General features: G+C 45.4%; 1 protein-coding gene across 1 annotated transcript; it reads right to left on the bottom strand.

Annotated features, from left to right (window-relative positions):
* Window positions 1–52,250: 52,250 nt before the first annotated feature.
* On the bottom strand, window positions 52,251–58,692 carry LOC123122937 (serine/threonine-protein kinase SAPK8). Its single transcript, XM_044543326.1, has 9 exons — window positions 58,255–58,692; window positions 55,616–55,690; window positions 55,424–55,525; window positions 55,269–55,322; window positions 55,070–55,162; window positions 54,740–54,832; window positions 53,768–53,872; window positions 53,589–53,687; window positions 52,251–52,839 (listed from the first exon to the last, which is right to left on the bottom strand). Exons 1-9 carry the CDS (start codon window positions 58,444–58,446, stop codon window positions 52,552–52,554), a joined length of 1,101 nt encoding a protein of 366 aa, XP_044399261.1. The 5' UTR covers window positions 58,447–58,692; the 3' UTR covers window positions 52,251–52,551.
* Between the last annotated feature and the right edge of the window lie 13,397 nt (window positions 58,693–72,089).

The following is a 72,089-nucleotide window of genomic DNA, read 5'->3' as shown; positions in this document are numbered from 1 at the left end:
CCGGAGGGAAGTATCCCCGGCACAATCATTTCGCCAGAGAGCTGAAGTGCTCCGCCTCTGGTTCCACCTCAAGACGGTGGTGACTAGCCCCGAAAGTCTTCTCTCTATTTTTTTTCCTAGGGTAAATGGCTTCATATAGCATAAGATGGACATCGGTGGACCACCATGGACCCCACAAGCTTAGTCGGCGCGCCCTGGGGGTGGGTGCACCCTCTGGGCTTGTGGGGCCATGGAGGGTCTTCTCTGGTATCTTTTTATGCTAGTATTTTTTATATTTCAAAACAAATCTTCGTAAATTTTTAGGTCATTTGGAGCTCCGGAGAATAGCTATATTTGTTGTAGCTTTTTTAGGCTCAGAATTTCAGCTGCCGGCAATCTCCCTTTTGTGATATAACTTGCAATTTAAGAGAGAAAATGCATTAGAATTGCGCCATAAAGTGAATTATAACTCTAAAATATTATAAATAACAGTAGGAAATCATGATGCAAAATGGACGTATCAACTCCCTAAGCTTAGACTCCGCTTGCCCTCAAGCGAATACTGAACTCAATAAACATGACCACAAGTTTAGAGAGAGAGGTGTCCATACAAGAAAATACGAACATGGCAGCATCATATTTATAAGCATCATCATAACAACAATTATTCATTCACAATACTTCAAATGATCAAGTAATATTCTATTCACAAGCCGAGGTATAGATAATAAACTCTTTTGGGAACTAACAAACCACGTTTTTAGTCATTCAAGCAATTACAATTCATCATAATTTCTGAGAGAGTCTATGTAATAGCTTTTGATTTGGCAAACTTCACATACTCAACTATCATATAAACTTCTAATTATTGCTGATACTCAAAGCATAATTTAGACCAAACATGTTCCCATATTTGGCCAACTTTTGCCGCCATAGCAGCATTTTTGAGAAAATTTAAAATTGGTGTTTCCTATGTTAACAAAGACTAATTCTCTTCTATTTGATTGACGTAAAAAAAAGTCATCCATATTGTCTTCACGATTGTTCCGTTCTTATTTCCGAAGGCCAACATCATATGCATTACCGTTAACAACTTGTAGTTTGACGGTTTCTAAGATCTTTGGTGCATAAAGGTTCACAAATGACTCTTGTATAACAAGTTTGCTACAGGTGACACCAGAGTAGTTTGCGTAGACGAAAAATCTGGGGAATAATTAAACTACCCTCGTGGAAACATATATCTAGTTGGACTTATATTAACAAAACAATCCTAAAGTCTAGGTGAACAACATTTGTTGCTGAAAATTGAATAGAAAATAATTAGTCCTTCATGTTTCACAACTATAAGTACATTAAAACTTGATCCAAATTGCTAGCAAAATTTAACACTTTCAAGTTTAACTCCAAGACAACTTATCCCCTTATCTTTGTCCGAAACTAGCAACCAACATCGTCATTAAATTTCGTGGCAATACTACCAGTATGAGCAAAGATATCAATCCAATCAGATTACTTAGGAGAAAATCCTTCCATTCAGAGAATTTGTTGGAGGAAAGGCCATTTTACATTATCATATCCCTTTTGGAAATCAGTTATAAGGATAATGACACTCAACTGTTTCCGGTTCATACAATTAAATCAACTACTGGTATGGTATAAGATTGAACTTGCAGTCTTATCTTGATACACGAAAAAAGATGTTCTACTCTTATATAAGGGCAACTCTAGCAGAGTCATCAAAATTCGGGTCGCCAAAAGTTCTATGGAGGCAATCGCAAAAAAACATGAAGGCTGAAACGAGCAACGACAAAGTCAAAATCACTAAAATTAGCTTGCATTAAAATCCCTCGAAGTAGGACCCCTGTCATTGGGTCATAGCTTCTTCCCCGAGACATTTCATTCATAATTCATAGCAAGCACACATTCCATTCATATTGGGGGGGGGGGGGGGGGGGGGTAGTCTCATTCCGACTTGCATTCATAGAAGAAGTAATAATTAAACTAATAATTATCCTAGAACTTAACTATTTGCGGCTACGACGCTGGCGGCGGGATGTGTCAACATTCGAGAGGTGGAAATGTGCCTTTGCGGCTTGGTCCCATGCCGGACATGCACGGGGATGGCATTGCGGGCCACGATGGCGCGAAAACGGGCCTCATTCCCCCGCCGTACATTTGCTCCCTCTCCGTGGCTATCCTAGGACTAATGACCAAGGCGTGGTTGAAGTTAGACCAAAAGGGTGCCAGGTCGTCCTGCTCCTCCTGCTTCATCACCGGGGAGATTGCCTGCGCTAAGTCATTGGGTGGAACTGGTGGAAGAGGAGGCGCCAGAGATGGAATGGATAAGGTAAGAGGGGAGGGCGACGACCTTTTAACACTATCGGTGTGTGGCGGAAACGAGTGCGGGCTAGGGGAATTCGGGAGACGGCGGACGGCCATAAAGGGCCCTTCTTCCTAGTGGAAGCGACATCCATACGAACGGCAGTACCACTTGCTGGGCTTGGTGCGGGGGGAAGAAACGAGTTTCCCTCCCACGCGGACGGTTGCGTTTGGTGGCTGATCCATATCAGCACCACCGAACCTCGGAATATGAGGCTCGCGGATTTGATTTGTATCAATTTCCAAAACTATGCAGGCCGAAACCGTATGACAACTCTGCTAGATCTTGAACGTTTTATCCAATTAATATGGCCATTTATGTCCAAGAGAAAACCTTGACTCATATCTCAAATAGGTGATGTGCGGTCGCGGTGCAAGTGTGTGTTACACTCGGTGTATTTTTAACTAAGATAGTGACTATATATAGTTACATAGTAGTGCTCTAAACGGTCTTATATTAGTTTACTGTAGGAATATTACTACTAATAGTGACAATAACTCTGAGGTCTGATCGGACGATCTTCAGCAATGATTTACGTCGAGCATACTTGATGGACATGTACTACTCCAACATGGGAGTGGAGCCCATATGCATATCACATTCCGCACGTAACGTCGTGTTCAGTAAACTCCGGGCGACGGTAGGGCCGTCCCAAGCAAACAGCGAGCGATCATGGCGGCCAACTCACAAGACATCAATCAAATCATCACGTACCAGAGAATTTTCTCTAAAGCCGAAAGTGGCAAAGGAAAGGAACACAAACAGCATAGGGATTCGATCGTACCATGGGAATCTCCGTTAATTCCCCCATCATGCGGTCACCACTAGAGTACAAGGGCATGTGTCGTTGCTCTAGCAGCTACGCTAGCCTTGGCCGAGACCATTCGGATTAATAATCTCCGTTCAAACCCAAGCGCATGCATGCATGGATAAATCCATGATGTATGTGCGTCACTTGACGATTTGATGCCTTTGGAAAGCCACCTCTAACTCTAAGAGTGGCTTATCACTCACTTGGTCGGCCGGGGCTGCCTTGACCGCCCGCCTGCCTCGAGAACGTCCAGATTTCTGTGAGTCACGCTTGAGGTGACAACCTTTGACTCGACCTTCCTTTTCGCCGCAGCTTGGTTTGAACAAGCGATCAGGATGTAACCGGCGGCAATGTGGGTCTTGCAGCAGACACAAGTTGCTGCGAGCTTGGGGTTTATCGTCGCCATCATGTTTCCTGACGAAGCAGCGGTGGGGGTGGAGCTGGGGATCGCAACCCAGTTGCTTTTGTATCATAGGCCCTGTTTGATTCGCGGGATTCTTAAAAATTACACAAGATTGGTGTGGCAATGCCCATTTGAATTATGTAGGATTTGTAGAGGGTGTTCGATGTCAGAGGAAAAATAAAGGAATTGTAAAAGGAAATTAAAATGGATGCTAGATTTCTTTATTTTCACTAAAGAAATTGGTATACATGATTTCTTAGAAAAAATCTATAGAATTCAATCGTATGAATCAAACGACCAATGCAAAAAAATAAATAAAAGGATTCGAATCCTCCAAAAATCCTATAAATTTTCTTTGAATCAAAGGAGCAATTAACAGTATAACACTATGCCCCGAGTTCTCGTTTTCATCCGCAGGTGCCTGATCGATGACCACCGTATGATTGCAAATGCAAGTGCTTTTGGCGATGTCATGATCAGAAAAGAGAGCCGTTCCTATGACCGTGAGCTTCATTGTGTTGTTTGATGTGAGGTGAAGCGACCATACTCCATTGTAACATCGTGTCAAGAAGCTTTTTGATCAATTCCTCTTACATAGCTAGCCTGCTATTACTATGATTACTTTATTTTCTTTTTGCGGGAGATCTAACGAGATTACTCACTTCATAGTACTCTACTACGCAAGAACCCTATAACTCAAGTGGCTCCAATCTGAACGCAAGCATGGACATCAAGTTTATGGCTAGGGTATAAGAATTAAGAGCAACTCTAGAAGATTTGTCATATCACGGTGATTGACATAATAACTGTCGATATGATGATTTCCATAAAAAAGATCAATCTAGCAGAGTCGCCATCCTGCCCCAGGTTGCCATAATTTGTGGAGGGTGCTCCATATTCAACATGTGAGCCTCCATATTTGAAGGTTGGGGGCGTTGGTTTAGACGGCGTGCCATCCGCCAACCGTTCGTGTGGGAGAAAAGTTTCACCTCCCGAGCCTCCCACGCGTCCAATCTCCTTTCCCTGCCAATGGCACAGACGGTTAGATGGCCATAGCATCGGGAAGCATACCAATTGATGGTAGCCGCCGCGTGCCAACTTCCCGCTGCCACTGCCAACACGTTTCCGGCCACATTTTCTCACCGTCCGTCACGTTTTCCAGCCGCTTGCCGCCTATTGCTATAAAATGGTTGTCGATATGTCTCCACGTTCCTCACCACTGGCTCCCATAACCGCGCCTACACTGCCCTCACCGACACCCACAACCTCCGCCCCTCTCCCCGTCGAGATGCTGCTTGGCCCGCTGCTGAACTAAGTGCCGCTCTCGCTGCAGAAGAGGCCACCGCCGTTGAGCATGCATAAAGGCCGATATGGACACGTGGTGTGGCTTTATTAAGAGGAGAAACGTGTGGAATTAGCGGCTGAGAGGCCCGCATCCAATGGTGCACATTCGACGTGAGCATGGTGTCATTCATCGAGACATACCACACCATATTGTTGCTTGCCCTCATGAAAAGTCGTACCTGACCTCGATGATCGCCGATAAGAATACAATGAAAACGAGGTCATCGGACCGTCTCACGGTCGCACGTAAAGAATGAGTGGAATCGTCACATATGCATGTGCCCTGTGCATAGCCTTCACTGTCGTTGGGTGGGGAGCAACTAGTGCTTCTCCCAAGATGTAATAAGTCATCATTTTAGTACGAAAATGTCGCTAATCGACTTTTCTACCCCTACATAACAACTTTAAAACGTGACGTTATTTCAAATTAGTGTGTAGATTTTTGAGTTAATGCAACAAAAAAACTGAAAAGAAAGAAAATATAGGCCGCATATGTCGAGTCTGTGTTGCGCACAACCATCTCAGCTTCCATATCCATATGGATCATACGCGATATACCAACTACCTATATGACGACTCTACTAGAGTTGCTCTAAGAAACCACCACTTCTGCCAATTAAATCTACTTCTATCTTGTTTGTAAAAAGAAAAAGAAAAAGAAAAAGAAAAAGAAAAACTCTACATGTATATTTAAACACTACTTTTCAAGTTCTCGTTTTCATCTGCAAGTCCCCGATCGATCACCGCCGCATGATTGCAACACAAGTGCTTTTGGCGGTGTCATGGTCAGAAAAGGAGAACCGTTTGTATGACCGCGGGCTTCATTGTGTTGTTTGATGTGAGGTGAAGCGACCAGACTCCATAATAACATCGTGTCGAAACGCTTTTTGATCAATCCGTCTTGCATAGCTAGCCTGCTATCACCATGATTACTTTTCCTTTTCGCGGGCGATCTAACTGAGATCACTCGCGCCATAGCACCAGCCAGTTTGTTACACCAAAGTGCTCAGTTTAGGTACACTCTTGTGTTACTCTAGCTACTTTGCAAGAAGCCTCGAGTCGAGTGGCTCATGTATGAAGTACTCCATGAACGAGAGAAAATGCAAGCACGGACACGGTGGTTTCCGCATGGACTGGTAGACACAGGCACTGCCACGCGTGCAGTGCTACTGATATTCTCCGCTTCCTCTACCCAGCTAGCTAGGGCAGCTGCTGCCGGGCCCGGGCATGCTGTTGTACACCGGGGAACGGAGATTGGCGTCCTCCGCCCTGCAAAAGTGCAAGCAGCATCCCAGACCGGTCGTCCGGCCGGGTCTCGGTCACGACGTGCATGCATATGCATGGCCGGTCGCGTCGGTCGACATACGGTGGCCCGGCGTGCCCCCCTGCCCACACCACACCAACCCATCCACCCCACGCCAGCAGTACGTACGCACGCCCCTCCACGGCTCATCTCATAACGCCCATGGCCCTCACGGCCATATCCTTCCACCACTGCCCACCAACAGTCCACACCTGCTTTCCCTATGCATTGATCGGATTAGCCTGCAATTGCAGCACGTTGGGAACTGCAGATCATCAGTACCTAGCCGTAATCAAGGCTTTGCGCGCGCTTGGTCGCCAAGACTGATGATTAGCCAGGCCAGCAGCACACCCGCGAGCCCGCTCGGTCCGGTCCGGTCAAACTATTCCGCGACGGCACGCCAGGGAAACGGGCGGGCGGCCGGGCAGAAGCTTGCCGGGCAGCGACAGTGCAGGCCACGCATGCATGCATGCATGCACGCGGACGCGGAGCCCCCGACAGGCGGCCGTATCGTACGTGCCACGGCGAAAACGACGGCGGATCAGACCGCCGCCACCACCACGCCACCCCCAGATTCTCTCGCCTCGCCGCGCCGGGCCAGGGCCGGTCGCCGGCTGGCTGGCTCGCTCGCTACTGCTGACAGACAGCGTGACGAGAGGGGGTCTCCCTTCTTCGGGGCCGACCCGGTTCAAAGGCAGTGCAGGGGAAACAAAGTGACGGACAGCTTCCCTTCTCACCCTAGGGTAAAGATAAGAGAGGCTACGTGCACCCACACCCACCCGGTAGCTACGGATAGCCAGTGGTACTGGTGTGTGTGGTGGCCGGGCTTGTGTTTGTGTGTGCAGAGGGTGGGATTGACTGGCCGGCTCCTAGAAACCCGGGCTGCGCCTGGCTCGCCGCGCTGCCGCTCTTCTCCCGGACATGACCACCGATCATGGAGGCGATGCGGTGACAGATTCTCTTCCGGCCGCGGCCCCTGTCATCTCTCTATATTCTCTCCGTGTGTTGTGATGATGGCACGCCCTAGAGTAGGCTGCCCTAGTTGGGGGTAGTGGTACTGTTCACTCACTCTACCGTGCGTTATTGGCGCGACTGTTCCTATATTCCTCCATGTTTTCTTATCCACGTACTCGAAGGACATTACAAGCGATTTTTTTCCCTTCCTTTTAGGACAAGGCAGCTTGGCGATCAGGCTCATGCTCATCGAGTTGGATAAATAATGAAAAGGAATGCTGTCGTAGTACGTTGTGTCCGTGAGCGTGGATGAGGACAAAGCGAAGTTTCCAAAGCCACGGTACGAATGGCGCATCATGAGTTAGGCCAACTCCACCGCGCGACCCCATCCTGTCCGGCCCCGTCCGTTGTGGTAAAAGGGACAAACGAGGCGGCACAACGCGCGACGGCCCGGACCCATCTTGTCCGTTTTGTGTCCGGGCCGACCCATTTCGAGCGCAAACTTGCGCCAGGTTTGGGTCGCGGCGGACACCAAACGGACGCGCGCCTCGTCCGCGTCGGGGCCGCGTGGCAGGCGGCCACCTACCTCCCACCCGCCCACATCAATGCGCACGAGCGGGCGGCCCCACCTGTCATCCGCACATCGAAAGGTCGCCGTCTTTCTTTAAGTGGGACGGCTTGGAGGAGGCGATGGCACTCTCTGCCGCCGGCGACATCGCCTTCCCCGAGCTGCACATGGTGGCCATCAAAGAGGAGGAAAGGAGGGAGGAAGCAATGGAGGAGGAGCCGGTGGCCGCGTTCCACCCGGGCCTGATGGGCCAGGGGTGGGACTGGTCGTGCACTGCAGAAAGAGATGGCCGATGCCCTGGGGTGCGTGAACTGGCGCCCCACGCCGCCGCGGTCACCGGAGCGGGAGGCGTCGCGATGGGAGGAGGTCGTGCAGGCACCTCCCGCCGTCCAGCCCGCCCCCGTCTACCACGCACCGCCGGCCCACCTCTGGACGCCGCCAGCCTACGTGGACCTCGTCAGCGACGACGACGACGCCGGCGGCCACTGAAGACGGCGACGGCGACGGCATCGACGGGCACGGGCAGGAGATTTTCCTTTTTATGTTTATTAATTATGTCAAGTTCGACGTGAAACTGGGCCGTTTTATGCCCATGACCCCCTAACTAAGTTTTAAGTTTATTAAACTGCGCTTATTTACTTTTTTAAATCATTTTATTTACGTTTTTGTGTTTTTTAAATCATGTCCAACGCGGACGTTATTTGGGGTGCGGCCGCACGATGGACGCACGCACGACCCAACGAAAAGAGGCGGACACGGGCGAACCCATTGGCGCCCCAAAGGGACAAAATCCGGCCAAACCGGTCGGCCGTTTAGAGTCGCGCGGTGGAGATGGCCTTACGGACGGAAAGAAGCGATGTATCAGAGTCTGGGCACGCTAGTCCATCGATCAACAGCAACAGCGGCGAGCGAGCGCATTGCCGAGTGGATGGCCATCGCGGCGGTCGGTCAGTAGTCGCTGTGTCCGTCCGTCTGTCTGTCTGTCTGTCGAGCGCTTTCGGAGGAGCTCGGGAAAGATGCACAGACGCTGAGACGGATGGACGGCCCGATTGGACGGGTGCGGGCAGCAAGCAGCAAGCAGCAGGGCATACGTAGAGTAGAATAGAGTGACGGGACGCGACGCCAGGAAACCAACTCTTGTACCCTCCTCCGACGCTTTTCCTCCTGCTCCTCCTCCTCCTCCGCGTCCATTCATCCTTCGCCTTCGTCTGGGTGTGGGTGTGGGTGTGGGCGCACGCAGACGCAGCGCAGGACTCGATGCGCGTCGGGAATATGGGGTGTGGGGGCGCCGTGTCTTTTCCCGCGCTCTCGATCGGTCCATCCATCGCCAAGTCGAGTTGGAAGCCGCAGCAGCAGCAGGCGCGCCCTGCGAAAGGCGGAAGCGAGACCGGACTGCAGCAGAAGATTAGAGCAGAGCGGAAGCGGGGTCCTACGTGCTTTGCCTAACGTGATGATGGGTCAATCCGGGGGATTCGTGCCCCTCTGCTCTGCAAAGCACCGTCGTGAACCTGTTCAAAAAGGTTAAAGGCCCAGGACCGCAAAGGCACGCGCTGGCCCTCCCCCTCGCCACAAAACATGCGCTTTTTCCTTGAAGAAGAAGAGGAGAAAACATGCTCCTTGTGCGCTGCGCCGGCCCGGGCTGCTCTTCGCTGCCAAATCCATCCAAAAGCGTCGTGGAAAACCCTCCCTTTTTACCACCGCCACGCCACGGCTTGGTGAGTCTCACGCCCAACTGTTGGGCGCGGAAATTTTGATCATATTTTCGCAGCATTCGAAAAGGCCGGCTCTGGTTGCTTTGCATGCATGAACGCCTACGGCTCGATGAATTTCAGAGTTTCTTGCAAAAGAGAAGAGGTGGAAGATGGGCTTCAGATCAGAATGGTCTTGTCGTTTGTCGGGCCATTCACTTCACCCGGGAGCAGCGGAGCGGAGCGGGGCTAAACAATTGGCGGTGGGATACGTCACGGCTTTATCAGATCGGCCCGGGGGCGCTTTATTCCTTTCCTTTCCTCGGAAGGAATCCATGCATGGCGATGCCGCGGGGAAGAGGAGCGAGCACGACAGTAAAAAACAAACTTGGTGTTCCCGATCCAATCCATCGCCATCGGCCATCGATCGGGGCGCGGGGCAGAAGAGAACGAGAAGAGAGGAGAGAGAGAGGAGAGATTCGAGGGGGAAACCGGCATGATGAGGCCCGATCGCGCCCCAAGAGAACATTCTCATGCATCAGATCTTTGCCCGATCTTTTTGTTTAATCGATCGCCTGCCGGCCGGAGCCCAAAGTTCATAGGGCCCTGTGCTGTGCGGCCAGGCCACCAGGGAAGGGAATCAAAGACCGCCCTGCCGGCCGCCCAGATCGGCCGGTGCTATGCATGCATGCCATTGCCATGCACAGTGTTCGTTGGTGCTACTGCGACGCGATCACGCGATCGAATAAGATACAGTGATGATCGGGGTAGTAGTAATATATGAATGTCTTGGGCGGCACGAGGGAAAACAAACATCATGCTGCTACTACTCGATCCAAGCCGTTATATTATAAGTACTACTAGTACTGCTGCACTCTGATCGTCTCGGCGTGTATCATTCACGAGGCGCGATTGATAGAGTAAAACAAGAGGACGGCGATCGAGATCGTACCCCGGAGGCCGGAGCGCGTGATGATTGTGTTCTGCAACACGCGTTTTCGGAATTCGGCGCTGCTTGGACTCGGACTGGCCACGTTCCCTTTCTTTATGCGGAGGCCTGCACCGCTGCAGATTTCATGGGGAGCTGCTGTAGTAAGAGTATCTACACCGAGCACCCCAAACCCGATTCAAACGCATGGTTGGACGGCGCCGTCACCGACCGGTCATAAAATTTCAATCAAGGCGAGCGTCTTAAACGGGTCTCAAACGTCTGGACTGACCGACGCCCATCGTATCCGGCCAAAAATGGAACGAATATGAGGGTGCCCGGACGCGTCCGCCGACCCCGCTGCAAGTCGTGGCGGTCCCACCTGCAGCGACAAAAGCTCCTTCCTCTCTCATCGGTGCACCCAAATTTTAGTCCCACATCGCAACGAGAAGCGGACGCTGACCGGCTGAAATAGGTGCGCCGGCGGATGGCGGCAAGCTTCTCTGTTGTTGTATAGGTCTATCAATTCTCGCTATGTGAACGAGATGACTTGACACTAGACTGCATTTCATCAACTAATGATTGTTCATCGAGTGTCAAGTTCGCCTCGTTCATGTACGTTGATACCCCTACTATAATGACAGTAGATTTTTTAGATTTTTATTTTGTTCATTGATTTTTTATCGACACATTGTGATTCATAAAAGCAGTACTGACATGAATGTTTCCCTTGTCAAGGAGTTAGACCCTGAGTATGAATCTTCTATGTGATAAGCATAGAAGATTCATAGTGACGGTCTATCTTCTTAAAAAAGATGCAATGATGTCAGAAGCTTATCGCTTCTCGACTGTTAGAGATATATTTGGCTTACTTGTATTTGGTAGTCTAGTATTTGTAACCTGTCTCCTACCTTATCTTCACGAGAGATTTCTTGCCCTCCAAGTCATGTACTCAATATATATACTCGCCCTCGCGGCTCAATAATACATCAATCATATTCCGCAACAATCCCTCTCTCTCCCTTCTAACATGGTATCAGAGCTTCCCTCGATCCTAAACCCTAGCCGTCGTCGCTTCCGCATCCGCGTGCTGCCCCTGGGGCGGTCGGTCTCCATGACGGCTGCCGGGGGCCGCGCCGCCCGTACCTAGGGCTCGTCCGCCGGTCATGTTGACCGGCTGCCGTAGAGAGTCTTTTTCCCGAGCCCATGTTCTGGGCTTTTTTTTCTCTCTCTCTCGCTGGTCGTTTTGATCGCCGGGTTGCTGAAGATGCTATGCAGTGATTCTTTGTAAATCAATGTGAATTTTCAATGATCTGTATGCAAAGATATTCAACTATATGCATTGTGGCTCGCTTCGCTTGTCCCCCGCGTCGCTCCTCTTGGGGCGACTCACGTGGTGCCGCAAGCCAGCCACCCTCCCATAATCTCTTCCCCTTGTTGTCACCTGAGGAAGCCTGCAAGAAAGTTCGCTGCGCTTTCAAGGAGGGTGGCGGCGAGGCATCTTCTCTCCAGCAATGGGGGTGGTGCGTGAAGCCAGCGTGTGGAGCGCCAATGGCGGCTGACATGGGGGGGCTCTTGCAGATCCGGCCAGCTGGTGACCTGGGATGCAACAGACGGCGTAGGATCTGGCAAGCAGTAGGTGCTCGCGTTGGTGGAGTGTGGTCAATGGGCGTCGGCACGGCTTCGATCATGGGGTCTGGACGTTGGTCTCCAGCCCGGGGATGCGGATCTGGCAGCCCGGGAGGGTACTGCCAACTGTTGGTGATGCCCGGATGGCGCTTGCTGTAGCACGGAGGCTCCAAACATGGTGGATGCGTGGGGTGCAGGGACCCGATCTAGCTTATGCAAGCCCGACGCCAGTGCGGCTCACTGTTGTGCAGCGAGCCTGCGTTTGTCGGCTGCGAGGAAGGTGCTCGCTGCGTTGGGGGTACGCTGAAACGCCCACGATGCGGCTATATCTCCCACGTGTCGAGGCACGACTTAGAGGCATAACCGCATTGTGGTTTTGCCGTAAGAAGGGTCATCTTCACACAATCCCATGTAATGAACAAGAATGGGATAAAGAGTTGGCTTACAATCGCCACTTCACACAATACATTAATATAATCCATACATCATCCAAAATACACACATAGACCGACTACGGTCAAGATCTAAATAAAAATAAGATAACCCCAAATGCTAGATCCCCGATCGTCCCAACTGGGCTCCACTACTGATCATCAGGAAAAGACACATAGTAACGACCACGTTCCTCATCGAACTCCCACTTGAGATCGACCCCATCATCTGCACTGGCATCGTCGGCACCTGCAACTGTTTTGGTAGAATCTGTGAGTCACGAGGACTCAGCAATCTCACACCCGCGAGATCAAGACTATTTAAGCTTATAGGAAAGGATGGTGTAGTGAGGTGGAGCTGCAGCGGCAATAAGCATATATGGTGGCTAACATACGCAAAAGAGAGCGAGAAAAGAAGCAACGTAACGGTCGTCATCTAGCAATGACCAAGAAGTGATCCTGAACTCCTACTTACGTCAAAACATAACTCAGACCATGTTCACTTCCCGGACTCCGCCGAGAAGAGACCATCACGGCTACACACGCAGTTGATGTATTTTAACTGGGTCAAGTGACAAGTTCTCTACAACCGGACATTAACAAATTCCCATCTGCCTCATAACCGCGAGCATGGCTTTCGAAAGATAATACCCTGCAGGGGTGTCCCAACTTAGCCCAAGGTGGCGCTGCAAAGGGCTCTAGTTTGGACCAGCACTCAGAGGAACACTGGCCCGGGGGTTTAAAATAAAGATGACCCTCGGGCTCTAGAAAACCCGGGGGACAAGGCTTAGGTGGCAAATGGTAAAACCAAGGTTGGGCCTTGCTGGAGGAGTTTTATTCAAGGCGAACTGTCAAGGGGGTCCCATAAATCACCCAACCGCGTAAGAAACGCAAACTCAAGGAACATAATACTGGTATGACAGAAACTAGGACGGCAAGAGTGGAACAAAACACTAGGCAGAAGGGTGAGCCTTCCACCCTTTACCAAATATATATAGATGCATTAATTAAATAAGAGATATTGTGATATCCCAACATATCCATGTTCCAACATGGAACAAACTTCAACTTCATGTGCAACTAGCAACGCTATAAGAAGGGCTGAGCAAAAGCGGTAACTTAGCCAAACAACGGTTTGCTAGGAAAGGATGGTTAGAAGCTGACATGGAAATATGGGAGGCATGATATAGCAAGTGATAGGTAACGCGGCATGGCAATAGAGCGAACAACTAGCAAAGCAAAGATAGAAGTGATTTCGAGGGGTGGTCATCTTGCCTGCAAGGTTCTCAGAGTTGTCGAAAGCTTGATCCTCGTAAGCGTACTCAACAGGTTCCTCGTTCACGAACTCGTCTCCCGGCTCTACCCAAAACAAGAACACAAGCAACGGAACCACAATCAATCACGAGAAAAGCACAAGCAACATGATGCGAAACATGAATGATATGCCAGACATGATATGCGATGCATATGCGTGCTCCGGAAGAAAAATGATGAACAAGGCAGTAACTTGGCAAACCAAGCATGCCACTGGAAAGATGAGATGATTTCGGTCGAAATCGATATAAAGATCACCGGAAACGGATGCACGGTTTGCAAATGCAAGCAAAACAAGAATGACACGAATCTGCGATTAACAGCACGATAGCACTTAAAATGCAACAAGTAACAAAGCTACAACACTCCAACATAGCAACAAAGCATATGGCAGTAATCTACAGGAGATGCTTGACAAAAGATGAACACTGAGCTACGGCTAGTTCACAATATAACAAGCTCAAACAAGCATGGCAAAAGTGCAAAAGATAACAGGTTCACAGACTTCTGGACATGCCAGAAAACAGCATCAGGTAGCAATGTTCAGAGCACGAAATCAACATACTACAGGAACTTAACATGGCAAAACAAGGCATGGCAGTATTCTACTAGATGCATATGACAAAAGTTCCGTACTGACCATAAGCCAAAAAGGACCAGAAGATATGATGGCAACCTTGTAAACATAGAAAGTTTCGTTATCAGGTTTCAGACTTAGCAGAAAACAGAGCATGGCAGAAACAATAAATGAAGGCCTCTTTGTGAGCTTGATGCACTCACTACAGAGCAATGCATGACAAAACAAGCATAACTACAGAAAGATGGCATGTTTATGAAGCTACCCATGGCAAGAACAAAAGCATAGCAAGTATGGATCAACTACAACAAGCTTGGCAAAATTGCATACCATGTTAAGAATCTGCCAGAAATATGTTATAGCAAAAGTAGAGCAAGATTGAGTCATGCTATGGCACTCCATAATTGCAAACAATGGCAGGAATGGATCAATTACAACAATATCTACAAAACATCCTTACTGAACATCTCCAAAATATGCATGGATCTCTCTGTAGCATCAAGTTTACATGGCAACAAAATAACAGCAGACAAGGACTTGGAGAAATTACTGAGTCCCTGAAATCAGAAACATTACGGGGCCTACTTTGCATGCTTGTGCTAGTCACCACAGAGATCACAAAAATACATGGCATACACCACTGGAAAGATGGCATGGCATATAACAAAACACATGTAGAGCTCATGCCCATAAGATGCACAGATTAAATGATACAAAAATGACAAATCTCCAAGTTCTGAAAAGAACCAGCAGATAACAGCAACTAGCCCTCTTGCAATAGAGATTTGGGCATCAAGATGACCTCTAACGAACATGGTGCAATTGAACAAAATGTAGAGCATCACGAGGCGAACAATTTGACATATTACACGCACGAAACGGAGCTATATGCAGAGAGTTATGCACTGATGAACATGGGCATATACTGTGAAATCATCGAGACTTGGTGAAATTTCGGGGTCTCGGGGAAAGTCAACGTACGGTACTGGATCGAGATCTGGCGAGCTCGTCGAGGTCGGGGCGGCCGGAGCCTTGCCGGAGTGGAGGAGGGCGCGGTCGGGGAAGGAGAGGAAGGAGCCGGAGGGAGGGGAGGCGAGGCCGGAGGGAGGCGCCGGCGACGGGCTACGGCGGCGCCGAGCCGCGGCGGCGGACGGGAGGCGCGGCGGCGGTGCGGCGACGAGGGGCGCCGGCGGCCGGGTGCGGCGGCGCCGAGGCGGCGGGGCCGGCCGGCGGGAGGCGCGCGCGGTGGACTGTGCGGGCTCGGGCCACGGGGGCCGGGGACGGGCTTCGCGGGCCGGCGGCGGGCTCCGGTGTATGGGTGACACTTGGCAAGCGCTGGTTGGCTGCGGCCGGTGCGTCCGGCCGGCGGCGGACGTGTCCGGCGCGGCGCGAGGAGCGGGTTAGGGTTTCGCCTGCGTTCGTTTTCGGGAGGGCTCACATATAAATAGGTAGAGGGAGCTAGGAGGCTCCAAATGAGGTGCGGTTTTCGCCCACACGATCGTGATCGAACGACCTACAGCATGGAAGAGAGTTTGGTGGGTTTTGGGCTGTTTAGAGAGGGGATTTTGCTGCAACACACAGATGGGCTTTGCGGTTACCCAGTTAACCGTTGGAGTACCAAACGACCTCCAAATGGAACGAAACTTGACCGGTGGTCTACCGGTGGTATCAAGGCCACTTGACAAGCCTCGGTCCATTCCGAGAACGTTTGACACCCGCTCACGAAAGAAAACAAGAGGGGTGCACCAGAGGAGATAGGAGCGCCGGATTGCAAAACGGACAACGGGAAAAATGCTCGGATGCATGAGACGAACACGTATGCAAATGCAATGCACATGATGACATGATATGAAATGCATGACATGGACAAAATGCAAAACGAAAAAAACAAAAACTAGACCACGGAGGGAATATCATAGCACATAGCCGGAAATGGCAAGAGTCGGAGTTACAAACATGGCAAGTTACATCCGGGGTGTTACATACGCGGTCCAGTGAAGGTATTTGTCGTCCTTGGCCGACTGCGTGGGAGTGGTTGCTCCGGGAGAAAGCCTGGTCGGTGCTTGACGGTTGGCGGCGATGGAGCCCATGGGCGTCGTTATCCTCCTTGGAGGCATCGTCGGGATCAAAATCCTCTACTCTCGGATCAAGATCTTCGGGTGAAAGCTAAGATCCTGCTCCAGGGTCATGCGATGGTGTATTGTTCAACGTCGTTTCCCCTCTTTAGGACTTCATCTTGAAGATATGTGTCCCATTGGTGCCTCCTACGGGCTGGATGTGCACGACATTATGATTGACTGGTGCCTGTCCGACAGTGTGGGCGGTTAGGTTCTGTGGCGACGATGACGGGGGTGAGCATTGTCGGAGGTGTGGCATTGGTTGTGGCAGTCGGCTCTTCTTCGGCGTGTCTGTTGGATTGCCTCGGCTGCTTGTTGCTGTGAAGTTGGAGTTGCGGTGGCAAGTCCCCGATGGCGCACGGTGATGGACGACAGGTGGTCCGTTCGGCGATCTTCCGTGACGCCAGCCTTGCCTAGTTCTCCGTAGTTCTCCATCAGAGTCGAAACTTCGTTGTCTTGTCGTGGGTGGATGGCGATGCACCATGTGAGTGTAGTGTTGTTCTGCAACCAATAGGGTTGTCGTTCTCTTTTTCTTTTCTTTGATTTTCGGATCATTACTATCTTGTTCTTCCGCTGCTTCCTACTAAATCTAAATGGAGCCAGGAATTTGCAGGATCGTGAAAAAATGCATTGTATGATTGTTCTGATTTTGTACTAAGTCTAGTGTTGCTGAAAAATTAACGGAATCAATAAGTGCCGAACGTGCGGGTTTCTGTCTTTTGGCGCCGAACGCACTCATTGCCGTTGTTTTTGCGTTCACGAATCTCAGTGCAGGGTACTGTCCACGTCAGCATGTGGAAGTGTTCGGGATATTACGATTTGGTCACGAACGACAGCCTTATCTGAAGGAAATATGCCCTAGAGGCAATAATAAAGTTATTATTTATTTCCTTATATCATGATAAATGTTTATTATTCATGGTAGAATTGTATTAACTGGAAACATAATACTTGTGTGAATACATAGACAAACAGAGTGTCACTAGTATGCCTCTACTTGACTAGCTCGTTGATCAAAGATGGTTATGTTTCCTAGCCATAGAAATGAGTTGTCATTTGATTAACGGGATCACATCATTAGAAGAATGATGTGATTGACTTGACCCATTCCGTTAGCTTAGCACTCGATCGTTTAGTATGTTGCTATTGCTTTCTTCATGACTTATACATGTTCCTATGACTATGAGATTATGCAACTCCTGTTTACCGGAGGAACACTTTGTGTGCTACCAAACGTCACAACGTAACTGGGTGATTATAAAGGTGCTCTACAGGTGTCTCCGAAGGTACTTGTTGGGTTGGCGTATTTCGAGATTAGGATTTGTCACTCCGATTGTCCGAGAGGTATCTCTGGGCCCTCTCGGTAATGCACATCACTTAAGCCTTGCAAGCATTGCAACTAATGAGTTAGTTGTGGGATGATGTATTACGGAACGAGTAAAAGAGACTTGCCAGTAACGAGATTGAACTAGGTATTGAGATACCGACGATCGAATCTCGGGCAAGTAACATACCGATGACAAAGGGAACAACGTATGTTGTTATGCGGTCTAACCGATAAAGATCTTCGTAGAATATGTGGGAGCCAATATGAGCATCCAGGTTCCGCTATTGGTTATTGACCGGAGACGTGTCTCGGTCATGTCTACATAGTTCTTGAACCCGTAGGGTCCGCACGCTTAAAGTTTCGATGATAGTTATATATGAGTTTATATGTTTTGATGTACCGAAGGTTGTTCGGAGTCCCGTATGTGATCACGGACATGACGAGGAGTCTCGAAATGGTCGAGACATGAAGATTGATATATTGGAAGCCTATATTTGGATATCGGAAGTGTTTCGGGTGAAATCGGGATTTTACCGGAGTACCGGAGGGGTTACCGGAACCCCCTGGGGGATAATGGGACATAGTGGGCCTTAGTGGAGATGAGGAGAGGTGGCCAGGGCAAGGGCTGCGCGCCCCTCCCCCCTAGTCCGAATAGGACAAGGAGAGGGGGGCGGCGCCCCCCCTTTCCTTCCTCTCCTCCACCTCTTTCCCCCTTCTCCTATTCCAACAAGGAAGGGAGGGAGTCCTACTCCCGGTGGGAGTAGGACTCCTCCTGGCGCGCCTCCTCCCTCGCCGGCCGCACCTCCCCCCATGCTCCTTTATATACGGGGGCAGGGGGGCACCCCAAGGACACAACAATTGATCGCTTGATCTTTTAACCGTGTACGGTGCCCCCCTCCACCATAGTCCACCTCGATAATACTGTAACAGTGCTTAGGCGAAGCCCTGCGTCGGTAGAACATCATCATTGTCACCACGCCGTCGTGCTGACGAAACTCTCCCTCAACACTCGGCTGGATCGGAGTTCGACGGACGTCATCGGGCTGAACGTGTGCTGAACTCGGAGGTGCCGTGCGTTCGGTACTTGATCGGTCGGATCGTGAAGACGTACGACTACATCAACCGCGTTGTGCTAACGCTTCCGCTTTCGGTCTACGAGGGTACGTGGACAACACTCTCCCCTCTCGTTGCTATGCATCACCATGATCTTGCGTGTGCGTAGGAAATTTTTTGAAATTACTACGTTCCCCAACAGTGGCATCCGAGCCAGGTTTTATGCGTTGATGTTATATGCACGAGTAGAACACAAGTGAGTTGTGGGCGATATAAGTCATACTGCTTACCAGCATGTCATACTTTGGTTCGGCGGTATTGTTGGATGAAGCGGCCCGGACCGACATTACGCGTACGCTTACGCGAGACTGGTTCTACCGACGTGCTTTGCACACAGGTGGTTGGCGGGTGTCAGTTTCTTCAACTTTAGTTGAACCGAGTGTGGCTACGCCCGGTCCTTGCGAAGGTTAAAACAGCACCAACTTGACAAACTATCATTGTGGTTTTGATACGTAGGTAAGAACGGTTCTTACTAAGCCCTAGCAGCCACGTAAAATTTGCAACAACAAAGTAGAGGACGTCTAACTTGTTTTTTCAGGGCATGTTGTGATGTGATATGGTCAAGACATGATGCTAAATTTTATTGTATGAGATGATCATGTTTTGTAACCGAGTTATCGGCAACTGGCAGGAGCCATATGGTTGTCGCTTTACTGTATGCAATGCAATCGCCCTGTAATGCTTTACTTTATCACTAAGCGGTAGCGATAGTCGTAGAAGCATAAGATTGGCGAGACAACAACGATGCTACGATGAAGATCAAGGTGTCGCGCCGGTGACGATGGTGATCATGACGGTGCTTCGCAGATGGAGATCACAAGCACAAGATGATGATGGCCATATCATATCACTTATATTGATTGCATGTGATGTTTATCTTTTATGCATCTTATCTTGCTTTGATTGACGGTAGCATTATAAGATGATCCCTCACTAAATTATCAAAGTATAAGTGTTCTCCCTGAGTATGCACCGTTGCGAAAGTTCTTCGTGCTGAGACACCACGTGATGATCGGGTGTGATAGGCTCTACGTTTAAATACAACGGGCGCAAAACAGTTGCACACGCGGAATACTCAGGTTAAACTTGACGAGCCTAGCATATAACAGATATGGCCTCGGAACACGGAGACCGAAAGGTTGAGCGTGAATCATATAGTAGATATGATCAACATAGTGATGTTCACCGTTGAAACTACTCCATCTCACGTGATGATCGGACATGGTTTAGTTGATATGGATCACGTGATCGCTTAGAGGATTAGAGGGATGTCTATCTAAGTGGGAGTTCTTAAATAATATGATTAATTGAACTTAAATTTATCATGAACTTAGTACCTGATAGTATCTTGCTTGTCTATGTCGATTGTAGATAGATGGTCCGTGCTGTTGTTCCGTTGAATTTTAATGCATTCCTTGAGAAAGCAAAGTTGAAAGATGATGGTAACAATTACACGGACTGGGTCCGTAACTTGAGGATTATCCTCATTGCTGCACAGAAGAATTACGTCCTGAAAGCACCGCTGGGTGCCAGGCCTGCTGCTGATGCAACTGACGACGTTAAGAACGTCTGGCAGAGCAAAGCTGATGACTACTCGATAGTTCAATGTGCCATGCTTTATGGCTTAGAACCAGGACTTCAACGACGTTTTGAACATCATGGAGCATATGAGATGTTCCAGGAGTTGAAGTTAATATTTCAAGCAAATGCCCGGATTGAGAGATATGAAGTCTCCAATAAGTTCTACAGCTGCAAGATGGAGGAGAATAGTTCTGTCAGTGAGCATATACTCAAAATGTCTGGGTATAATAATCACTTGATTCAACTGGGAGTTAATCTTCTGGATGATAGCGTCATAGACATAATTCTCCAATCACCGCCACCAAGCTACAAGAGCTTCGTGATGAACTATAACATGCAAGGGATGGATAAGACGATTCCCGAGCTCTTCGCAATGCTAAAGGCTGCGGAGGTAGAAATCAAAAAGGAGCATCAAGTATTGATGGTCAATAAGACCACCAGTTTCAAGAAAAAGGGTAAAGGGAAGAAGAAGGGGAACTTCAAGAAGAACAGCAAGCAAGTTGCTGTTCAGGAGAAGAAACCCAAGTCTGGACCTAAGGCTGAGACTGAGTGCTTCTACTGCAAGCAGACTGGTCACTGGAAGCGGAACTGCCCCATGTATTTGACGGATAAGAAGGATGGCAAGGTGAACAAAGGTATATGTGATATACATGTTATTGATGTGTACCTTACTAATGCTCGCAGTAGCACCTGGGTATTTGATACTGGTTCTGTTGCTAATATTTGCAACTCGAAACAGGGGCTACGGATTAAGCGAAGATTGGCTAAGGACGAGGTGACGATGCGCGTGGGAAATGGTTCCAAAGTCGATGTGATCGCGGTCGGCACGCTACCTCTACATCTACCTTCGGGATTAGTTTTAGACCTAAATAATTGTTATTTGGTGCCAGCGTTAAGCATGAACATTATATCTGGATCTTGATTGATGCGAGACGATTATTCATTTAAATCAGAGAATAATGGTTGTTCTATTTATATGAGTAATATCTTTTATGGTCATGCACCCTTGAAGAGTGGTCTATTTTTGTTGAATCTCGATAGTAGTGATACACATATTCATAATATTGAAGCCAAAAGATGCAGAGTTAATAATGATAGTGCAACTTATTTGTGGCACTGCCGTTTAGGTCATATCGGTGTAAAGCGCATGAAGAAACTCCATACTGATGGACTTTTGGAACCACTTGATTATGAATCACTTGGTACTTGCGAACCGTGCCTCATGGGCAAGATGACTAAAACGCCGTTCTCCGGAACTATGGAGAGAGCAACAGATTTGTTGGAAATCATACATATAGATGTATGTGGTCCGATGAATGTTGAGGCTCGTGGCGGATATCGTTATTTTCTCACCATCACAGATGATTTAAGCAGATATGCGTATATCTACTTAATGAAACATAAGTCTAAAACATTTGAAAAGTTCAAAGAATTTCAGAGTGAAGTTGAAAATCATCGTAAAAAGAAAATAAAGTTTCTACGATCTGATCGTGGAGGAGAATATTTGAGTTATGAGTTTGGTCTTCATTTGAAACAATGCGGAATAGTTTCGCAACTCACGCCACCCGGAACACCACAGCGTAATGGTGTGTCCGAACGTCGTAATCGTACTCTACTAGATATGGTGCAATCTATGATGTCTCTTACTGATTTACCGCTATCGTTTCGGGGTTATGCTTTAGAGATGGCCGCATTCACGTTAAATAGGGCACCATCAAAATCCGTCGAGACGATGCCTTATGAACTGTGGTTTGGCAAGAAACCAAAGTTGTCATTTCTTAAAGTTTGGGGCTGCGATGCTTATGTGAAAAAGCTTCAACCTGATAAGCTCGAACCCAAACCGGAGAAATGTGTCTTCATAGGATACCCAAAGGAGACTGTTGGGTACACCTTCTATCACAGATCCGAAGGCAAGACTTTTGTTGCTAAATTCGGAATCTTTCTGGAGAAGGAGTTTCTCTCGAAAGAAGTGAGTGGGAGGAAAGTAGAACTTGATGAGGCAACCGTACCTGCTCCCTTATTGGAAAGTAGTTCATCGCAGAAACCGGTTTCTGCGACACCTACACCAATCAGTGAGGAAGTTAATGATGATGATCATGAAACTTCAGATCAAGTTATTACTGAACCTCGTAGGTCAACCAGAGTAAGATCCGCACCAGAGTGGTACGGTAATCCTGTTCTGGAGGTTATGTTACTAGACCATGACGAACCTACAAACTATGAAGAAGCGAAGGTGAGCCCAGATTCCGCAAAATGGCTTGAGGCCATGAAATCTGAGATGGGATCCATGTATGAGAACAAAGTGTGGACTTTGGTTGACTTGCCCGATGATCGGCAAGCCATTGAGAATAAATGGATCTTTAAGAAGAAGACTGACGCTGACGGTAATGTTACTGTCTATAAAGCTCGACTTGTTGCAAAAGGTTTTCGACAAGTTCAAGGGATTGACTACGATGAGACCTTCTCACCTGTAGTGATGCTTAAGTCTGTCCGAATCATGTTAGCAATTGACGCATTTTATGATTATGAAATTTGGCAAATGGATGTCAAAGCTGCATTCCTGAATGGATTTCTGGAAGAAGAGTTGTATATGATGCAACCGGAGGGTTTTGTCGATCCAAAGGGAGCTAACAAAGTGTGCAAGCTCCAGCGATCTATTTATGGACTGGTGCAAGCCTCTCGGAGTTGGAATAAACGCTTTGATAGTGTGATCAAAGCATTTGGTTTTGTACAGACTTTTGGAGAAGCTTGTATTTACAAGAAAGTGAGTGGGAGCTCTGTAGCATTTCTGATATTATATGTGGATGACATATTGCTGATTGGAAATGATATAGAATTTCTGGATAGCATAAAGGGATACTTGAATAAGAGTTTTTCAATGAAAGACCTCGGTGAAGCTGCGTATATATTGGGCATCAAGATCTATAAAGATAGATCAAGACGCTTAATTGGACTTTCACAAAGCACATACCTTGACAAAGTTTTGAAGAAGTTCAAAATGGATCAAGCAAAGAAAGGGTTCTTGCCTGTGTTGCAAGGTGTGAAGTTGAGTAAGACTCAATGCCCGACCACTGTAGAAGATAGAGAGAAGATGAAAGATGTTCCCTATGCTTCAGCCATAGGCTCTATCATGTATGCAATGCTGTGTACCAGACCTGATGTCTAACTTGTTTTTGCAGCAAGTGCTATGTGATGTGATATGGCCAGAAGATGTGATGAATGATATATGTGATGTATGAGATTGATCATATTCTTGTAATAGGAATCACGACTTGCATGTCGATGAGTATGACAACCGGCAGGAGCCATAGGCGTTGTCTTTATTATTTTGTATGACCTGCGTGTGATTGAATAACGCCATGTAATTTACTTTACTTTGTTGCTAAACGCGTTAGCCATAGAAGTAGAAGTAATCATTGGCGTGACGACTTCATGAAGACACAATGATGGAGATCATGGTGTCATGCCGGTGACGAAGATGATCATGGTGACCCGAAGATGGAGATCAAAGGAGCATAATGATATTGGCCATAACATGTCACTATTTGATTGCATGTGATGTTTATCATGTTTTTGCGTCTTATTTGCTTAGAACGATGGTAGTAAGTAAGATGATCCCTTATGGTAATTTCAAGAAAAGTGTTCCCCCTAACTATGCACCGTTGCGAAGGTTCGTTGTTTCGAAGCACCACGTGATGATCGGGTGTGATAGATTCTAACGTTCGAATACAACGGGTGTTGACGAGCCTAGCATGTACAGACATGGCCTCGGAACACACGCAATACACTTAGGTTGACTTGACGAGCCTAGCATGTACAGACATGGCCTCGGAACACGGAGGACCGAAAGGTCGAGCATGAGTCGTATAGAAGATACGATCAACATGGAGATGTTCACCGATCTTGACTAGTCCGTCTCATGTGATGATCGGACACGGCCTAGTTAAATTTGGATCATGTATCACTTAGATGACTAGAGGGATGTCTATCTGAGTGGGAGTTCATTAAATAATTTGATTACACGAACTTAATTATCATGAACTTAGTCTAAAATCTTTACACTATGTCTTGTAGATCAAATGGCCAACGTTGTCCTCAATTTCAACGCGTTCCTAGAGAAAACCAAGCTGAAAGATGATGGCAGCAACTATACGGACTGGGTCCGGAACCTGAGGATCATCCTCATAGTAGCCAAGAAAGATTATGTCTTAGAAGCACCGCTAGGTGAAGCACCAATCCCTGAGAACCAAGACGTTATGAACGCTTGGCAGCAGTGTGCTGATGATTACTCCCTCGTTCAGTGCGGCATGCTTTACAGCTTAGAACCGGGTCTCCAAAAGCGTTTTGAGAAACATGGAGTATATGAGATGTTCGAGGAGCTGAAATTGGTTTTCCAAGCTCATGCCCGGGTCGAGAGATATGATGTCTCCGACAAGTTCTTCAGCTGTAAAATGGAGGAGAATAGTTCTGTTAGTGAGCACATACTCAGAATGTCTGGGTTGCACAACCGCTTGTCTCAGCTGGGAGTTAATCTCTCGGATGACGCGGTCATTGACAGAATCCTTCAGTCGCTTCCACCAAGCTACAAGAGCTTTGTGATGAACTTCAATATGCAAGGAATGGAAAAGACCATTCCTGAGGTATATTCAATGCTGAAATCAGCGGAGGTGGAGATCTGAAAAGAACATCAAGTGTTGATGGTGAATAAAACCACTAAATTCAAGAAGGGCAAGGGTAAAAAGAACTTCAAGAAGGACGGCAAGGGAGTTGCCGCGCCCGGTAAGCCAGTTGCCGGGAAGAAGTCAAAGAATGGACCCAAGCCTGAAACTGAGTGCTTTTATTGCAAGGGAAGTGGTCACTGGAAGCGGAACTGCCCCAAATACTTAGCGGAAAAGAAGGCCGGCAACACCAAAGGTATATGTGATATACATGTAATTGATGTGTACCTTACCAGTACTCGTAGTAGCTCCTGGGTATTTGATACCGGTGCGGTTGCTCATATTTGTAACTCAAAACAGGAACTACGGAATAAACGGAGACTCGCGAAGGACGAGGTGACGATGCGCGTCGGGAATGGTTCCAAGGTCGATGTGATCGCCATCGGCACGCTACCTCTGCATCTACCCACGGGATTAGTTTTAAACCTCAATAATTGTTATTTAGTGCCAGCTTTGAGCATGAACATTGTATCTGGATCTCGTTTAATTCGAGATGGCTACTCATTTAAATCCGAGAATAATGGTTGTTCTATTTATTTGAGAGATATGTTTTATGGTCATGCCCCGCTGGTCAATGGTTTATTCTTGATGAATCTCGAACGTGATGTTACACATATTCATAGTGTGAATACCAAAAGATGTAAAGTTGATAACGATAGTCCCACATACTTGTGGCACTGCCGCCTTGGTCACATTGGTGTCAAGCGCATGAAGAAGCTCCATGCAGATGGACTTTTGGAGTCTCTTGATTACGAATCATTTGACACGTGTGAACCATGCCTCATGGGTAAGATGACCAAGACTCCGTTCTCCGGAACAATGGAGCGAGCAACCATCTTATTGGAAATCATACATACCAATGTGTGTGGTCCAATGAGTGTTGAGGCTCGCGGAGGATATCGTTATGTTCTCACTCTCACTGATGACTTAAGTAGATATGGGTATGTCTACCTAATGAAACACAAGTCTGAAACCTTTGAAAAGTTCAAGGAATTTCAGAGTGAGATTGAGAATCAACGTGACAGGAAAATAAAATTTTACGATCAGATCGTGGTGGAGAATATTTAAGTCACGAATTTGGTGCGCACTTAAGGAAATGTGGAATCGTTTCACAACTCACGCCGCCTGGAACACCTCAACGAAACGGTGTGTCCGAACGTCGTAATCGCACTCTATTGGATATGGTGCGATCTATGATGTCTCTTACTGATTTACCGCTCTCATTTTGGGGCTATGCTTTAGAGACTGCCGCATTCACTTTAAATAGGGCTCCGTCGAAATCCGTTGAGACGACACCGTATGAATTATGGTTTGGGAAGAAACCTAAGCTGTCGTTTCTAAAAGTTTGGGGATGCGATGCTTATGTCAAGAAACTTCAACCTGAAAAGCTCGAACCCAAGTCGGAAAAATGCGTCTTCAAAGGATACCCTAAGGAAACTATTGGGTATACCTTCTACCTCAGATCCGAAGGCAAGATCTTCGTTTCCAAGAACGGGTCCTTTCTGGAGAAGGAGTTTCTCTCGAAAGAATTGAGTGGGAGGAAAGTGGAACTTGATGAGGTGATAGTCACCCCTTCCGAACCGGAAAGTAGCGCAGCATGGGAAAATGTTCCTGTGGTGCCTACACCGACTGGGGAGGAAGTTGATGATGATGATCATGAAGCTTCGGATCAAGTTACTACTGAACTTCGTAGGTCCACAAGGACACGTTCCGCTCCAGAGTGGTACGGCAACCCTGTCCTGGAAATCATGTTGTTAGACAACGGTGAACCTTCGAACTATGAAGAAGCGATGGCGGGCCCGGATTCCGACAAATGGCTAGAAGCCATGGAATCCGAGATAGGATCCATGTATGAAAACGAAGTATGGACTTTGACTGACTTGCCCGATGATCAGCGAGCCATAGAAAATAAATGGATCTTTAAGAAGAAGACGGACGCGGATGGTAATGTGACCATCTACAAAGCTCGACTTGTCGCTAAGGGTTATCGACAAGTTCAAGGGGTTGACTACGATGAGACTTTCTCACCCGTAGCGAAGCTGAAGTCCGTCCGAATCATGTTAGCAATTGCCGCATACTATGATTATGAGATATGGCAGATGGACGTCAAAATGGCATTCCTTAACGGCTTCCTTAAGGAAGAGTTGTATATGATGCAGCCGGAAGGTTTTGTCGATCCTAAGAATGCTAACAAAGTATGCAAGCTCCAGCGCTCAATCTATGGGCTGGTGCAAGCATCTCGGAGTTGGAACATTCGTTTTGATGAGATGATCAAAGCGTTTGGGTTTACACAGACTTATGGAGAAGCCTGTGTTTACAAGAAAGTGAGTGGGAGCTCTGTAGCATTTCTGTTATTATATGTGGATGACATATTATTGATGGTAAATGATATAGAATTCTTGGAAAGTATAAAGGCCTATTTGAATAAGTGTTTTTCAATGAAGGGCCTTGGAGAAGCTGCTTATATATTAGGCATCAAGATCTATAGAGATAGATCAAGACGCCTCATTGGTCTTTCACAGAGTACATACCTTGACAAGATATTGAAGAAGTTCAATATGGATCAGTCCAAGAAGGGGTTCTTGCCTGTATTGCAAGGTGTGCAATTGAGCACGGCTCAATGCCCGACCACGGCAGAAGATATAGAAAAGATGAGTGTCATCCCCTATGCCTCGGCCATAGGGTCTATTATGTATGCCATGCTGTGTACCAGACCTGATGTAAACCTTGCCGTAAGTTTGGTAGGAAGGTACCAAAGTAATCCCGGCATGGAACACTGGACAGCGGTCAAGAATATCCTGAAGTACCTGAAGAGGACTAAGGATATGTTTCTCGTTTACGGATGTGACGAAGAGCTCGTCGTAAAGGGTTATGTCGACGCTAGCTTCGACACAGATCTGGATGACTCGAAGTCACAAACCGGATACGTGTATATTTTGAATGGAGGAGCAGTAAGCTGGTGCAGTTGCAAGCAAAGCGTCATGGCGGGATCTACATGTGAAGCGGAGTACATGGCAGCCTCGGAGGCAGCACAGGAAGCAGTCTGGATGAAGGAGTTCATTACCGACCTAGGGGTGATTCCCAATGCGTCGGGCCCGATGACTCTCTTCTGTGACAACACTGGAGCTATTGCCCTTGCGAAGGAGCCCAGGTTTCACAGGAAGACCAGGCATATCAAGCGTCGCTTCAACTCCATTCGTGAAAGTGTTCAAAATGGAGACATAGATATTTGTAAAGTACATACGGACCTGAATGTAGCAGATCCGTTGACTAAACCTCTCCCTAGAGCAAAACATGATCAACACCAGGACGCAATGGGTGTTCGATTCATCACAATGTAACTAGATTATAGACTCTAGTGCAAGTGGGAGACTGTTGGAAATATGCCCTAGAGGCAATAATAAATGGTTATTATTATATTTCTTTGTTCATGGTAATTTTCTATTATTCATGCTATAGTTGTATTGTCCGGAAATCGTAATACATGTGTGAATACATAGACCACAACGTGTCCCTAGTAAGCCTCTAGTTGACTAGCTCGTTGATCAACAGATAGTCATGGTTTCCTGACTATGGACATTGGATGTCATTGATAACGGGATCACATCATTAGGAGAATGATGTGATGGACAAGACCCAATCCTAAGCATAGCATAAAAGATCGTGTAGTTTCGTTTGCTAGAGCTTTTCCAATGTCAAGTATCTTTTCCTTAGACCATGAGATCGTGCAACTCCCGGATACCGTAGGAGTGCTTTGGGTGTGCCAAACGTCACAATGTAACTGGGTGACTATAAAGGTGCACTACGGGTATCTCCGAAAGTGTCTGTTGGGTTGGCACGGATCGAGACTGGGATTTGTCACTCCGTGTGACGGAGAGGTATCTCTGGGCCCACTCGGTAATGCATCATCATAATGAGCTCTATGTGACTAAGGCGTTGGTCCCGGGATCATGCATTGCGGTACGAGTAAAGAGACTTGCCGGTAACGAGATTGAACAAGGTATTGGGATACCGACGATCGAATCTCGGGCAAGTAACATACCGATTGACAAAGGGAATTGCATACGGGATTGATTGAATCCTCGACACCGTGGTTCATCCGATGAGATCATCGTGGAACATGTGGGAGCCAACATGGGTATCCAGATCCCGCTGTTGGTTATTGACCGGAGAGGCGTCTCGGTCATGTCTGCATGTCTCCCGAACCCGTAGGGTCTACACACTTAAGGTTCGGTGACGCTAGGGTTGTAGAGATATGTGTATGCGGAAACCCGAAAGTTGTTCGGAGTCCCGGATGAGATCCCGGACGTCACGAGAGGATCCGGAATGGTCCGGAGGTGAAGAATTATATATAGGAAGTCAAGTTTCGGCCACCGGGAAAGTTTCGGGGGTTACCGGTATTGTACCGGGACCACCGGAAGGGTCCCGGGGGTCCACCGGGTGGGGCCACCTATCCCGGAGGGCCCCATGGGCTGAAGTGGGAGGGTAACCAGCCCCTAGTGGGCTGGGGCGCCCCCCATGGGCCTCCCCCCTGCGCCTGGGGTTGGAAACCCTAGGGTGGGGGGGGCGCCCCACTTGCCTTGGGGGGCAAGTTCCCCCCCTTGGCCGCCGCCCCTTGCCCTAGATGGGTTGTGGCCGGCGCCCCCCCCCTCCCAGGGGGCCTATATAAAGGGGGGGAGGGAGGGCAGCAATATCTCAGCCTTGGGCGCCTCCCTCCTACCCTGCAACACCTCTCGCTCTCGTATAAGCTCGGCGAAGCCCTGCCGACATCCCGCTGCATCCACCACCACGCCGTCGTGCTGCTGGATCTCCATCAACCTCTCCTTCCCCCTTGCTGGATCAAGAAGGAGGAGACGTCGCTGCACCGTACGTGTGTTGAACGCGGAGGTGCCGTCCGTTCGGCACTCGGTCATCGGTGATTTGGATCACGGCGAGTACGACTCCGTCATCCACGTTCATTGGAATGCTTCCGCTCGCGATCTACAAGGGTATGTAGATGCACTCCTTTCCCCTCGTTGCTAGTATACTCCATAGATGCATCTTGGTGAGCGTAGGAAAAATTTAAAATTATGCTACGATTCCCAACATCTCGTTTATGGAGGTGACAAAGAGCTCATCGTAAATGGTTACATTGATGCAAGCTTTGACACTGATCCGGACGATTCTAAATCGCAAACCGGATACGTGTTTACATTGAACGGTGGAGCTGTCAGTTGGTGCAGTTCTAAACAAAGCGTCGTGGCAGGATCTACATGTGAAGCGGAGTACATAGCTGCTTCGGAAGCAGCAAATGAAGGAGTCTGGATGAAGGAGTTCATATCCGATCTAGGTGTCATACCTAGTGCATCGGGTCTAATGAAAATCTTTTGTGACAATACTGGTGCAATTGCCTTGGCGAAGGAATCCAGATTTCACAAGAGAACCAAGCACATCAAGAGACGCTTCAATTCCATCCAGGATTTAGTCCAGGTGGGAGACATAGAAATTTTCAAGATACATACGGATCTGAATGTTGCAGACCCGTTGACTAAGCCTCTTCCACGAGCAAAACATGATCAGCACCAAGGCTCCATGGGTGTTAGAATCATTACCGTGTAATCTAGATTATTGACTCTAGTGCAAGTTGGAGACTGAAGGAAATATGCCCTAGAGGCGATAATAAAGTTATTATTTATTTCCTTATATCATGATAAAGGTTTATTATTCATGCTAGAATTGTATTAACAGTAAACATAATACTTGTGTGAATACATAGGCAAACAGAGTGTCACTAGTATGCCTCTACTTGACTAGCTCGTTGATCAAAGATGGTTATGTTTCCTAGCCATAGAAATGAGTTGTCATTTGATTAACGGGATCACATCATTAGAAGAATGATGTGATTGACTTGACCCATTCCGTTAGCTTAGCACTCGATCGTTTAGTATGTTGCTATTGCTTTCTTCATGACTTATACATGTTCCTATGACTATGAGATTGTGCAACTCCCATTTACCGGAGGAACACTTTGTGTGCTACCAAACGTCACAACGTAACTGGGTGATTATAAAGGTGCTCTACAGGTGTCTCCGAAGGTACTTGTTGGGTTGGCGTATTCGAGATTAGGATTTGTCACTCCGATTGTCGGAGAGGTATCTCTGGGCCCTCTCGGTAATGCACATCACTTAAGCCTTGCAAGCATTGCAAGCATTGCAACTAATGAGTTTGTTGCAGGATGATGTATTACGGAACGAGTAAAGAGACTTGCCGGTAACGAGATTGAACTAGGTATTGAGATACCGACGATCGAATCTCGGGCAAGTAACATACCGATGACAAAGGGAACAACGTATGTTGTTGTGCGGTCTGACCGATAAAGATCTTCGTAGAATATGTGGGAGCCAATATGAGCATCCAGGTTCCGCTATTGGTTATTGACCGGAGACGTGTCAAGGCTTAAGTGATGTGCATTACCGAGAGGGCCCAGAGATACCTCTCCGACAATCGGAGTGACAAATCCTAATCTCGAAATACGCCAACTGTCGTGGAATTAACACGTCAGATGTCCTAGGTGTAAGGACTTAGTCGTGAGGCCGGCGCATCTATGTAGTAGCTTGAGAGGGGTTGATTGGGATGAGAGACGCAGGGCGGATCGACGCACAAGACAAGGTTTTAGACAGCTTCGGTCCCCGGGAAACATCATCCGGTAACAACCCTACATGCTGTTTGAGGCTAGGTCTCATTATGATCACGGGAGAGTCGCCGCATAAGCCGGCTCTCGGTGTTTAGCTCTAGAGATTATTTCTTGTTGCCTGTCCCTCTTTGGGGTGCCCTGCCCCTCCTTATATAAGTTAGAGGGGCGGGTTACATGTGGAGTCCTAGTAGGACTAGGACTAGTCTATCTTCTCTTACAAGTTAATTACAAGTCCAGGTCTTGCTTCCTCGTAAAGGAAATATTCGTCATCCCTTTCCTTTTAATCCGGCCCATCATAACGTGAGCCGGCCTTCTGGGCTTTAGGCCTTGTTGTCCATCTGACCCGCCCGCCGGGTTACTAATGAGTCGCCAAGATCGGCCAGGTTATCTGTGAATCACCAAGCTCCGGTCGGGTTACTAGTGAGCCGCCAATTCCGGCCGGGTCATACCGCGGGGTATATCCCCGACATTAGCCCCCAGTTTAATTTGGATTTTTCCATGTTAAACTAATCTGCAATATAAACACAAGAACAAATTTGACAGGTTGTGCTCTGGGTTAAATATTCTTGTACGCCGGCACCTGATCATCTTTAAATCCTTATCATTTCTTCTTGATATGTATCCATAATCTCATAGCAAATCTCTTTAGCAGATATGTTCAAATTTTGCCAATGCAAAAAATCCAGATACTTCCTTTGAAAATCCGGGTCAACAGGCCAGCTTCAGAGTCAATTTGCTGACATTGTTCTCTTGTTGAGAAATATTGTAAGAGATAATCCACTTGAGTCGGCTTTCAATGCTCTGACTTGACAAAAATATTGGTCTTCAAATATTCAACTTATATTCATCCGGCTTAAAGATATAAAACTTGCCGGTTTATGAGTACCAAAATTGCCGGGTTATAAATAGATGATGCCAAGTCATAATTGTCGCCGACGCCGGTTTATGATTTTTTGCAGACACCAGGTCAATCTGACTTACTCAAAACTGAGAATTTGAAGATATTTCTCCCTTATATCCATATTACCTGTAGCCCCCAAGGGTCGGTTTAATCAGCATGAATAAGCCGGGACTTATCACCATGGCTTTAAATAAAATCCAGTTGTGTAGCCCCATGAGTCGGCTATAGTCATAGTAGTGTAGCCGGGTCATCCTAGAATTGTCTTGAATTGTTTGACAGGAGCAATTGGCAGTCCCCAAGGGCCAGCTCATTACGATGTGATGAGTCGGGTCTTCAATGAGGTGAGCAAAAAATGACTTTGCATTAGCCCCCAAGTGCCATGGTGCATGCTGGCAGTGACATGGGACTTGCATATTTGATGTAATCTCAATTTGAATAATGTAGCCCCCAAGTGCCGGGTTGTAAGCCTGCAGCGTCTCGGGACTATGCTTTCCATTGTAGAATAAAAAATAATAGCCATTGCGCCAAAGCGACTTTGAATACCTCATCAGCTGATAAGTCAATCCGGAGCTTAAATACTCGGCGGCTCTTGGCCGATAGCGATTTAATACGCCTCCATTGTAAGCCAGAATTTGTACAACCCGGTGGCTTATAGCCTTTGAGAAAATCAAGAACTGATAACCCTTTTGAGACACCAATTTCAATCTGGGATATTGAATTTTCACTGCCGGTTTATCTGACCTGTGCAGTAAGGGTGACAACCCAATCTTTGATACGCGCATGATTCTAATGGCGCAATTCAAAACATGCCGGCGGCTTAAAGTCCATAGCCAGGGCCAGTTTAAAAATAATCATGTATAAACAATATCATACCTGTGATATTGAATTGTACTGCCGGCTTATGATACCTGTGCAGTAAGTGTGATAACCCAATCCTTAGAAGCCAATGCTTCCACATAGATGATGATTGTCATAAGCCAGCGACTTATCATCGAAAATCAAGCCGGGTTTAAATAGAAACCACTCATATACACTTTAGATGTGTTCAAAAGAGCTTTCAAATAAAATCCCAAAAATTATTTGCAAAATGAGACTTCAAAAATTTTGAGGCTTCTGATTCGAATACGATCAGAAAACCGTCCCAAAGGGGTTAAGCTAAGATTCGAATACGATCATATAGCCCCCAGTGGCTTTGGCGCTGCCGATCAAGAGGGTGCCGACAGCTATGTTCTCTTTGGTTCGAATACGACCTATGTTTGAACAGGAAGCCCCCAAATGACCTTGAGAGTTGTTTAACGACGCTGATTCGAATACGATCCACGTCGGTTCCCAAAGGGGGTTGAGCTATGGTTCAAATATGACCAAGAAACTCCCCAATGAGCTCGGCAGTGTGCCGATCAAAAGGGTATCGACAGCTATGTTTTCTTTGGTTCGAATACGACCTATGTTTGAATAGGAAGCCCCCTAGTGATCATGAGAATATTTAACGACTTCGATTCGAATACGATCAGGGTCACACCAAAAGGGTTAAGCTAAATTCGAATACGATCAGCTCCCGATGGTCATTAAAGCAGCGTACCTTAAGTCGGACGTTTGAACCGGATTTGAGAGCTTCAAAACCTTGCGGGAGAAAGATATCTCTTGAACCGGATTTTAAACCGGAATCTTTATTTGAACCGGCAATTTTCTGACAGCCTTTAAAGTTTCATCAATATGGTAGCAGCCTCCGGAACCGGGTTATCATTCCCTCCAACGACCCGGGGTTCCCGAGTCATGTCACTGTAGCCCCCGAGCCTCAAGATGACTCGAGGAGTTGGCTTGAGATTCTCCATATTTAACCGTGATATAAACCGACATAACTTGTATATCACTGGTGTTGATAACACGATGTGTATCCACAGAAGGTTGAGGTGACTGCGGCGGGTTATAAATGACCCCGTATGAGCCGTGTCAGCAACTCGGCCAATAGTTCCTTCCAACTGGCTGTTTGAAGTTTAACCAAACTGTAGCGGTGGCGACTTGTGCGCATGTCCATTGAGCCATCCAGGTGCAGACGCCGGCTGATAACACATGATAATTTGCCTCCAATTTGTTGGAAGAAAACCGGGCTTCCCAAGTAGTGACCTGCTCATACTCAATACGCAGCTCATGCAGATAGGTGCGGCTCAGTGTGTTGATGTAGACCAGGCCGCGAGAGGCGGATGGAAAAGACGACCTCAGCATCAGAGGCGGCTCGGACAGATGAACCGGCCGCGGTGTTATAAACCGGCGCGGTCGGGCGAGTTAACCACGTCGTTTTGATGTAGTGAACAATTGTCCTGCATCAACAATATTGCAGACCAAGACAAAGATAAACTGCTCTTTGACAAAATAATATGTACCAATAAAATATATTTTAGATGGATATCACCTGATGTGCCAGGCCGGAAATAATCTGCCATGAAATTGATGATCGCTAGGTGAAGTTGAAGTCGCTCATGGGTGAACCGGCCACGGCGTGGTAAACCGGTGTGGACGGGTGAATCGGCCGTGACTTTTGTAAGCCGGCGCGGGCAGCGAGTCGGCCATGGCGTTGTAAGCTGGTGCAGACACGTGAACCGGCCACGAGGGCGGACGGGTGAGTCGTCCGTGACATTTGTAAGCCGGCGCGGACACGTGAACCGGCCGCGAGGGCGGACGGGTGAGTCCTCCGTGGCGTTGTAAGATGGTGCGGACGGGCGAGTCGGCCGGCGCGTTTGATGTAAACCGGACCGCGATATGCGTGTCCGTGAAGCTGCGCGGCACAACCGAACATGCCTCCGTATCCATGGTATAACATTACTTTCGTCACAAATAACTATCCTGCATAAACATTGCAAGACAGAATAACTGTACAAAAACATATTATTGTACACAGATGAAATAGATAGGACAGGATCACCTGATATATTTTTCGAAGGTAGTAACTGTTGACCGAGTGAAAGCCTTCACGTCCAATCAACTAACCACTTATCCATCAAATTTTGAAATGGGTCATTCCCATCAATCTGTAGCACACCTAGCTCAGATCGTGAATCCTTTAGCTTGTTTCTTTGTGTGAGAGCTTGCTCCCTCTCACTTTTGGCATGATTTGCTTTCTGATATGGCACGCATACACACACAGCTTATTATTGGCATCCCCACCTCCAACCTTGTATTTTAATCACCAGGCCTCCTGCCACTTGAACCCGTTACCTCCACAAAATAACACAACACAGATCGGTGGGGCAACAATCAGAAGACGGGTCACATTGGCCGAGCCCGTAGCTGAAAAGGTGAACCGGCGGAAGTTAGAACTATCCACTGGCGACTCACGGCAGCTCAAGACGGTTCAGGAAGCGGAGACGGGCCAGCGTCCAACGCAGTGACCCAGGGCATCATGAGGAAAAAACGGTGACGACGGTTCAAAGCCGCGGTAATGCATGACGGAGCCAGCGCAAGGGTCGTCGGCGGGTTGATGCGGGTGGTGACTCACAGTGAGGCTATGAAGGCAACGGCGCAGCCGGGTCGAGGCAGCAGGGCACCAGGCGGAATGACGCGCGGACATGGCCGAAGCGGCTGTAGCTCAAGACGGTTCGCAGACATGGCGATTTGAAGATGGTAGCTCGGGGGTGCCGGTTCAAAGCAATGAGGCTGTGTCGAATTGATCCGGCGCCGGTTCAACACCAGGACTGCGTCTCCACGCACACGGAGGCGACTCAAAGCAGGAGCAATAACAGGTTGCTGCTGCGGCAAAGGCAGCAGATGTGGCTCGGATGGCCAGGGAGTCGACGGTCCGTCGGCGGCGACCCAACCACGGCAGGGATGGTGACAACCCGGGCGGCGGCAGCGGGTTATGGCAGCGGAAAGGTATGGCAGCTTAATGCGCCAAAGTGGATATGGCAGCGCCGGTTCTGTAGCAGCAATAACCCGGCGCCGGTCTTCAGCAGCAGAGGAGGCCGAGGAAGGCCCGGCGCGTCTAAAGAAGTGGCGAGTTATGGCAGACGGCTCAGAGGAGGCTCCATCCTCTCCCGGCGCTCCACCATGGAGAAGACACCCATCTCCTGCACCTCCGTCCTGGCGGTTTGAAGCCGAGTGCGAGGCCGGGAAGCTGAGCACGCGAAGCCGGGGCGGTCTCAGAGGCACTCGGCCATGACCCGCGACAACCCAGAGGAAGCGATCCGGCTAGGCTGGAGTACGGTTTAGGTTGGGCTGGTCTGTTGAGGCCGAGGGCGGCTCGGAGCGAAGTTGCGGAGTCGTTGGTGACTCGGAGTATCGGGCCGGCTCCTTGGCGAATTGGTGGCATCAGCAGTAGCGAAAAGCAGGGACGGTCTTGAGGCAAGCCATGGCAGCGGTTGCATGTACTCAAGGCTGGGACAGCGGAGGTAAACCGGCGGGACAGGCCAATAGGCTTAGGCAAGCGATGATAGTAGAGGCGGGGGCGGTTTGACGAGGGCAGCTCGAAGCAGCCGGCCGGCGAGGCGCGACTGAACCAACGGCGGATCGGAGAGGCGCGGCTGCGGGTCGGCGATGGCGACTCCGAGGAAGCGAGGCGCGACTGAACCGGCAGCGGGTTGGAGAGGCGCGGCTGCGGGTCGGCGATGGCGAATCGCAGGAGGAGTCCGAGCCAGTATCCTCCGCCGAACGTTTGAACATCAGTGATTGTATCAAGCCGGCCAGTTCACAGCAACTTTGAACATCAGTGGTTTAAGATGATTTGTTCTGACCAAAATGGAAATAGCAGCAGCCGGCCGGCAAAGACGGTTCAGGCGACGCGAGGGCGTGAGCAGCAGAGGCCTGGATCTTCGGTCAAGTCTGCTTTCGGGCCGCATGTTTTTTTTCGAATCCACGTCCCGCTCTTCATGATCCGGATGATCGCGAACTTCTCGAACCCTAGGAGAGATCCCTCCAAGAACTCATCACCACCGTGCGCCACAGCCCCACGGTGGGCGCCAAATGTCGTGGAATTAACACGTCAGATGTCCTAGGTGTAAGGACTTAGTCGTGAGGCCAGCGCATCTATGTAGTAGCTTGAGAGGGGTTGGTTGGGTTGAGAGACGCAGGGCAGATCGACGCACAAGACAAGGTTTTAGACAGCTTCGGGCCCCGGGAAACATCATCTGGTAACAACCCTACATGTTGTTTGAGGCTAGGTCTCATTATGATCACGGGAGAGTCGCCGCATAAGCCGGCTCTCGGTGTTTAGCTCTAGAGATTATTTCTTGTTGCCTGTCCCTCTTTGGGGTGCCCTGCCCCTCCTTATATAAGTTAGAAGGGCGGGTTACATGTGGAGTCCTAGTAGGACTAGGACTAGTCTATCTTCTCTTACAAGTTAATTACAAGTCCGGGTCTTGCTTCCTCGTAAAGGGAATATTCGTCATCCCTTTCCTTTTAATCCGGCCCATCATAACGTGAGCCAGCCTTCTGGGCTTTAGGCCTTGTTGTCCATCTGAACCGCCCGCCGGGTTACTAATGAGTCGCCAAGATCGGCCAGGTTATCTGTGAATCACCAAGCTCCGGGCGGGTTACTAGTGAGCCGCCAATTCCGGCCGGGTCATACCGCGAGGTATATCCCCGACACCAACCCAACAAGTACCTTTGGAGACACCTGTAGAGCACCTTTATAATCACCCAGTTACGTTGTGACGTTTGGTAGCACACAAAGTGTTCCTCCGGCAAACGGGAGTTGCATAATCTCATAGTCATAGGAACATGTATAAGTCATGAAGAAAGCAATAGCAACATACTAAACGATCGAGTGCTAAGCTAACGGAATGGGTCAAGTCAATCATATCATTCTCCTAATGATGTGATCCCGTTAATCAAATGACAACTCATGTCTATGGCTAGGAAACTCAACCATCTTTGATTAACGAGCTACTCAAGTAGAGGCATACTAGTGACACTATGTTTGTCTATGTATTCACACATGTATCAAGTTTCCGGTTAATACAATTCTAGCATGAATAATAAACATTTATCATGAAATAAGGAAATAAATAATAACTTTATTATTGCCTCTAGGGCATATTTCCTTCAGTCTTCCACTTGCACTAGAGTCAATAATCTAGTTCACATCGCCATGTGATTTAACATCAATAGTTCACATCACCATGTGATTAACACCCATAGTTCACATCGTCATGTGACCAACACCCAAAGGGTTTACTAGAGTCAATAATCTAGTTCACATCGCTATCTGATTAACACCCAAAGAGTACTAAGGTGTGATCATGTTTTGCTTGTGAGATAATTTTAGTCAACGGGTCTGTCACATTCAGATCCGTAAAATTTTGCAAATTTCTATGTCTACAATGCTCTGCACGGAGCTACTCTAGCTAATTGCTCCCACTTTCAATATGTATCTAGATCGAGACTTAGAGTCATCCAGATCTGCGTCAAAACTTGCATCGACGTAACTCTTTACGACGAACCTTTTGTCACCTCCATAACCGAGAAATATTTCCTTATTATACTAAGGATAATTTTGACCGCAATCCAGTGATCTACTCCTAGATCACTATTGTACCCTCTTGCCAAAATCATGGTGAGGTACACAATAGGTCTGGTACACAGCATAGCATCCTTTATAGAACCTATGACTGAGGCATAGGAAATGACTTTCATTCTCTTTTGTACTTTTTGCTGTGGTCGGGTTTTGAGTCATTACTCAACTTTATACTTTGCAATACAGGCAAGAACTCTTTCTTTGACTGTTCCATTTTGAACTATTTCAAAATCTTGTCAAGGTATGTACTCATTGAAAAAACTTATCAAGCGTCTTGATTTATCTCTATAAATCTTGATGCTCAATATGTAAGCAGCTTCGCCGAGGTCTTTCTTTGAAAAACTCCTTTCAAACACTCCTTTATGCTTTGCAGAATAATTCTACATTATTTCCGATCAACAATATGTCATTCACATATACTTATCAGAAATGCTGTAGTGCTCCCACTCACTTTCTTGTAAATACAGGCTTCACCACAAGTCTGTATAAAACTATATGCTTTGATCAACTTATCAAAGCGTATATTCCAACTCCGAGATGCTTGCACCAGTCCATAGATGGATCGCTGGAGCTTGCATATTTTGTTAGCACTTTTAGGATTGACAAAACCTTCTCGTTGCATCATATACAACTCTTCTTTAATAAATCCATTAAAGAATGCAGTTTTGTTTATCCATTTGCCAGATTTCATAAAATGCGGCAATTGCTAACATGATTCGGACAAACTTAAGCATAGATACGAGTGAGAAACTCTCATCGTAGTCAACACCTTGAACTTGTCGAAAACCTTTTGCGACAATTCTAGCTTTGTAGATAGTAACACTACTATCAACGTCCGTCTTCCTCTTGAAGATCAATTTAATCTCAATGGCTCGCCGATCATTGGGCAAGTCAATCAAAGTCCACACTTTGTTCTCATACATGGACCCCATCTCAGATTTCATGGCCTCAAGCCATTTTACGGAATCTGGGCTCACCATTGCTTCTTCATAGTTCGTAGGTTCGTCATGGTCTAGTAACATAACCTCCAGAACCGTACCACTCTGGTGCGGATCTTTACTCTGGTTGACCTACGAGGTTCAGTAACAACTTGATCTGAAGTTCCATGATCATCATCATTAACTTCCTCACTAATTGGTGTAGGCATCGCAGAAACCGGTTTCTGTGATGAACTACTTTCCAATAAGAGAGCAGGTACAATTACCTCATCAAGTTCTACTTTCCTCCCACTCACTTCTTTCGAGAGAAACTCCTTCTCTAGAAAGATTCCGAATTTAGCAACAAAAGTCTTGCCTTCGGATCTGTGATAGAAGGTGTACCCAACAGTCTCCTTTGGGTATCCTATGAAGACACATTTCTCCGGTTTGGGTTCGAGCTTATCAGGTTGAAGCTTTTTCACATAAGCATCGCAGCCCCAAACTTTAAGAAACGACAACTTTGGTTTCTTGCCAAACCACAGTTCATAAGGTGTCGTCTCAACGGATTTTGATGGTGCCCTATTTAACGTGAATGCGACCGTCTCTAAAGCATAACCCCAAAACAATAGCGGTAAATTAGTAAGAGGCATCATAGATCGCACCATATCTAGTAGAGTACGATTACGACGTTCGGACACACCATTACGCTGTGGTGTTCCGCGTGGCGTGAGTTGCGAAACTATTCCGCATTGTTTCAAATGAGGACCAAACTCATAACTCAAATATTCTCCTCCACGATCAGATCGTAGAAACTTTATTTTCTTGTTATGATGATTCTCAACTTCACTCTGAAATTCTTTGAACTTTTCAAATGTTTCAGACTTATGTCTCATTAAATAGATATACCCATATCTGCTTAAATCATCTGTGAAGGTGAGAAAATAACGATATCCGCCACGAGCCTCAACATTCATCGGACCACATACATCTGTATGTATGATTTCCAACAAATCTGTTGCTTGCTCCATTGTCCCGGAGAACGGCGTTTTAGTCATCTTGCCCAAGAGGCATGGTTCGCAAGCATCAAGTGATTCATAATCAAGTGATTCCAAAATCCCATCAACATGTAGTTTCTTCATGCGCTTTACTCCAATATGACCTAAACGGCAGTGCCACAAATAAGTTGCACTATCATTATTAACTTTGCATCTTTTGGCTTCAATATTATGAATATGTGTATCACTACGATCGAGATCCAACAAACCATTTTCATTGGGTGTATGACCATAGAAGGTTTTATTCATGTAAATAGAACAACAATTATTCTCTAACTTAAATGAATAACCGTATTGCAATAAACATGATCAAATCATATTCATGCTCAACGCAAACACCAAATAACACTTATTTAGGTTCAACACTAATCCCGAAAGTGTAGGGAGCGTGCGATGATGATCATATCAATCTTGGAACCACTTCCAACACACATCGTCACTTCACCCTTAACTAGTCTCTGTTCATTCCGCAACTCCTGTTTCGAGTTACTACTCTTAGCAACTGAACCAGTATCAAATGCCGAGAGGTTGCTATAAACACTAGTAAAGTACACATCAATAACATGTATATCCAATATACCTTTGTTCACTTTGCCATCCTTCTTATCCACCAAATACTTGGGGTGGTTCCGCTTCCAGTGACCAGTCCCTTTGCAGTAGAAGCACTTAGTCTCAGGCTTAGGACCAGATTTGGGCTTCTTCACTTGAGCAGCAACTTGCTTGCCATTCTTCTTGAAGTTCCCCTTCTTCCCTTTGCCCTTTTCTTGAAAATAGTGGTCTCGTCAACCATCAACACTTGATGTTTTTCTTGATTTCTACCTTCGTCGATTTCAGCATCACGAAGAGCTCGGGAATTACTTTCGTCATCCCTTGCATACTATAGTTCATCACGAAGTTCTACTAACTTGGTGATGGTGACTAGAGAATTCTGTCAATCACTATTTTATCTGGAAGATTAACTCCCACTTGATTCAAGCGATTGTAGTACCCAGACAATCTGAGCACATGCTCACAGCTTGAGCTATTCTCCTCCATCTTTTAGCTATAGAACTTGTTGGAGACTTCATATCTCTCAACTCGGGTATTTGCTTGAAATATTAACTTCAACTCCTGGAACATCTCATATGGTCCATGACGTTCAAAACGTCTTTGAAGTCCCGATTCTAAGCCGTTAAGCATGGTGCACTAAACTATCATGTAGTCATCATATTGAGCTAGCCAAACGTTCATAACGTCTGCATCTGCTCCTGCAATAGGTCTGTCACCTAGCGGTGCATCAAGGACATAATTCTTCTGTGCAGCAATGAGGATAATCCTCAGATCACGGATCCAATCCGCATCTTTGCTACTAACATCTTTCAACATAATTTTTCTCTAGGAACATATCAAAAATAAACACAGGGAAGCAACAACGCGAGCTATTGATCTACAACATAATTTGCAAAATACTATCAGGACTAAGTTCATGATAAATTTAAGTTCAATTAATCATATTACTTAAGAACTCCCACTTAGATAGACATCCCTCTAATCCTCTAAGTGATCACGTGATCCATATCAACTAAACCATGTCCGATCATCACGTGAGATGGAGTAGTTTCAACGGTGAACATCACTATGTTGATCATATCTACTATATGATTCACGCTCGATCTTTCGGTCTCCGTGTTCTGAGGCCATATCTATTATATGCTAGGCTCGTCAAGCTTAACCTGAGTATTCCGCGTGTGCAAACTGTTTTGCACCCGTTGTATTTGAACGTAGAACCTATCACACCCGATCATCACGTGGTGTCTCAGCACGAAGAACTTTCGCAACGGTGCATACTCAGGGAGAACACTTATACTTTGATAATTTAGTGAGGGATCATCTTATAATGCTACCGTCAATCAAAGCAAGATAAGATGCATAAAAGATAAACATCACATGCAATCAATATAAGTGATATGATATGGCCATCATCATCTTGTGCTTGTGATCTCCATATCCGAAGCACCGTCATGGTCACCATCGTCACCGTCGCGACACCTTGATCTCCATCGTAGTATCGTTGTCGTCTCGCCAACTATTGCTTTTACGACTATCGCTACCGCTTAGTGATAAAGTAAGGCAATTACAGGGCGATTGCATTGCATACAATAAAGCGACAACCATATGGCTCCTGCCAGCTGCCGATAATTCGGTTACAAAACATGATCATCTCATACAATAAAATATAGCATCACGTCTTGACCATATCACATCACAACATGCCCTGCAAAAACAAGTTAGACGTCCTCTACTTTGTTGTTGCAAGTTTTACGTGGCTGCTATGGGCTGAGCAAGAACCGTTCTTACCTACGCATCAAAACCACAACGATAGTTTGCAAAGTTGGTGCTATTTTATCCTTCGCAAGGACCGGGCGTAGCCACACTCGGTTCAACTAAAGTTGGAGAAACTGACACCCGCCAGCCACCTGTGTGCAAAGCACGTCGGTAGAACCAGTCTCGCGTAAGCGTACGCGTAATGTCGGTCCGGGCCGCTTCATCCAACAATACCGCCGAACCAAAGTATGACATGCTGGTAAGCAGTATGACTTATATCGCCCACAACTCACTTGTGTTCTACTCGTGCATATTACATCAACGCATAAAACCAGGCTCGGATGCCACTGTTGGGGAACGTAGTAATTTCAAAAAAATTCTACGCACACGCAAGATGATGGTGATGCATAGCAACGAGAGGGGAGAGTGTGTCCATGTACCCTCGTAGACCGAAAGCGGAAGCGTTAGCACAACGCGGTTGATGTAGTCGTACGTCTTCACGATCCGACCGATCAAGTACCGAACACACGGCACCTCCGAGTTCTGCACATGTTCAACTCGATGACGTCCCTCGAACTCCAATCCAGCCGAGCTTTGAGGGAGAGTTCCGTCAGCACGACGGCGTGGTGACGATGATGATGTTCTACCGACGCAGGGCTTCGCCTAAGCACCGCTACGATATTATCGAGGTGGATTATGGTGGAGGGGGGCACCGCACACGGCTAAGAGATCAAGAGATCAATTGTTGTGTGTATGGGGTGCCCCCCTGCCCCCGTATATAAAGGAGCAAGGGGGGAGGCAGCCAGCCAAGGAGGAGGGTGCGCCAAGGGGGGAGTCCTACTCCCACCGGGAGTAGGACTCCTCCTTTCCTTGTTGGAGTAGGAGAGAAGGAAAGAGGGGGAGAGGGAGAAGGAAAAGGGGGCTGCACCCCTTGTCCAATTCGGACCAGAGGGGGGTGCGCGCCTCCTTCCTTTTGGCCTCTCTCCTCTATTCCCGTATGGCCCAATAAGGCCCAATACTTCTCCCCGGCGAATTCCCGTAACTCTCCGGTACTTCGATAAATACCTGAATCACTCGGAACCTTTCCGAAGTCCGAATATAATCGTCCAATATATCGATATTTACGTCTCGGCCATTTCGAGACTCCTCGTCATGTCCCCAATCTCATCCGGGACTCCGAACTACCTTCGGTACATCAAAACACATAAACTCATAATATAACCGTCATCGAACTTTAAGCGTGCGGACCCTACGGGTTCGAGAACTATGTAGACATGACCGAGACACGTCTCCGGTCAATAACCAATAGCGGAACCTGGATGCTCATATTGGCTCCCACATATTCTACGAAGATCTTTATCGGTCAGACCGCACAACAACATACGTTGTTCCCTTTGTCATCGGTATGTTACTTGCCCGAGATTCGATCGTCGGTATCTCAATACCTAGTTCAATCTCGTTACCGGCAAGTCTCTTTACTCGTTCCGTAATACATCATCCCGCAACAAACTCATTAGTTGCAATGCTTGCAAGGCTTAAGTGATGTGCATTACCGAGAGGGCGCAGAGATACCTCTCCGACAATCGGAGTGACAAATCCTAATCTCGAAATACGCCAACCCAACAAGTACCTTTGGAGACACCTGTAGAGCACCTTTATAATCACCCAGTTACGTTGTGACGTTTGGTAGCACACAAAGTGTTCCTCCGGTAAACGGGAGTTGCATAATCTCATAGTCATAGGAACATGTATAAGTCATGAAGAAAGCAATAGCAACATACTAAACGATCGAGTGCTAAGCTAACGGAATGGGTCAAGTCAATCATATCATTCTCCTAATGATGTGATCCCGTTAATCAAATGACAACTCATGTCTATGGCTAGGAAACTCAACCATCTTTGATTAACGAGCTACTCAAGTAGAGGCATACTAGTGACACTATGTTTGTCTATGTATTCACACATGTATCAAGTTTCCGGTTAATACAATTCTAGCATGAATAATAAACATTTATCATGAAATAAGGAAATAAATAATAACTTTATTATTGCCTCTAGGGCATATTTCCTTCAATTTCGCTATCGGAAGTGTTCCGGGTGAAATCGGGATTTTACCGGAGTACCGGAGGGGTTACCGGAACCCCCCGAGGGTTAATGGGCCATAGTGGGCCTTTGTGGAGATGAGGAGAGGCGGCCAGGGCAAGGGCCGCGCGCCCCTCCCCCCTAGTCCGAATAGGACAAGGAGAGGGGGGCGGCGCCCCCCTTTCCTTCCTCTTCTCCACCTCTTTCCCCCTTCTCCTATTCCAACAAGGAAGGGAGTCCTACTCCCGGTGGGAGTAGGACTCCTCCTGGCGCGCCTCCTCGCTGGCCGGCCGCACCTCCCCCCTTGCTCCTTTATATACGGGGGCAGGGGGCACCCCAAGGACAGAACAATTGATCGCTTGATCTTTTAGCCGTGTGCGGTGCCCCCCTCCACCATAGTCCACCTCGATAATACTGTAGCAGTGCTTAGGCGAAGCCCTGCGTCGGTAGAACATCATCATCGTCACCACGCCGTCGTGCTGACGAAACTCTCCCTCAACACTCGGCTGGATCGGAGTTCGAGGGACGTCATCGGGCTGAACGTGTGCTGAACTCGGAGGTGCCGTGTGTTCGGTACTTGATCGGCCGGATCGTGAAGACGTACGACTACATCAACCGCATTGTGCTAACGCTTCCGCTTTCGGTCTACGAGGGTACGTGGACAATACTCTCCGCTCTCGTTGCTATGCATCACCATGATCTTGCGTGTGCGTACGAATTTTTTTGAAATTACTACGTTCCCCAACATTATCCTCCTTCCCTTTCCATCTCCCCTGACCCACACACCACTCTTCTGCCATCCCCATTCCCTCCGCATCTCTCTCTCTCGTCGGCGACTCCCCCGGCGAACTGCGGCGGCAGCGCGAGGAACCCGAGAAGACCTCCGGCGTGGGGTGGGTGCGTGGCATGGTGGGCTCCGGGGGACGCGCGATACATGGGGGTCGATGTGCGGCGGCCGGGGAGGAGGGCAGCGGCTGCCGATGGGCGCAGCACCGCCGTGCGACACCACCGCACCACCCTCCCGGCGTGGTGCGTCGCCCTAACCCCACCCCCCACCCATCTGAGATGCAGCCCGCTCAACCCCAGCGACGCGGCCGCACCCCACCCGTGTGATGGCGACAACCTCGGCGGCGAGGCGGAGTGGGTGGCGGGAGAGGCGGAGTGGCCTTTGCCGGCAGCCATGAGCAGCGACGACAACCACCTCTAGGCTTCTGCTGCTCTCCCCGACGCGGGGCTGCGTCGACGACGTCCGCGGCGACAACGACCATGTCCACGCATCTGCCGCTCCCCTGACGTGGTGCTGCGCTCCGACGACGGCCGCGGGGACGATGACCATCCCAGCCTTCTGCGCTCTCCGACGTGGTCACGAGCGCGAGCTGCCCCACTCCCGCCGGGGAGCTTGGACATCAGCACCAGTGTGCTAGTCAGAGCTCTGCTCGGTAATTCCCATTCTTCCATTTCTACGTTTCGTTTTGCTCTAGCGATGCATACATCAGAAGTGAATCGACTGGGCAGAGGTGAACTAGGTCATTTTCTTTTGAATGTGTCAACTGAACCAGTAGAACAACCTTTTTCTGTGTATTTTGATTACCACTTTATTGTCTGAAAATCATTTGTTTTATGTGATCTGAACAAAACAGAGATGCATACTAGTCTTCCAAGACGGAATGGCAATTTTTATCCCTAGATTTTGTTGTAGTGGTCATAGGCTATGAGATTTGCAGCTGAGATTTGAGAAGAAAATAAATGATCAGGCTATGTGCGCTGAATTTCTGTAGTGGGGAAAGGGACATTTAGAGTTTGTGGTCATCTTCGTTGAATAGCATCAGAGATAATTAAACTGAAAAGGGATATACAATTTTTCTTAAATTTGTTGTCTCCCTGTATAATTTTTCTTAAATTTTCCTGGAAGATGGCAAATATAGTTATCGAAACATGGCAAATTTAGTTCTCGGATCATGGAAAATTCATTGTTTTCTTGCCATGGCAACTTTTGATTTTGGATCATGGCGTAATTTTACTGTTTTTCTACCATGGCATTTTTTGGTAGACCATGGCAACTAATCTTAAACTTTTTGACCATGTAAACATCAAAAAAATTAGTTAATTAATCCTGGCAAATTTAGTTTACACATCATAGCAAATTTGCTTCCTGGAAGATGGAAAATATAGTTATCAAATCAAGGCAATTTTAGTCCTTGGATCATGGCAAATTCATTGCTTTCTTGCCACGGCAACTTTTGATTTTTAAAATTGTCGTTGTAATTCTTTATATGGTCAAAACAACACAAAATGTCAAATATTGCCATGGCAAGTTTTACTAATTATTTCACCTTTATTAACATGGTGAATTTACCTAAATCCCCATGGCAATTTTTTAAAATTTATTGCCATGGCAAGTTTTACGATTTATTTGCCACGGCAAAATTACCTTTTATTAACATGGCAAATTCACCTAAATCCCCATGGCCATTTTGAAATTTTATTTCCATGACAAGTTAATTATTTCACCTTTATTAACATGGATTTACCTAAATCCCCATGGCAATTTTTTAACATTTATTGCCAGGGCAAATTTTACTATTATTGCGATGGCAGATTTACCTTTCATTAACATGGCAAATTTACCTAAATCCCCATGTCCATTTTTTAATATTTATTGCCATGGCTAGTTTTACTACTTATTTTCCATGGAAATTTTACCTTTTATTAACATGGCAAATTTACCTAAATCCACATGGCCATTTTTTAATTTTATTGCCATGGCAAGTTTTACTACTTATTTGACTTTTATTAACATGGCAAATTTATCTAAATCCCCATGGCAATATTTGAACTTTTATTGCCATGGCTAATGTACTTTCATTAACATGGCAAATTTACCTAAATCCCCATGGCAATATATAACTTTATTGCCATGGCAAGTTTTACTTTTTTTTACCGATGGCAACTTGACCCTTATTAACATGGCAATTTTACCTAAATTCCCATGGCAATTTTTAATTTTTATTGCCATGGCAAGATTTACTACTTATACAACCTTTATTTATGTTGCCATGGCAAACTACTTGCATTATACCAAAGTTTGGCTTGGATTTTGTAACAATACGCAAAAAACCATGTATTTTTTGGCTTGGATTTTTAACCATAGCAAAAATTTTGCTTTTGGTCATGGAAAATTTGTTTTATATAAACATGGGCATTTTTTCTGTTGAAATATTTTTGTTGCCAAAGTTTCTTCTACGTGTTCTTAAATTTTGGCATTTTTTTTTCATTTTCATAATTAGTATGGATCCTTTTTTTCAACTTGATGAGTTTTAATATACATATTATGGCAAAAAAAAAATCCTATTCATAATCAGGTTCAGATGCCAGCTTCTTTTTAGGCTGAGTTCAGATCCCAGCTTGAAGACTTGATAGTTGTAGTGGAAAATTGGGCTTTTCTTATGATCATGTTAATTTTTTTACCGCTGAACTGACGTGGGGTGATGGGAGGCCCATTACTAGGCCTGGTCGTGCCTGATCTGGCCTGCTGCGTTCGTGCTGGGGGTGAATCTTGCCGAACTAAAGCGTCGATGGATCGCTCCCCTGTATCGAATGAGTCGTTCGGTCTGGGGAGCTCCCATACCGAACGTCCGGTACTTATCGGGGTCCAAAATTAAACACTGGGCCATTGAGGACGTTGTTGACCATAGTTGTATGTTGGTGTCGTCGGGTCTGACGGGGAAAATAACGCTAGAATGCCAGGATGATGAAGGAAAAAAAAAAGGCCAAGCGGACATGTCGTTCGCGGTGGTAAAATATGGCGACTAGATTTAACCCTTAATCCATGGTATATTTGCGTATCGTGCAATTCCGCATGATCCGTCGCCATTTTACCGTTTGTTGGTGTGCTCCGTGAACAGAGCACGTAGGCCATGCCATCCAATTCTCTTACAAACATGTCCTGTCATCCCTAACTCCCCGATGTGGGACTACAGCGCCCTCCCTCCTACGGCGCAGCGTACATCCATCGAGCAGATGCGAGCACGTGCATTTATATCTGCGATCTGATCGTGGGCCGAGTAAGGCCCATGGTGTTGCTTTATGGCCCATGCTGTGCCCGTGCGCTGCTCAGAGGTTCAAGTCGTACGTAACCCTAGCCGCCGGGGCGTCGCGCAATTCTTATTCCTTTTTTCCGCGGAGAGGGGCGTTGCGCGATCCGGCAGACGGGCGACATCCTTCTCCTCCAGATCCGCCGCCGCTCCTCCTCCCCTACCTCGCCGGGGAGAACCTGCGCCATGGCTTCGAAGCCCACGGATAATGCTGTAACCAGCAGCGAGGAGAAGAGATCCAGCAGCAGCGGGCCGACGTTTGTGCTGACCGATGCTGCACGAGCGAAGTGGCAGGCTCAAGAGAAGATGAGACGGGAGTATCTTGCCGAGCTACAGTGCCTCAGGGAACAAGAACCCGATCCAGAGGTCACTCCGTTCAATCCGAGGCCATTCGGTGCCACCGGCCCGGAGATCCTACCTGATCCTATCAGAGACAGCGTCGTCTCCATTGGTCTGTTCCATGGAGAGATGATGATCTTCGCGTGCTCCGGAACAGCCGTACAATGCCGCAACGGATTGATACGAGATTGCCACAGCGTATTCGTGACTACGGTGAATCTGGCGCTGGAGTTTGAGAGCAAGAGGAAAAGGGACGATAACTTCAGCGTCAGAGTGCGTGTCCCTGACGGTGACATCATCTATGGGTTCTTGGGACTGTTTGATAGAACAGCAAACATTGCTGTTATCACAGCCTTCAACTGAAGCTACGTCTACCATGTGGAAACATCTGTGCCTGTCGATCTGCTCCAGGGCACGGGCACGGGTACGCGTACTCTAGTCGCCGCCGGCCGTGCCTTTGACGGCACTCTGATGAGATCGGAATGCTCCGACGTTGTTTTCAGAGATGGCATTATGTCTTGCCGTTGTGATGTCACGGAGGCTGGCCTTGGAGGGCCAGTTATGTTGCTTGATGGTGATGGAAATGGACACTTTGCTGGAGTGATAACTACGTTGTCAGCAGATGGTTTCGCCTTCCTACCATCGGAGTCCCTTCATGAAAGGCTGCAGCATTTTCAGATATCCAGTAAAACCACCATATTCCGTGGATATTCCTTGCCTAAAGATGTGGAGTGTGTCGTCCCTGCAGGATTCAAACTAAGTTCTAATACTCTAAAATCTTGGGGCTATCCCCTACCACCGCCGCTTGTGTTTGAGCTCAATGGGAGAATAGTTTGTACCTTTGAAGAGCGGTTTGGTGAACTTCATGCTTGGGAAGGCTATCCTTTCAATGTTAAGAAGCCTATCTCCCAGTCTATCTGGGATCAACTCGGAAAAGAAGTTGTCCAGAGTATCCAAGAGTGTTGTCTCAATTGCTTCATTCAAGCGACGGAATGACAAGGAAACAGTTAGTTTTTTTGCTTGCACGGGCTTGCTTATAACTAGAGGGGGGCGTGAGTTTGTCCTTACTTCGGCCAATTTGGTTAGAACCAATGACGTTGAAGGGGACATTGATCTGAACTTGGAGATTGAGGTGTTTCTCCCGCCAGAATAACGTGTGGAGGGGACATTGGAACTGTGTCATCAAGATTACAACATTGTCGTTGTCGGGCTCAAGGATGATCTCACCGACGTTTGTCCACTAGATGTCTTCGAGGTCACAACGCCGTCTAAATCTAAGGAGGTAGCTGCTATCGGGCGTATGACTAGAGAAATGAATGGGTTATTGATGGCCTCAAGGGGTAACTTGAAGTACAGAAGGAAATGTGCCAAAAGAAAGAGGTCTCACAGAAAAAAGAACAGGGGTTTGATACTTGGTTGCAAAGACCTCAGGCCGTCCTCTTGTCGAATTCAGAAGGTTGGCATTGGAGGGCCCCTTATTCGCATTGAAGATGGGAGTTTCATCGGCATGAACTTCTACGATGAAAGTGGGACAACTCCTTATCTGCCAAGGAGCAATATTGCAGAAGTTTTGAGGAGAGGATTTACTCTTCTGGACATGGGATTTGACAAAGGTCCCATTATCCTGGACAGGGACGAAAAGGGGAATGCTGCGAAGAGAAACCGGTGGTCTGTGCCCGAGCCATATTGGTGTCTTGACAGTTATGGTGATGTTCTAGACCAGCTTCGTGGAAGAGTTCTCATGTAAGCGTTAATCTGTTCTTGGAGTGCATTACACATTAATTTTGTCCCTTGCAAACAAATATTTAAGTTAAGAGGTAAGTGCAATATCTTTATGGTTTGTAGCAAATGTTTATGTATCATATTTGTTTATGTCTATCCCTATCAACTATCTAAGGATTGTCTTATGGTTGAGGGTTTAACATGTACTTTCTTTGATAGTAGAAAAGAAGCAGGTCCTCAACACATCCAAAGTGATGCTAAATTCGCTAAAAAACTGTGATGCTAGTTCTTTTTTTTTTGGGTGGAACAATTGTGATGTCCCATAAGGTAAAACCTAACATAACAAGATAAACATAATAATGATTTAAAAGACATACATAGACTATTGTGTATGAAAACAGAAAAAACGGTTACTTACTTCCCCTGTATTTATTTATTTTAGATCGAATTTACCCTGCATTTTTCTGGCAAAGTAGCCCAAACAACAGGTCAATAGATATACAGTAATAAACATAAAATAAAACCAAGTTCAGTCACAGGTTCACACATTAACAACAGGAGTACGAACTATTTGCACATATGTAGCACAACAGGAACAGAAAGGATGCTTCTCCAGGGACTAACCCCCATTATATTACAACCAGAACAGGACCGGGACTTCGCTTGCAAAACACAGAACGATTCTTTCTCAAAGTGCTGCTAGCTCTTTTGACAGGGTACAGCATATCAGGTCACCCTGTGCCCTTCAGCTGCTTTCTACGGTTTGCTTCGGTACGATAACCGCCAGAGATGGCTCACATCGCATACACGATCTCTCCACTGCTGTCGATATCAAGATCTGAGTCTGATTCAAGGTCATCCATGTCATCGTCCATGTCGAATCCATCAGTTAGGATGTGGTTTATACGGGAACAAGCAGGTGGTATGGTGGCCTCCGTTAGAATTTGCATGATCTCGTCCATCGTCTGCATTCGCTGCTCAGGCTCCTCGTATTGGCTGCTCATACTATCATCGTCCATCAGATCAGCGGGGAGGTTCTTTAAGAACCAGTTATGGCTCCGTATTTCAGGGATGGTTATCCTCTGCATTTATCATCACCAGCAGTGTCATGAAAATGATACACATATACACGATGGAATGCAAATAATGTATCACTGCATTAGACACGAGTATGCCTAAGTACACAGAAAGGATAACGTAAGTGGTGGGCAATGTAGACTGCAGAGAAGATCCCCATATCAAAACCGTCCTACTGAAATGCACTACTTTTTGTTGAACTGATGGCTGCACACTAGATCTTCCAAAGGATATACATTATACTCCCTCCGTCCCATAATATAAGAGCGTTTTTTACACTACACTAGTGTCAAAAACGCTCTTACATTATGGGACGGAGTGAGTACCAAACAGTTACATTGTTAGCCTAAAACTAGTAAAATAATATTACTAATGATGACAAAGGAGATATACTATGCCAAACAGTTATATAGGTCAGCAAGCGGAACAATGATGACAAACACGGCACAATGACACAAGTATAACTACTAAAACACAGACACAAACAGCCTAGCTTGGTCTTGTAAAAAACACATGCACATTGCCTAAGAGGTGTAATTCACTACTGTATGGTAAAACCTCAAGCTGCTCTGACCCCCTAATGGGTTCAGGACTCTGCAAGAAGGCAGTTATCCCTCACTGGTTATACTTTAATTGTCAGGTTAAGTTTTGAGCAAAATATGAAGAAAATGTAAAGAGGCACGGTACACACAAGTCATAATACAGGATATGATAGCTAAGCGTAGTTTCTATAATTGAACATCCAAAGACTCACCAACGCAGGATCCCCAACAAAAATCCTCGAAATTAGGTGCCTGCACTCTGGAGATATGTCCACGTTATCTGGAATTGAATACTGAACACTCAAGATACGCTGCAAAGGTGATGTCATAGTATTAGTTTTAGTTTAGAAGACCTAAAACATGACAAAGGAAAGAAGAGAAATCAGATAACCTGAATTGTCTTCCGAAAGTTCTTAGGCTCTTCTGGATCCTCAAAAGGATAAGCACCGACTACCATGACATAAAGAGTCACACCACAGGACCATACATCAGCAATCTGTTTTAGTCATGTACAAATAGTAAGTCAGTATGAGCAAGGGTGGGTTCCTTGTCTTGGGAGGTAACAAGTCAATTAACATCAGTGATCTGACATCCTGATTGGGTCAAATAAGAGTGGGCTATTTAAAAGCCAAATTTTCCTCTGTAAATTACTCTGATCTCTGATAAATGTGCGCCTATCCTAGCTGAGTTTGCCTGTTTTCAAATGTAAGTACGTATGAGGATACTATTTTGAAATGTGAGGGAAGATGTAACACTCACCAATGCTACCAAGTTCCCCAGAAAGTCAGAAAACCAATCACAGGCAGCTAATTTCCAATGGCTCCCGACCAGGCATTAAGGTTCCTCTCCAGTGTTTAGGTCAAACTGATTGCCATTAGTAACCAGTAATGACCAGTGAACACTGGGTGGTCAAGTCTTGTACTGAATTTACAAACACTTAAAATGTATAACATTTCTACGATTTCATCAGACACATAAAAGGGCATACCAGGATGAGATCATAAACCCTTCTAACAGTGGTCCCAGAAAAATGGACCAGCATATCAAGTGCAACAGGGAAAACGTCACTGGGAAGCTAGGCCATTTTCTTTCAAAACCAAGGAATGATTCATCATACTACACTCTGTACAATAGCCTGTGACAAGTACATGTGTAGCTACCATCTTGACTAAAGGGACACATATTCTTAGCCTAACGGTGCACGTACAAGGGTTCAGCCTTCAATATACAGTATACGGAAATTCAGATTAGGACACCAAACAACTAGACCTGTTGCCAGTTTATGTCTCTCAAACTAAGTTGCATATGCGGTGAACTATACTACACCCCTCCAAAGATTAACAGAGCTCGAGAACTTGCATACCTTGCCATCATATTCTTTCTTCAACAGAACTTCAGGTGCAATATAAGCAGGTGTTCCAACAGTTGATTTTGGTTGTGAATGGAGAACTGAAGACTGCAGAAAATGAAGAATGTTTGTCATGGTTTATCAGTAAGAACCTATGAACACAACAGGCCCATAGGGTAAAATATTGATCCCACTGTGTTGTAAATGCAGCGCCAGGAAACCATAAAATTTCTATCTGACTGCATGAACATTGACTTAAATAGCTTGTGAATCATTTTGAAAACACCCATATGGAATGTATTTTTAAAAAAATATCTAGAATAACGAGTTCAATTATGTAAGCACCTTAGAATAGCCGAAATCACATATCTTCAAGCGAGGAGCAGGACTACCGTCCAGCAATGTGTTCTCCAGCTTCAAGTCACGGTGACATACTTGCTTGAAGATAAGAAATTAAGAATAAAATGGAACAGTTCAGCATACTGCAACATACGAACACATAGTAACAATAGGATGAAAGACAAGTTGTGTAAATAACCGATACCATCGAATGGCAGTAGCTGACTCCAGATATAAGCTGCTGGAAGAAGTAGCGAGCCTAAAAAAGGACATATGCACTTAGTCCCACCAATGATTCATGCAAATATATGCATGTCAAGAAAAAAGATGCAGCAGAGTAACCAGAGAGCAGATACATACCTCGTCTTCACTGAATCGTATATTTTTACATATTCTCTCAAAAAGCTCACCACCAGATGCATATTCCATGACAATAGCAAGATGGGTCGGTGTTAAAATAACCTACAAATACATGACGCACAAGTTATTTCCGCTATTTTTTTTCTCCTCTTTTGTGGTGAACTAGAGAACAAGCAGAAGTTCATGGCTTACCTCCTTAAACCTAATGATGTTGGGATGTTTCAGTGATCTATGGTTGATTATCTCACGCTGGACATTCTCGTCTATCTGCACAACAGAACAAACAAAATAAGGCAACCAGGTAGTCACAACTATTAAGGATTTGTATTTAAGAAACAAGCCAATGTCTAAATATTTATACGATGGAGGAACATGTTCACGCTAGCACCCAACATACTCACCATCTGGAGTTTCCATCTAAACGAAGCTCAAATGACTCGACTAGTGATGGTGGATCACAAATAATATCAGGCCATGAAGCATGTGCTCACATATGAGCTTTATGGAAAGAAAACCCAACAGGACCAGGGAATTAGCCAACCTATCAGTTCAAATGTCCTTCCAGAAAACTAACGGACTTTTGCTGATCCAATATCCCGAAAGAGAACCTTCTTTTATTGAACTTCCAAGAAATGACCACAGCAAGTAATGGTATAGAAAGTTATTGCTCACCACAAAAGCATTGCCTGATAAGCTACTAACTCCAATCATGGATATATGACAGGGGGGTCAGACTTATGGAAAGTTATTGCTCGCCACATAAGCATTGGCCTATACGCCAACTCCAATCATGGATATATGATATAAGGGAATCAGACTTGGGCATTTTGTACCAATAGAAGCAGCAGATTCTGGACTTAGGGTAGGATCAGATTCTGGGCTCAGTGTAGAGTATTAAGTGCCTTTTTAGGTGGGAGTCTAAACATACTTGTCTAGTGATGTTTTGCAAGCTTATTATAACACTAAAACCTCTTTCAATGGGCAACAGTTGATTGAGAATCTTCTTTTTTTGCGATGCTTAATCATATTCATATTCCTCATTCCAACTACAATATGGTATGATATACTTAAAGTGTAAGTGAGAATAGGCCACCAAACCCAATCGTGCTAGCTATTCCTCCTCCTTTGCCTCAACAAGTGTATTATTTTCTGAATAATTTCTTGTCTCAATTGTCTAAAACAGGTAGTTTCCTGTCCCCCAATAAGCGTTGCTACTGAAATTAAGGATGCCATACATGGATGTACCTACATTGACTTATGCATGGGATAGGAGTAGTGGAATAGTTCATAGTGACAAGAGTTACACAGGGACACTCATTGATTTGAGCATTAACTAATTACTTGGACCAGAAAATACTCGGCTGGGCTCCCTCAGTTGGTCAAATATACTGGCATTAAACTTAATCTGATCAACTGCATGTGCGGTAACGACAAGCAGTTAGATAAACATGGATGGTCAAATGATCATGGTCAAGGGATCATTTGCTGAAACAACAAGGTGGCAATTGTTTACCTTTGTTTATCATGCAGGCAGAAAAATGTAGGGGTTATTTCAAAATGAGGAAGCGCTGATGAGTAAATTTTACAAAAGCAACAAAATACTAGTTTTAGCATTTATCAACATCAATTTGACTTGTGAGTGTATTTTACAACTTTTCGCAACCATGCCACTCCTAAACATCACTACATCCACATATTTCTACTTAGAAACACCACGTTTACTGATGCACCTAAACCAAAAATAAATGAATGGAAAGCTATTGCATCTAAATAAATGCCAGGCAGCCATATTTCTAAATAAGGCGTCATCTGAGTGGTGTTGGTTTGCCTGTCTGTATATTCAATTTGAAGCTACTCCAATGAATTATAGGGATATTTGCCCATATGGAGTTTAATTTTCTTTGAAAAACAGACAATCACGGCCCCTAACACACGCACACTCATGACTGAAGACTCGACAGGCTGTCACCTAATACTAGGAAAACCCCACGGGTATTAGTAAGGCACATAGTCGATCCCAGGGATCGATCCCTCTCCAATAGGAAGCACACTCTACTGAGTACTGACCAACCGAGCACTGTTCTCCATCAAGTAGATGGAGATTAGTTTGCTATATTTGAAAAGTTATTTTGGAAATTACGGCTGCAGCTGTACCTTGCAATTTAAAGATAAATATGAGTCAGACGGTGCTGGATCCAGGATCGAACCCTGGCGGGTGGCGTGCATGCCCGCATGACCAGCCAACCGGGGTATATCTCGGTACTTTCAATCTACTTTTTAATTTTATCAGCATTTGGTGCAATGCTGTCCTGGATGTCTCATTATCACTAATTATGGCAAATATCAGAACAAAACCGACGCACCCACAGAGCTAATAGAGCAGTTCCTTTTTCGAAAACGAGGGTAGGCCCCCTGGCCTCGGCATCGATCGATGCAAGCATAGAGGTCGAAAATACTAACTATATGACATGAAATAAGTAGAAATATCATCCAATAATCACAAGCAATGAAAATAAACCTAAAACTTAATCAAGCAATTCAGTCCTTGAAACAGAAATATGACTCCTAATAATAATTCACAGAACGAACGAACAAGCTAGCCACTCAGCATCAACTGATTCAGCACTAAAACTATACCGTCTGAATCGAACAGGTCCTAATCAGCTAGAGCCCCCCCCCCCCCCCCCCCCCCCCCCCCCCCCCCGAATCGGCCGCGATTCAGCACATGGGGGGCAAACAGGCTGGTCAACCAGCGCCGAATCGATTCAAGGGGGAAGGGGGCATGCATCGGGTAAGGGGCGGAAGGGGGGGAACCGGCGGCATACGCATACCTTCTCCCCGCGCTCGATGTACTTGACGGCGACGAGCTCCATGGTGCGGCGGTCGCGCATGAGGCGGGCGACGCCGAAGTTTCCCGAGCCGATGTCGCGCACCAGCTCGTAGCGGTCGCTGTCGTGCATGATCGGCATGTCCATGCCCGGGCCGACCGTCAGCGCCGCCCGATCCGGCGCCGCCCCTGCCATGGCCGGCGGCGACTGGCGGTCGATGGAGGGGGGCCGCGGCCGATAGGGCTCGGTTTCCCCGGGGTGGCCGCCCCTCTCTTCCCGCCTCCTCTCCCCTCGAATCGACGGCGGGCTCAACCCCCCGCTCTCCCCTCCACCGCGACGAGTTCGTGACACTGGCCGACCAAGAGAGAAGAGAGAGAGAGAGAGAAAGATAAAACGCCCGCTCAATCACTCTCTCGCCCGTCTTATTATTGCCGGGGTTGGTGCTTGGTGCAAAGCGCTCCTCTGGGAAGTGGTTTTATTGGACGTCAGCTTTCGGCACTTGTGTCATAAATGATGTGGGGGAGGAGTAGGGTTCCCATGGTTCTCCACTGGATATATTAGGAAGTTTGTCTTCGTGTTACACTTGCCTAAATAAAGCTAGGGGCATATCTGCATTTTAACAAGAGCATTAAAAATTGCATGGTTTGATTTTTAGAGCATGAAATAAAGCAGATAAGATGGCAACCTATGCAAAATCCTCTCTTGATAGGCAAAAAAAAAGCATGTATCTCCGCTATTCTTTTGTCCATTTTTCTGTTTCCTTCATTAGTTTTTATTTTTGTTATCGTTGCCCAACATTAGGTTATTTATACATTGTGTGATACAAAATGGATACTACTGTACATGTAAATATTGTTTTCATGATATATTTTTCTAACTATGTATGTGAGCGATCCACTTATACTTGAAAAAAAATGAGATATGATTTTCGGCGCATAAGATATTATTATATAATGGTTCTTTGTATATATATCATATCTTTAGCTTATCCGATGCACAATGTAATAAATGGCTTTGCTCAAACGGCGCAAAATCCGCTAGTAACGGATGATATTTCTTTCTCATTTCTATAGCTTATGTTCTACGCAATGTAATAAATGGATTTGCTCAAACGGTGCAAACTCCGGTAGTAACGGATGATATTTTTGTTCTCCTATCTTTAGCTTATGTGGTAAGCAATGTAATAAATAACTTTGCTCAAACGACAAAAAACCCATTAGTAACGGATGGTACCACCATGTCATGCAAAGGCACCGCTCGCGCAATCCAGTCTCATTTTCTTTCTCTTTTTTGTTCGCTTACTCTACATTTTGGAACCTTTTGACCAACATTAGATTATATTATGCAAAATGGATGTTATGATATTTGTAAATGTTCTAATTTTCCAACTATGCATGTGAACAAATCAACTTATACTTGAAAAAAAACAACAACCACAACAACAATACGAGGTTTGATTTTTGGTGCAAAAGATATTATTATATAATGGTCTCCCATGATTATTGTTCTCGTATCATTAGCTTATGCCATACGCAATGTAATAGTGACTAGGCGCAAATGACACAACACTCACTAGTAACGGACGGTAGCACTATGTCACGCAAATTCACGTGTCGGGCATTTTACTCTGAATTTTTTGTCTGATTTTTCTAGTTCCTTCACTTATTCTTCATTTGGCATCTTTGACCAATAATTACTAGTAGATTATATGATGATATTGTTAAGTTTGTCAATATTTCTTTCATGTTCTCATTTTCTAACTATGTGTGTGAACAAGTCAACTTATACTTGAATAAACAACAAAAAATGAGGTATGGTTTTTGGCACAAATGATATTGCAAAAACAAGAAACATGGTCTCTTTAGCTTATGACATATGCAATGAATGCTTTGGATCAAATGGCACAATACCCACTAGTAACAAACGGCAACACGATGTCACAAAGGTACATGTTAACAATTTTCTCTTATTATGTTCTTACTTTCCTATTGCCTTCCCTTGTTCTTCATTTTGGCATCCTTGGCCAACATGCAGTTAGCAGTAGATTATACTCGTAGAAAACATTTATGTTCTTGTTTTCTATGTTTGTGAACAAGCCATTTTATACATGCGGAAACAACAGAGTAATGGTGTATGGTTTTCGATGCAAAAGATATTATTATATAATGGTCTTCCATATATTATCTTTGGCGTATATTAAGTTTTGCAATACATAATATCATAAATGACTTGGATAGAATAGCTCAAAACCTGCTGGTAACGAGTGGTTGCACCCTGCTCCTAAAAGGCACCCACCACACTATTTACTCTCCTTTTGACCACCACAGATGGCTTGTTGTGAACAAGCCAGCTGTGCACAAAATATTATTCTATAATTGTTTTTCATATATATATATATATATTTTGTCGTGTCTTTAGCTTATACAACACAAAATGTATAAATGATTGGGCTGGAACTGCACAAAGCCCACTAGTAACGGGCAGTACCGTGTTGTGCAAAGGCACCAAGCGCACAATTTACTCTTCTGCTGTCCATTTTGCTATTTCCGGCATTATTCTTTATTTTTGTTATCCTTGACCAACATTAGATTATTTATACATTGTATGATACAAAATGGATATTACTATACATGTAAATATTGTTTCATGATATGCTTTCCTAACTATGTATGTGACCAATTCATTTTACACTTGAAAATAAGATATGATTTCCGGCGCATCAGATGTTATTATATAATAGTTTTCTGCATATATCTCATATATTTAGCTTATCTAATGCACAATGTAATAGATGGCTTTGCTCAAACGGTGCAAAATCCGCTAGTAATGGATGATATTTTTTTCTCATATCTTTAGCTTATGTTATACACAATGTAATATATGAATCTGCTCAAACGGCGCAAAACCCGCTAGTAACGTATGATTTTTTTTCTCATATATTTAGCTTATGTGGTACGCAATGTAATAAATAACTTTGCTCAGACAACACAAAACCCACTAGTAACTGATGCTAGCAGCATGTCATGCAAAGGCACCGGCCGCACAATGTAGTCTCATTTTCTTTCTCTCTTTCGTTCGCTTACTCTACATTATGGAACCTTTTGACCAAAATTAGATTAGCAGTAGATTATATTATGCAAAATGGATGTTATTAAATTTCTAATATTCAAAAATTTCAATTATGCATGTGAATAAGTCAACTTATACTTGGAAAAATAACAACAACAATATGAGGTATGGTTTTTGGTGCAAAAGATATTATTATATAATTGGTCTCCCATGATTATTTTTTCTCGCATGATTAGCTTATTCCATACGCAATGCAATAGTGACTAGGTGCAAACAACACAACACTCACTAGTAACGGACGGTAGCACTGTCACGCAAATCCACCTGCCACACATTTTAGTATGAATTTTCATCTAAATTTTCTAGTTCCTTCACTTATTCTTCATTTTGGCATCTTTGACCAATAATTAGCAATAGATTATATGATGCTATTGTTATGTTTGCAAATATTGCTTTCATGTTCTCATTTTCTAACTATGCATGTGAACAAGTCAACTTATACTTGAATAACAACAAAAAATGAGGTATGGTTTTTGGCACAAATGATATTACTATATAATGATATTGCAAAAAAAAGAAACATTGTCTCTTTAGCTTATGACATATGCAATGAATGCCTTGGATCAAATGGCACAATACCCGCTAGTAACAAACGACAACACGATGTCACAAAGGCACATGTCAACAAATTTCTCTTAATATGTTCTTACTTTCCTATTTCCTTCCCTTATTCTTCATTTTGGTATCTTTGGCCAACATTCAATTAGCGATAGATTATACTTGTAGAAAATATTTATGTTCTTTTTTCTATGTTTGTGAACAAGCCATCTTATACGTGAGAAAACAACGAAATAATGGCGTATGGTTTTCGGTGCAAAAAGCATTATTATATAATGGTATTCCATATATTATCTTTGGTGTATATTTAGTTTTACAATACATAATGTCATAAATGACTTGGATAGAATAACTCAAAACCTGCTGATAACGAATGGTCGCACGCTACCCCTCAAAGGCACCCACCACACTATTTACTCTCCTTTTTTCCTCTTATTTGTTTATTTCCTTCATTATTCTTCATTTCTTTTCATCCCCGGGAAAACATTAGATTAGCAATAGCTTATGTGATGCAAAAATGGATATTACTATGCTATAAGAGATTGTTTCATGTTATATTTTTCTAAATATGTATGTGAACGGGTCATCTTAGACTACAAAAAATGGTTAGGTATACTTTCTGGTGCATAAGATATTACTACTTTTTGGTGCATAAGATATATATAAAACGGCGCCAAAGTCCACTTGTAACGGAAGGTAGCACCATGCCACGCAAAGGCGGCCACCGCTCAATCCTCTCGGCGCACACATCCATTTTCATCGATATCCAACATTTTATTCTTCGCCTTCACGTCATCCTTCCTCCACCACCTCGTTCGTCATTGATTCACACCTTCTTGATAGTTGAATCTCCTTCTCTCTCGCTTACCCTTATCAATGTGATCGCTGCCACCATCGGCTCCTCCATTGTCCTTTGTTTTTTGTTGCTTGCCACCATTGTATAGGCCACCACTTAATGTTCCCTGCCTCATTGTCATCCTCTTTCTTCTACATCATCACCTTCTTCTCTAAGAAATCTTTAATTGTTGACACTTGACACATACATCCCCATTCACAACCTTTTTAGTCTAATAACCATCATCCACCCACTAAATCGAGGGAGGGGTTGTGTGATGTATTTAATAACAGTGAACCCGCTTGAAAGAACATGTGGTGCCCGCATGTTTGGTTTTGGTAATTGACGACAATCTCTATGGACTAATGGTTGCCTTGAGTTATATTTGAAGGTTTTGTCCATAGGCTTTTCTTGGAGTACATGTGTTGGTTTCAAGGAGAGTTTGTGTTGACCAAGGTGCTATTAAGGAATTATCCAAAGATTGGTCATGTGAGAGTTGAGCTTATTGCAAGCATGTCTTGAAGAAGAAGATTGTGTGATCATTCATGTTTACCTTCAAGACATCATCCAAATGAAGAGAGTTGGAAAGATTCTAGGTTGATCAAGACTAAGTCAAGAGTCAATCAAGTTGATCAACTCACAAAGCGTAGAAGATGTACCGAGAGGGATCAAGTGATCCCATGGTATGGTAAGCATTGTCCATTGTGCTTTGTGTACTAACCCATGGTCTATGTGAGAGTTCTATGTGGGGTTAGGTACATGTTCATGGGCTTGCGTCAAGAGGAAGATATCACTCAACCCATGGAGAGGATGACATCAAGTGGTGATCGTCATCAAGATTGCCGTGTGCAAGTTCAAGTGGAGCATCACGAAGAGATCAAGTGCTTGAAGCTTGCCGTCCATTGTGGTGACAATGGACTTGTGAAGATGTGCCGAAGAGTGGCTCACCCATAGTGGACTATGGGGGAGTAATCATCTAGTCTTCATCGAGCCAACACAATCAAGAAAGGTGGTCCAACTTGAGGGTGCCAAGATCGTTATCATCTGGCTCAAGTGGACCATGTGCAAGGCAAAGGTTTGCCCTTGATAGGTTTTCTATTTTACCGGTCTCATGGTGGTAGTTGGGAGACCGGGTTATAGGATCGATAGCCGTACTATCAAGGGGGGCTCTCAAGTGAGTAGCTTGATCGTATCGTTCGTCGAGAGTTCAAACCATTGCATCCTTGCATCATGTTTCTTGGTTCTTGTTTGGTTCTCTTTGTGAATCTTAGATCTTATGGTCATCTTGATGATAAGCTTGAGTTCATCGAAAACGGAGTTCGCATGCGTCTTCTATGATGTTTTCGATGTTGGAGGTTTTACCGGTCTTATCTGAGGAAGGGTTCTCACCATTTTCTTTTGGGCCTTTTCTCATTTGCTTCTTATTGGTATTTCTACCAAGATTGTGTTAGCCCTTGTCGCTAGCTTTCCAACAAACTTGGTTTCGTCGAATTCGGAGTCCGTTTGCAAAAGTTGTGTCAGTTTTGGTGTCCTTTAAAGGGGCTGCTGCGGATGTAATTTTTTAGTACCGCTCTTGGGAGCGGTACTACCGCGGCTCCTGAGCGGTAGTACCGCTCCGGACCAAAATCTCGTGTTTTTCTCAGCGGAAGTAGGCACGGAAGTATTTTTTTGTACCGCTCGCAAGCAGTAGTACCGCTACCACTTGCGGTAATACCGCTATCCCTAGCGGTAGTACCGTGAGGTCGAGCAGTAGTACCGTGGGGACGAGCGGTAGTACCGCTCCGGCGGTTCTACTGGCCTTTTGCCTCCTCGCTGTTGTTTTTCAAAGGGGTACTACCGCCCTAGCGGTAGTACCGCTCCTTGGAGCGGTAGTACCGCTCTGTGCGGGCTGTGAGCATAACGGTTGGATTTTTCCCCACCTATAAAAGGGGGTCTTCTTCCCCATTGAACCTTATCCTTTGAGCTCGTGTTCTTCCCCCATTGTTGACCTTCTTCGAGCTTGCTAACTCTCAATCCCTCCATGGATTCTTGCTAGTTTTTGAGGGAAAAGAGAGAGGAGATCTAGATCCACATTTCCACCAATCACTTCTCCTCTATGTGAGGGGAACCCCTTGGATCTAGATCTTGGAGTTCTTGGTGTTCTCCTTCTTGTTCTTCCTCTCATTTTCCTCCCTAGCATTAGTTGCTTCGGTGGGATTTGAGAGAGAAGGACTTGGGCACTCCGTGTGCCCTTGCCATTGCATTTGGTGCATCGGTTTGAGTTCTCCACGGTGATACGTGGAAGTTACAAGTTGAGAAGCTTATTACTCTTGGGTGCTTGGTACCCTTGAGCTTGTTCCTCTTGGGTGCTTGGGCGCCCTAGACGGTTGGTGGTGTTCGGAGCTCAATCATTGTGGTGTAAAGCTCCGGGCAAGCGTCGGGGTCTCCAATTAGGTTGTGGAGATCGCCCCGAGCAATTTGACGGGTTCCGGTGACCGCCCCCAAGGGTTGCCAAAGTGTACGGGTTCGGTGACCGCCCCCAAGGGTTGCCATTTGTACGGGTTCGGTGACCGCCCTCAAGGGTCCCTTAGTGGAATCACGGCATCTTGCATTGTGCGAGGGCGTGAGGAGATTACGGTGGCCCTAGTGGCTTCTTGGGGAGCATTGTGCCTCCACACCGCTCCAAACGGAGATTAGCATCCGCAAGGGTGTGAACTTCGGGATACATCGTCGTCTCCGCGTGCCTCGGTTATCTCTTACCCGAGCCCTTTACTTATGCACTTTACTTTGTGATAGCCATATTGTTTCTTGTCATATATCTTGCTATCACCTAAGTAGGTTTTCTTGCTTAGCATAAGTTGTTGGTGCACATAGGTGAGCCTAGTTGTTGTAGGTTTTGTGCTTGACAAATTAACCGCTAGGTTTATTCCGCATTTGTTCAAGCCTCAACCGTAATTATTTTAAAGCGCCTATTCACCCCCCCTCTAGGCGACATCGACGATCTTTCAATTGGTATCAGAGCCTCGTCTCTCTTTGTTAGGGCTTAACCGCCTAGAGAGTAAAGATGTCGACTAGGGGATTAGGATTCTGTGACACACTTAGTTTCGATGGCACAAATTTTGATGTTTGGGTAATTCGCATGCTTAATCTCTTTAGGGTCATGGACCCAAATTTAGAGCGAATTGTAGATATGGGTTTTTCTCCTCCAAAGGATCCACAAAGATTATCTTTAGAGGATGAGAAAAACTCTTATCTCAATGCTCAAGCTTCTAATATGCTTTTCGATGCTTTGAGCAATGTAGTTATATTTCAACTCATGCCTTTCCGGGATGCTCATGAGTTGTGGACAAAGCTTCAAGATAAATATGGCGTGTCCAAGTTTTGTGGGGATGATTGTTCTCCCTCCACCTCCGGTCGTGTTGTGTTCTCAACTTCTTCTACTTCACCTACATGTGGTTTGCCACAAGGTAATGACATGGTGAGTAGTGGTGTTCATTGCAATGATGATAGTGGGCTTAGTTTTGATAATCCTTCATCACTTTCTTGTTGCGATGCTTCATCTTTGGACTCTAGCACTTCGAGCACTCCAAATGTTTCACATGCTTGTGTTGATAGTCCTTGCATATCATGTACAAATTGCTTGACTAAATCTCATGATGATATGCTTGCTATGTCTTGTTGGCATGATAAAAATGCATGTATTTCCTCGAGTTGTTGTGCTAACAATGTAGAGGAAACCCAACACTCCATGGAACAAGATGTGGTCTTGAATGGTGCTTCAAGGGATCCCACATCATCATCTATTGCTTTTTGCCTTATGGCCAAGGCTTCAAAGGTATCTCCCACTTTGAATCCCAATATATCTTGTGATAATATTGATGATGGCAAGAGTGATGATGATGTCGATTATGATGAAGAGAATGATGATGTTGCCTCCTTAAAAGTTAAGGGGGAAATAATTTTTAAAGCTCTTCTTAAGAATAAAATTGCTCGTTCCAACTTCATGGAAATCATGTCTATTGCTATTGAGGGCAAGAAATATATTGATGAGTTGGAATCTCGTCTTGAGGAGCATGAGGTCACCATTGATAAAATGGAAGGTCATGAGCGTGATTACGCTAATGAGATTGCGGACCTCTCTCAAGCTCTTGAACTTGAACAAACCACCAAGGAATCTCTTGAGGAGACTTTTGCTCTAGAGTTATCTAGAGTGAAGGAATCTCATGATAGAGCTCTTGAGGTGGCCAATGTTTTTGAAACTAAAAATGCTAAGCTTGAAGTTGCTCATGCTAGACTCCTTGAGGATTTTGAGCACCTCGAAAATGGCTCAAGGGTCATCAAGGGTGAGCTCATCAAACTCACCGAGTCTCATGCTCAACTTGAAGCTTCTTATTTAAAAGAGCTTGCCAAGTTGCCTTCTCCTCTTGTTGTTAATGATGATGCTTGTGCTACTAACTCTATTTCTTGTGAAGCATCCATTTTAAAGGAGAACGTTGAGCTACGGGCTCAACTTGAGTTGCTATCTAGCAATTATGGGAAATTGGAAGAAAGCCATGAAAAGCTCTCAAGCTCTCATGATGATCTTCTAGTATCCCATAATGTGCTAAAGATAGCTCATGAGGCCATGATTGCTAAGGTAACATCTAGTGAGCCTCATGTGGACACTAGCACTACTTTTAGTCAAAATGCTATATTGCCTTGTGCTAGTCCTCGCGATTCATCCATGCATAACGTTGGTACATCTTGTGATGAATTGCTTTCCTTGCCTTGTTGCTCTAACGATGAAGCTTATACTTCCTCTAGTGCTTGTGTTGAGACTAACCATGTAGAGGAAATCAAAGAGCTCAAGGCCCAAGTCACTTCTTTGAAGAAAGACTTGGAAAAGAGTCATGAAGGGAAATTTACACTCAACAACATCTTGAGAGTGCAAAAATCCCCCAATGACAAAGGTGGACTTGGATTCAACTCCAACAAGAAGAAGAAGTCCAAGATGAACAAAAGAAGGGCCAAGAACAAGTCAAGAATTCGGCCAAGATTGTTTGCTTCAAGTGCAAAGTAGAAGGGCATCATGTTAGATCTTGCCCATTGAAGAAGAAGGCCATTAGTGACAAGCAACAAGGGAAGCGGCCACAAGTTCGATCTCATGCTCAACCACAAGTTGAAGAAAGTCCTCTTCCCAAGAATCCTCAAGCTAATGCTTCTCAAGTTGAGAAATCAAGTGAGAAGAAAGTGAAGAGTAGACGTTGCTACTTATGTCGTGAGAAAGGTCACCTCGCCTCTTCATGCACTAGTGGTAACTTATCCAACCCAATTATTATTGATGATATCTATTCTCTTGGGAAGGATAATGTTGGCCATGTGTTTGCCAAATTTGTTGGTGCTCAAAGTGGTGTCAAGAAAAGAACCATTTGGGTAGCCAAGCCTATTGTGACTAACCTCTTAGGACCCAACTTGGTTGGGGACCAACTAGCTCAAACTTGATCAATAGGTGTTGTTGGAGGGCATTGGAGACTTGGCTACATTATGAAGATTTAAGGGGACTTCATCATTCTTATTGTCTCAAGCCAAGTCAATTGGGTTATCAAGTTTCTATTCTAGATCCAATGTGCCTCCTTCCGGTAACTTGTACTTAATTGTTTACATCGAAAGTTACTTGCCCCTTTGCATGTTTTGGTTTTGTTCCTTGCATGTGGTTGTATATGTTGTGCCTCCAATTTGCTTATCTTGAGTAATCAAGTATGTGTGTGTTGGTTTGCACATCATGTACGTGTGTGTAGTGCATTGAGCCTTTGCGCATCTTGTTTGTATGTTAGTTGGCTCTTGTGAGAGATTAATGGAACATCCCATTTTGGGGGAGTGATGTGCTTTGTGCACCTCACGGACCCATAAATGTGTTTACATGAGGAATACCACCTAGTATTGATATTGCAAGCTTATCTAGTCACTATGTGGTATGTCTTCTCATGAGAAATTCAAATTCTAAATAGTCCATTAATTATCTCTTGTTGGATCCTCTTTTTGCCTCTTGTTAAGTTTCTTTAATTGGTATCACATTATGGGGGAGTAATATGCTATGTATATTACTAGCCTAGAAAATGTGTACATTTGAGATATTGTCACCTAGAATTGATATTGTAAATTATCTTGTTCCTACGTGGCATGTTAGCTCTACAAGTTGCAATTTGCTTGTGTTTGGTGTGAAGATGATGTCGGATATCCTTGCTATCTACCACCGGGAATTATTTCCAAATACTTCTTGTCTTTTGACAATTGGTACTCACTTATGTGTGGTAGAAATTATTGATCATCTTCACGTTGGCGTTTGCTTTTTATTTGCCTTATCTCTTGCCAAGTTTGTGTCAACTCCCATTGCCTTCCGTGCCACTTGAGGATCTTGTTGTTTTCTTGATCTTGTCTAGTGTTTTCCTTGATATAGTGAACGTGGTGATCCTACCTTGTGCATTTTGTATTCAAATGCAAATTCTCTATAATGCACAACTCGTGGGGGAGCTATCCTATTTTCTATAAAACACTAAACTTGTGATCCATTTTAAGTGTGTGTTGGTGGACGGCAAGCCGTTTCTTTTTGGTACTTGTGCCATCATGAAACTTTGTAGAGAGCTTGGTTTGTTTGGAACCATCCTCTCTTTTGGGAGTTTGATATCATTTTGTGGGTTCCAATGGATATCTCATTCCTTGATGTATCTTTTAATGATATCTCCAAGTGATGATTTCTCCATTTGGTATTCTTTTCACTTGGTATTTCCTTGTATTTTGGTATCGGTTCTTGAAAGTCTTGAGCATGCATATTAACTTCATGTAGTTTCCGTGGCATGCTTTCTCTCTTTGACCCAATATATAGGGGAAACTCCACCAAGTCTCAAATTGGATGAGATGTGCATGAATTTCATTTCCATATCTATATGCACATATTTATGTGGAGTTTGTCCTATGTATTGTTGGTGTTTCTAACTCTTTGGTCCCAATGAGTTTGGGTACCATTTTGTTTGTGTTGTTGTTCTAGGAACAATTGGAGATGCATTGGATGCTCGGCTCACTCACAAGGAAGGTGTTGTCACCATGTGCTTTTTGGAGTCAAGCTAGGATGATCAATGAACTACTTTGTACCTTCAATTGGTATCTACTACATCCTTCCAATGTTAACTCGGTAACAAGTATCTTCATATACTTCATGCACACATTTCTTGCATCAACCTTGTGTAGGTTGTATCATGGCATGTTATTCATTCTCTCTTGTGATACTTGTTTCCTTTCTCAAAGCATCCCAACAATGATCTCTTGTTGCTAGTTGTGATGTCTTTGATGGTTGTGTGGTAGGAATTCATTTATGTACAATAAGACCATATCTAGCCATGTGCTATGCTTCCAAGCAAATATCTTATTGGTATATCTATGACTTCCTTTTGGATATCTTGTTCCTTCGTGTTGTAACTATTTCGGGTGTACATCCTTCTTTGTAGATATATATCATCATGATCTCGTCTACCTAGAACCTTATACACTTGAGAGAAATTACATCTCTAGATGATATCCTTTCTTTCACGTCCACCTTGTCTTTCTTGTTATTTCTTTGGTGGCTCCGTGAAAGCTTTTGCCTTGAGTGCATGTCTTATCTCGTTGCATCTTGATGCACTCCTGTGTGGTGAAGATTATTTTCCTCATGCTTATCTCTACGAGGCTTTTGCCATCTTAATTGGTATCCCTCGTCTTGATGAGGCTTTCATCTTCTATCTTCACCATGGGTTGTCACAAGTGTTGGTTATTCATTTTGCATTTTTAGTGTGCTTGTGAACCCTTTTGCTTGGTGTGTGTGGGGAGGACATGTCATGCACCTTGTATCTCCACTATCCAAGACTATGTTGATGCTTAATGCTCATTCGTACATTAGTCTTCTCAAGTGCTTTGCCATGACTCACACACATCATTTTGGTTGAGCCTACTCTTAAGTTGCCTCTTTTATATGTTGCTCAACCATTTGTTTGTTGCAAGTGCTAGGCTTTGTTTCCTATATGCTCACTTGCACTTGTTGTGAGTTTCTATTGATTTTCGGGGAGTGATGATCCTATTTTGTGCACTCGGTATCCTAATGCAAATATTGTAAGAAGTGCACAAATCATGGAGAGCTTCACTAGTGTCTTTAGAACACTCTGTTGCTCTCTTGCACTTGTCATGAGGTTCTATTGACCTTGGGGGAGTGACGATCCTATTTTGTGCTTGTTGTATCCAGTTACAAAACTAAATTGTGCACAAATCATGGGGAGCTTCTCTAGTTTCTCTAGAACACTCCTTTGCTCATATCATAATTTATTTCATTCATGTGGCACGTAGGATCATTGGTCTAGTTGGCTCAATTGATATCCATTGATTGCTTGCTTCAATTGGTATCTTTTGATTGCTTGTTTGCTTGTTTCTCTCTTTCTTATGTCTTTGTGGCATATCTTTCTTTTGTAAACTTTGGGCCTAAATATAGTTTGTGTTCCTCCTAGTATTTACCGTCAAACTTGTGTATTGCATTCCACTCTCTTGTTGAGAAATACACAAATTATGGAGGAACACAATTTATATTGGCCTTCTAAGCTTTTCTCCCATTTTGGCAATCGATGCCAATGGGGGAGAAGTTTCAGAGAGTTTTGTGGAGAAGTTTAGAGAATTCTCTCCTCTTGCTTTGGTTTTGTTCCTAAGCATTTGCATCTCTTACTCATGCATCATTGGTTGTTGCATTGCATGGTGATGCATAATTCCTTATATAAACTCTCTTGAAAGTGATTGTCATCAATTACCAAAATGGGGGAGATTGAAAGAACATGTGGTGCCCCCATGTTTGGTTTTGGTAATTGACGACAATCTCTATGGACTAATGGTTGCCTTGAGTTATATTTGAAGGTTTTGTCCATAGGCTTTTCTTGGAGTACATGTGTTGGTTTCAAGGAGAGTTTGTGTTGACCAAGGTGCTATTAAGGAATTATCCAAAGATTGGTCATGTGAGAGTTGAGCTTATTGCAAGCATGTCTTGAAGAAGAAGATTGTGTGATCATTCATGTTTACCTTCAAGACATCATCCAAATGAAGAGAGTTGGAAAGATTCTAGGTTGATCAAGACTAAGTCAAGAGTGAATCAAGTTGATCAACTCACAAAGCGTAGAAGATGTACCGAGAGGGATCAAGTGATCCCATGGTATGGTAAGCATTGTCCATTGTGCTTTGTGTACTAACCCATGGTCTATGTGAGAGTTCTATGTGGGGTTAGGTACATGTTCATGGGCTTGCGTCAAGAGGAAGATATCACTCAACCCATGGAGAGGATGACATCAAGTGG

The sequence above is a fragment of the Triticum aestivum genome, chromosome 5D (assembly GCF_018294505.1).
Source record: "Triticum aestivum cultivar Chinese Spring chromosome 5D, IWGSC CS RefSeq v2.1, whole genome shotgun sequence".
In the NCBI taxonomy this organism is placed as follows: domain Eukaryota; kingdom Viridiplantae; phylum Streptophyta; class Magnoliopsida; order Poales; family Poaceae; genus Triticum; species Triticum aestivum.
The sequence above is the reverse complement of the archived record's forward strand: the minus strand, read 5'-3'. Positions and strand labels throughout refer to the sequence as shown.

Coding starts and splice junctions, on each gene's coding strand:
- LOC123122937 (XM_044543326.1), bottom strand. CDS start 58,446: ATGGCAGGGGCGGCGCCGGATCGGGCGGCGCTGACGGTCGGCCCGGGC. Junction 53,873..54,739: donor AGAAAGAATATGATGGCAAG/GTATGCAAGTTC, acceptor TGACTAAAACAG/ATTGCTGATGTATGGTCCTG. Junction 53,688..53,767: donor ACTTTCGGAAGACAATTCAG/GTTATCTGATTT, acceptor TCACCTTTGCAG/CGTATCTTGAGTGTTCAGTA.